Source organism: Lampetra fluviatilis, chromosome 3, assembly GCF_964198595.1.
Source record: "Lampetra fluviatilis chromosome 3, kcLamFluv1.1, whole genome shotgun sequence".
Taxonomy (NCBI): domain Eukaryota; kingdom Metazoa; phylum Chordata; class Hyperoartia; order Petromyzontiformes; family Petromyzontidae; genus Lampetra; species Lampetra fluviatilis.
Genome location: NC_136277.1, coordinates 25,016,651 through 25,076,613, shown reverse-complemented (window position 1 = coordinate 25,076,613; position 59,963 = coordinate 25,016,651). Strand labels below are relative to the sequence as shown.

At 42.1% G+C, this 59,963-nt stretch overlaps 1 protein-coding gene across 1 annotated transcript; it reads left to right on the top strand.

Moving 5' to 3' along the window:
• Nucleotides 1-1,634: 1,634 nt before the first annotated feature.
• Nucleotides 1,635-54,616, top strand: LOC144955745 (serine incorporator 5-like). The gene is made up of 12 exons (XM_078885888.1): nt 1,635-3,051; nt 10,042-10,209; nt 11,889-12,067; nt 12,905-12,987; nt 14,287-14,380; nt 27,957-28,168; nt 37,497-37,592; nt 41,418-41,547; nt 45,010-45,079; nt 46,503-46,542; nt 48,951-49,098; nt 51,768-54,616. Exons 1-12 carry the CDS (start codon nt 3,025-3,027, stop codon nt 51,916-51,918), a joined length of 1,398 nt encoding a protein of 465 aa, XP_078742014.1. The 5' UTR covers nt 1,635-3,024; the 3' UTR covers nt 51,919-54,616.
• The last annotated feature ends 5,347 nt before the right edge of the window (nt 54,617-59,963 follow it).

Below are 59,963 nucleotides of genomic sequence, written 5' to 3'. Positions count from 1 at the left end.
AAATCTGTGGTTGACACAACATTTATTTAAACTAAGCCACGCGAGAAGCCATTCAGAATATGTGTGTGATTCTATGCAAGGGAAAACTAGAAGTAAGTATGGGTATGTTATTAAAAACACATTTTGGGGAGAAAAAATTACGATCACTTCAGATTGAGACTTACAAAAAACCGTCTTGATATATCTACCTATTCCATTATCACGTGAGATGTCTTGTTAGTCATATCTCTTTTTAAACTTGCCTGCTGGAATGTAAAGTGGACTTGTCTATCTTTCTTCTTATTGGTTCTTTCGTTGTTTTATTTTTATTTATTTTATCATTTCCCTTCTACGTGACTTTACCGAAAGAACCAAGAAGATGAATCCCTGCAGTCACGAAAGCTTTAAATCGAAATTTGTTTATCTTTGTAAATGTAGAAAGGTAAAATGGGGGGAAACTGAATGCATCAGGTGACCATCGGGTAATTGCGACATAATGCGCGCAATGTGACAGGGGGACACAGTTGTGGAGTGTGGGGGAGGCTTGTATTATCAGCAGTTTGCTCCTTCACCTATCTCACCGATGTGAAATCAGAATTGCTGGGGAAATGAGGGATGGGGGGGTCTGTGGTTTATTCACCTGATAGGCTCACAGTGACGACATCACATTTACCCCCTCTATTTAAGGCCAAAACAGGAGGTATTCTCATAATTCTGATGAAGATGGTCGTAATTACCAGCGAAACGTCATACTCGCATTGTAATGTTGTCGGTTTACTCTCCAACACACCGGTGTGTGCTGAACGAGTAACTTATTGGCATGTTTTGTTTATGTGACAAACCTTACTAATTGGCTGTGTCGGGTGGTGGCGAGTTTAACGACACATTTATATTTACGCGATCTCACCCAAAAAACCTTTATTATGTATAGTATTGGTTGTGAAAGCCTACTATGTGTTACACTGATTTGACCATTCTATTCCACGCTGGTCAGTGCAAAGATACCCACATGAATGGCAACACACTATAAAGCAGATTATGTATGCATGTATGTTGAACTTCTTTCACACCGTACGTAGCCAACATCAAAGTGCAGCGTCACATTAAATACGCACTACAATAACAATAGTTTAAAGCGATTTGAAGCATGTTTTATTTGGGGGGGGGTAGAGCTTTGTGACGTCATATTTCAGGGGGGGGTCTGACTTTTGTGACGTCGTGTGACGAAGGGGGGGGATCAAAAATAGTCCAAAATCGCGTGACGTCATTTATGGACGGCCCCCTATGTGCTGTGCAATAAATTGTAGGATTATAATGATCTCAAGCGTGCATCTGTACATACTTCACTGCGCAATTTTAAAATTTGTTCCATTTTTTTGGTTTTATGACCACGATTATGATGATAGCAGCAACATTTCACAAATTATCAATCATCAACAGCGGGCAGCTACCTCCAGAGCTCTCGACGCAATCAACAACAGAGGGCCAATCTCCACGTGGCTCTCGACCGCCACAGCGTGGGACGTAAATGTCACAAATTGCCAATCACGAACAACACACAAAACAATTTGCGATTAACCAACCTCGAGGTAGCCCTCTACTGCCGCGGCGTGGGCAAAGGAAATAACAACACGGTTACTTTGTACAGTGCAACATAAGCGCCGCATGGGATTTATTTATAGGTGAGCCAGACTTATTACAGTTCTGCTGAGAACCTTTGCGCTGAAGTATTGGGACTGCTCACGACGCTGCCCGCTTCTAGCAAAGAGTCTGCCCGGGGAGGAGGGGAATTGGGTTAATGGATGGACGTTTGTTAGCAAGCATTTGGGCATCGCAACCAAGCTGGGTCCGTTGACCACATCGTTACGTGTTGTTGTAAACACGTGTTGTTGTTGTTGTAAACGCGTTCCGCTGGGTGGGCAAGAGGCCGCGGTGCAGAGCGCCGTGTCAACATTTAGGTGGCAGAAAGTTACGAAAAAAGAGAGTCGGAGGAGCTGTGTTTGGGACCCCTTTCTCTCTCATTGGTTTCCGTGTTACAAGGGACACGGGAGGCGGTTTTGGGCGGACTACAGATACCACCACCACGTCGTCGTTGTTACTTCACCAGAGCTGGGAGGAGGTGTAGGGTGCAGGGAAGGTTGTAAGGTGCAGGTGGTGGGGGTTTGGGTTGGGGTGGGTGCCATTGCAACAACGAATTCCTAAACGAAAACGTGGCTTGCGTTTATTTTAGCAACAGTTTGTTTCGACGGCGAAAACCCCGCCCGAGCAAGCCTCTGGCCGGCCGTCATCCTCTCGTTCTGATCCGGCCTCATCAAGCCCTGGGGGGCACCACCGGCGTCATTCGCATTGAGCACTCTCCTCCATCTTCTGTGCCGTTCTAGTTCTTGTTTAGGGGGAGGCTGGTGGTGGATTACTTTGGGAGTTAGGGGGAGGCTGGTGGTGGATTACTTTGGGAGTAAGGGGGAGTCTGCTGGTAGATTACTTTGGGAGTTAGAGGGAGTATTGTAGTGGATTACTTTGGGAGTTAGGGGAGGCTGGTGGTGGATTACTTTGGGAGTTAGGGGGAGTGGGCTGGTGGATTACTTTGGGAGTTAGGGGCAGGCTGGTGGTGGATTACTTTGGGAGTAAGGGGAGTTTGATGGTGGATTACTTTGGGAGTTAGGGGCAGGCTGGTGGATTACTTTGGGAGTTAGGGGGAGTGGGCTGGTGGATTACTTTTGGAGTTAGGGGGAGTGGGCTGGTGGATTCCTTTGGGAGTTAGGGGGGGGGTGGGCTGCTGGATTACTTTGGGAGTCTGTTGGTGGATTACTTTGGGAGTTAGGGGGAGTGGGCTGGTGGATTACTTTGGGAGTTAGGGGGAGTGGGCTGGTGGATTACTTTGAGAGTCTGGTGGTAGATTACTTTGGGAGTGGGCTGGTGGATTATTTTCGGAGTGTGCTGGTGGATTACTTTGGGAGTTAGGGTGAGTCTGGTGGTGGATTACTTTGGGCTCGACCCTTCCAAGGCGGTGGTGGAGTCCGTGGGACCCCGCCGACGAGAAGAGCCATGTGTCTGCCGTGCCTCCTCGCCCAGGTGAGTGCTCCGGGACAAACACGGGAAACCTTCAAAGAGGTTTTATTTGGGGGGGGGGTTAGATAAATATATTAATGTGTCGTTAAAACCCGCCACCACCCGACACAGCCAACTGGTAAGGGTTGTCACGTAAACAGAACGTGGCCAATTCGTCACTAGTACAGCACACCGGTGTAGTGTAGTGTATAGTGTAGTAGTGTAGTGTGTACTGTTTTGTGTATAGTAGTATATAGTGTAGTGTATATAGTGTAGTGTATAATAGTGTAGTGTATAGTAGTGTAGTGTGTAGTAGTGTAGTGTATTGTCTATAGTAGTGTATAGTGTAGTGTATAGTGGAGTACTGTATACTAGTACAGCACACCGGTGTAGTGTAGTGTGTAGTGTATAGTGGAGTGGATTGTGTATAGTGTAGTGTGTAGTAGTGTAGTGTATAGTGTAGTGTATTGTGTATAGTAGTGTATAGTGTAGTGTATAGTGTAGTATACTAGTACAGCACACCGGTGTATTAGAGAGCCAAGCCACAATATTTACAATTTTGAGTACGACGTTTCGCCAGTAATTACAACCAGCTTCATCAGGCGACAGCCAGATTTGTGGAGAAGTCCACCTGTTTCTGTCCATACGTGGAGGCGTAGATGTGGTGACCACGCTTCGTGGTTTTAACGACACGTACATTTACACGATCTAACTCAAAAACCTCTCATCATGGATGATATTAGTCGCGAAAGCCTCCTGTGTTAATTAAACTGACGGTAACCCCTTGCGAGGGCTTGTGTCTGTTCGCTTGTTCTCCCTAATGAGTACGTGCGTGGCTGATGCACAAGTGATGTTAGGTTTGTGTTTGAACATCTTAACATCTATTTTATTGCCAGAAAGGCACGTACCGAGTTCGTTTTTTGAAGTGTAAATATGTACAAGTCGTAACTAATGATGGCAATACACGGCCCTCCTCGGCATATCCACTGCTGGATGATGACGAGGAGGAAGATGCCCCCCCTCCCCATGCTTCACCACGCCGGCAGCATAGATGCGGGAGCATAGGAGTAGAGTACAACACTGCACTCTCCTCGCTGCAGTGCTGTCTTAATGCACACCTCACACCTTCACCTGATTATCACCCACATTACGAGTACACCGTGTGCACATTTCACATGTGTGCATGCGCTAACTTATACCAACATTGCATGAGATCACGAATAATTGTTGTTACCCCGTCTCCCATTGCACAAGGGGCCTGTGTGTGGTGGTCTGGGGGTGTGATTTAAAGGGCTGTAGGTGTTTGTGCACGGATAGAAATCGTACTCTACGTGTATCGATAAAGTACTGTACTCTGCAAATGTCTGTACAAGTGGCAGTGACTGTCATTGTTGTAATGCGATCTGAGGATTGTAAAAGACTGTAAGCAGAGAGTCATTGTCAATGTCCTCCTTAGGCAGGTGGTGGTGGTGTGTACAGGGTGGTAAGTTGTCTTGTGACCCCCCACCCACCCCAATTTAATTGGCTCCTAACATTGTTTTTCCTTCGGCATATTAATGAATCTTTTAAATAAACCTTACTTGAAAATTTTTTGACAATTAAGTGGGGAAGGTGGGGCCACAAGACATCTGGACCACCCTGTACAGTTCGGTATTGTACGACAGCATCACCAAACAATTGGATACAGTATCTGCCTTTGGGCATTGGCCACAGTCGCCTGTACAGCCAATACACAATTAACACACTACTACTACTACTGCCACCTTTAGTTAATCATTCATACCATACGTCATCCTCCCAAGCAAGTATGAACATTATTTGGTTGACGCTACTGCTGCGTTGGCACTGGGTGATGCACAATTAACAACAACAAAACCAACTCAACACATTTGTCCACAGCAACAGCGGCCTTTAATAAGTTGTATGTGCCATGAAGAAGGGCTGTTGCCCCGAAACGTCGCCCATTATACATTCGTACCCTTTGAAGGCCACAATGTTCTTGACGAATGCGAGTTATTTCTTCTCTTCCAAGTGTAATCGGTCATCAAATGCCACGATGTGTGTGTGTGTTTGTGTGACGATGTGTGTGCGTTTGTGTGACGACAGCATGCCATGCAAGCGTGTGGGTGCGGTGGAAGAGTTGAGTCATCTTGCATCGAGTGGGCCCCATGACTTCATTCATAGCCGTCAACCCCTGAGCAGTGCCCTCCTGACCTTATTACAGGCCGATTCAGACCTTATTGATCACCCCGTGCCCTTATAAACGTTCATCCTGCAAAGTCCCATCACAAGGGAGAAACACAAACAGACAACGAAATAAAATGTGCCCGTATTGAAACGGCTGTACGCCGTATGGACCCGAAAACTCTATTTCCCTGTACAACAACACGGGCTAAACCGTGTGGGTTGACACGATAAGAGTTTTTTTTTGGGTTAGATCGCGTAAATATATAAATGTGTCGTTAAAACCCGCCACCACCCGACACAGACAACTAGTAAGGGTTGTCACGTAAACAGAACGTGCCCAATTCGTCACTAGTACAGCACACCGGTGTATAGTGTAGTGTGTAGTGTAGTGTGTAGTAGTATAGTGGATTGTGTATAGTAGTGTATAGTAGTGTATAGTGTAGTGTATAGTAGTGGAGTGTATAGTAGTGTCGTGTATAGTGGAGTGTATAGTGTAGTGTATAGTGTAGTATACTAGTACAGCACACCGGTGTAGTATAGTGTAGTGTGTAGTAGTGTAGTGTATTGTGTATAGTAGTGTATAGTGTAGTGTATAGTGGAGTATACTAGTACAGCACACCGGTGTAGTGTATAGTGTAGTGTATAGTAGTGTATAGTGTAGTGTATAGTAGTGTAGTGTATTGTGTATAGTAGTGTATAGTGTAGTGTATAGTGTAGTATACTAGTACAGCACACCGGTGTGTTGGAGAGCCAAGCCACAACATTTACAATCCGAGTACGACGTTTCGCCAGTAATTACAACCAGCTTCATCAGGCGACATCCAGATTTGTGGAGAAGTCCACTGGTTTCGTTCCTTATATTTATAGTTAGACTTCTCCACAAATTTGGCTGTCGCCTGATGAAGCTAGTTGTAATTACTGGCGAAACGTCGTACTCAGATTGTAAATGTTGTGGCTTGGCTCTCCAACACACCAGCGTGTTGTACTAGTATACTACACTACACTATACACTACTACACTACTATACACAACACTATACACTACACTACACGGGCGTGCTGTACTAGTATACTCCACTATGCACTACTATACACCGGTGTGCTGTACTAGTGACGAATTGGCCACGTTCTGTTTACGTGACAACCCTTAGTAGTTGGCTGTGTCGGGTGGTGGCGGATTTAACGACACATTTACGCGGTCCAACTAAAAAAACCCCTCTATCATGGATATTGGTCGCGAAAGCCTACGTGTTAAACTGTGTTGACACGGTATGTGACTTTGTTTTGCCATGCACCCACACCCCTCTTGAGCCCAGTCTGCAAAATTGCCTCCCAACGTGCTCGCCGAGATATTGCGCAACCTGCCACTAAGTGATGTGCTCGACCAAGCAGATGTGCCCCCCCCCTCCAGCCTCTTCCAGCGTAGTTGGATTACGATCAACAATCCTATTTACCTTACACGGAAAAAGTGACATCCTTAAGAAGAGCACGGTGGTTCCGTGCGGGGTGGTGTTGGGGGGGTGACTTGGTGCAGCTTGGCAGAAGCGGTAATAAGCCGAGGATAAGTCGGGAACAGATCGAGGCTTTGGTGGCATCACAGGAGCAACAGAGGATACACATTGGGGTTGTATGCCCCCAACCCCTTCCTACCAATTCAACAAAAGCCATTGCTGTCAACCCATACGGTTTATCCGTATTCTTGTCCAGGGAAATTGAGTTTTCAGGTCCATACGGCGTACAACCGTTTCAACACGGGCAACAACACAACAATTGTTTGTTTGTGTTTCTCCCCTCTGATGGGATTTTGTAGGATGAACTTTGAGATTTACAAGGGCACGGGGTGACCAATGAGGTTTGAATTGGTCTGTAATAAGGTAGGCACTGATAAGGGGTTGACAGGTATGAACACCCATCCACTTTGTTTTCTATTTTTGAAATAAACAAGTCCTGCTTTTTTGCTCTGGGAAGGAAAAAAATAATCCGTAGATACTCTTTGTTTTTTTCGGTAAAGTCAAGTACATAAAAAATAAAATAAATTAATGAAAATAAATAAAATCATGACGTTTCGGAAGCACCTACGTGACTTTACTGAAAAAAAACAAAGAGTATGGATCCTTGCAGTCAAGAAAACTTCAAATCTAGAAATAATCCATAGAGTTTGTATAATGATTTTAAGTATGAAGTTGTCACACCCATCCAACTACGGTATGTATGTTGAACTTATTTCGCACCGTACATAGCCAACCGTGATAATCGGAGGTGTTAAAGCAGTTTGTGATCATTTTTTTTAAAATAGATCAGGTGTAGGGGGAACTGCAACGGATTTATTTACACTGTTCGTAATTATTAATTGAATCGCACAGAGTGCATATAATCCACTTGTACCTGACCCTGGATAGGCCAGAGAACAGAAGCCAATTAACAATCAAATGTCACCACAATTATATCTATTTTGAATCGGGTAATACGGCACAGTATTGTAGTAGAGCATGCAGTAGCTATATACCTAGCGTGCCTTAAACATATAATTGCCTAGAACCTTGAGTACATTAAAGCTTAGTACTGTAGTCATGTATAACAGGTTTGATAAATAGTTAAATAAATATTTTTTGAGACAACTAGAATGAGCATCAATATATGCACACCTATTTAAGGTGGACTGTGATGAAGATTACATAGCAAAACAATTTTTGTTTGTCTGGATAGATGGGGCTGAATGGGCGTGGCACAGGCTAGAGAAGAGATAGACTGAAGTGGTACATAAGGATGATTGGACTTCCTGATGACTGGTACCAGCAGTGTCAAGATTGGCCTCTGGAAGGAGGTTCGTGAAGGATGCTGCTGGGGAGTTAGAGGCAGTCACCCTCCAGCAACAACGAAGGGCAAAGGAGCGATGGTCACAGCAACGAGCAGAGCGCCAGGTTAAACGGACGTGGCCGACTGAGATGACTCAGTCGGTCAACCCCTAACACCTGGATCTATTCTTTGACCTACCAGCAGGCCTTCGACACTTCATGTGGCCTCAAAGAGCACCTAGCATGGCACAAGCACCATGGTGACTTCACTGCCACTTAGTGGTAAACGGTTGTTCTCGTTGTTTGAATGTCTCCATATGTGTGTCTCCATGTGTTTCTGTTTGTGTGTGCCCATCTCCGTGTGCGTGTCTCTGCATGTCTGTGTGTGTCTCCATGTCTGTGAGTTGAGGGCTGGGAGTGGGGGCTGACGGCTGTCTGCCATACTTCTTTATGCATGACCAATGGAGAGGGGACGGCGAGAGGTGGTGGTGGAGGCTTTTGACATTTCTTCCCATAATTTTGAAAATACCGCACGGCACACCTGTGGACTGACTCCTACTGTAATAATGCAGAAATGTGTCACCACTGCTTAAGGTTGATCAACTAAGATTAGTGCCACCCAATGCTGGTTTGAGCAAATAGACATGTTGTTCTTGTAATGCAATGTATTATGACAGTCATTACAAAAATTATAAATTCATACATGGTGACCTTCCAATTATCTTGATGCGAGGGAGAAGCTATGACAGATCCTACTTTCCAAGCCCATCTGAAAATAATTCCTGATTGATTCTTCCTATTCAAATGTATGTGGGAATAGCTGGAGTTTCTCCAGATCAATTGGGAGCATGGATAATAGCAGTTGTGGGTTATAGGGCCCCAGGTAAAAGGAATTGATTTATACCTAGCCTTTTGCCCGTCCAAGGACGGGTGTATTTCAGTAAATTTGAAACTTGCAAGCGAAAAGCAGACCGCGACGTGATGTTCATTGCATCAATTCGCGTGCAATTTGTAAGACTTATTTCATTTAAAAGTTATAATCCCTTGTTCAGCAGGACGTCTTTTTTACGTCTCAACAGCGTCACGGAGACCGCATGACGTGAGGGTTCTGCCTTTGTAGTGAGGGTTGTGAGTTGATGCTGAGGAGGGGCGAGGAGGCGCCTCACCCCCCCATGTGGAGTGACGTCACCTGCTCATGATTATAAATGAGGGGCGGGTCCACGTGGAGTGACGTCACGCGCTGGACACAGACAATCTTGGCTCATTATAGTAGTAAACTAGCTGTACTACCCGGCTTCGCCCGGGACTTGGATCCACCACGCCCGGCCACCTTTGTCTCCCCAGTGGCGATGTTCACACACCACAGCAGTTACTCGTTTTGAGGCTGAGTCGACCTAGGGGAGGCCCAGGACCGGTTAAAATAATCGTCACCGGTGGTGGCCGTGAGCGGGAATCGAACTCGGGTCGCCGGGTTCGTAGCGCAGCACGCGAACCACTACACTAAAATGCGTTACTCTTCCACGTGCGCGGGTCACGTGACAGATTTGACGTCACAGCTCAATTGCCCTGCAAAAAATTATGCATTATTGAGCCCCCCCCCCTCCCCAAAAAAAAACAAAAGTGTATTTTCATAATTTTTGCACGGTGAACAGTCTGGAAAGTACCCACATGGCAAATTTCAAGTTTGTTGCATGTCGGGAAGTACGCTAAACATTTTGAAGAGACACACATATTCACAACTTCGCCTTTTATATATGGAGATTGAGGTCATGTATGTATGTTGAACTTCTTTTGCACCATACATAGCCCACCGTGCTAATCGGAGGTGTGATGTACTTCATTTCTGTAAAAATGTTTTTAGTAAATAGGTCTAATAATTTTGTTCTTATCACACGTATATGAATGATCATGATCGTGGATGATGATAACCAACTTCTTTTTCAACGTTATTTGTGTACCTGCTTGGTGTCATGTACTTATGCTAACTCGTGTTGTTGTGCATCTTCCTGCCCTTCATTCGTATTGGCGTGCAGGTGGCATGTTGCTTCGGATCGACCGCCTGCTCGCTATGCTGCGCGTGCTGCCCCACCATCAAGGAGTCGACGGGCTCGCGCATCATGTACACATTCTACCACATCTTGGGCACCATCGTCTGCTGTCTCATGCTGGCCCCAACCATCTCCGAGTCGCTGAAAAACAATGTGCGTTCGGCGCTTTGACTTTTCGGTCACTGGCGTGTAAAGTTACGTTATATCCTGCGGTAAAAGTTAAAATATCTCAAGGTCCCACCCTGCAATTTGTTGCTGATGCCAGCACTGCTGGCGGAAGGGCCTCCACTAGAGGGAGCTCGAGATAGCCCCTCTATACGACCTATTCTTCCACACCAACCAGAGGTCTTCGAAGAAGTGGGAGTGCCCACACTTTACCCCACCACACGCGACCTGCAGTTATGAATCCAAATATATTGCTGGATGGACTAAGGCGGGTGGAGAAATTTAAGAAACGCGGCCATTGTTTCAACTGCCACGCCAGGGGATTAAGTGGAAGTTTAGTGTGATAACCATTACATTACAGCAACATCCAATGCTCTATAGCACTGTGTTTTAATTTGATTATGGACTTAAGAGTTGGGCATTTTAACAGTTTTTTTGATGGATTAAAAATGTGGCACAAAGTAAATGTACAATGTACTTCAGTGGTGACACTCATTTCCCCTTTGTAGAACTTTCACGGGTTTATTTCTATTTTAAAAAAATATTAATACAGTGCTTGCATACAATAATATAACAAATTTTTAGAAAATTTTAAACTCTACATATGTCCTTATTTCATCAATAATTTATTTTGCAAGCATTTTCCATGTGAAGACAAATGGTGTTGTGGTCATAGGCACCTATTTGAAAGTCTTGTTTATATATTATAAAACCCCTAAAGTAAGATATCTGTTGGAGGGACTGAACTGGAAAACAGCAAAATATGTATACCTAGGACCGCTATTGAAGTAGATCAGACTCAAATTGATTTGGTTAAGAGGCTCATGATGGAGAAGTTTCATTTTAGTGCACAAAGAAACATGGATAGCCATGTGCTTGAAATATCACGGAGAAATAGGAACGTGAAACTTGTTCTCTGACATCCACCGATGAGACATCATTCAATTCAGCTCATGTGCAGGTGCTTAGGTGGTTTATTGTATCGCAGGATCGTGAGAGATGGCAACAGCTTGGGGGGGGGGGGGTCCTTCAGCAGTGGATTTTGTCATATCTAATGATAACTATGAATGCCTGTTGATGACTAAAACATGGTTCCTTTTTAAATCCTTTATATTAAGTTCACTTGCTTGCTTGCTTGCGCGCTTACGACCGTGCAAATCTTTCGGTCGTTTTTTAACCCACTTCCCGTGATCCAATCGAGCTGACATTTTGCACACAGACTCGTTATGCGTGACAATTTATTTTCGTGAAAAATTTTTTCCAAAATTTTCTACATTTTAGGGAAAAATTTTTTAGATTTAATTACCAATTGCTTAATGTTGGCAGGCAATCATCTCACCCATTGAGGTGGCAGCCATCTCAAGCCAGAGAACGAGAGGACTCTAGCTGCCCGAAAACCGATGCCACGCATATAAAGGATTTATAGTGAAAAACTTTGTTTTTACGGGTTAATTTTTTTACTTTGCACGTGGCTGTATTAAAGCTGCTCAAGCAGAAGAGCCTGCCTCATTTATAGAACCAAGTGGCACGCACAACTCTCTTTGAACTGCCAGGATTATTTCACTGTGTAAGCCAGGCTCTTGTGATATATACTGTATTCATGAGTGTCAATAAATGCACCACACATTTCGTCCTTCATTCTGTTTATCTCCCTTTATTTCCAAAAGGTGCCCTTTTACTCGGACTTCTGCAACGCCATCCAGGCCGGCGTGGACTGTGAGAAGCTGGTTGGCTACTCGGCGGTGTACAAAGTCTGCTTTGGGATGTCGGCCTTCTTCTTCCTTTTCGCCATCATTCTCATCAACGTGAAGACGAGCAAAGACTGCCGCTCCTACATACACAACGGGTTTGTGCTTGTGTGACCGTTAATGATTGTTAACAAATTAATGGTAATTTTCTGTTCATACAAATTCATAATACTGTATAAGGTGTTTTTTTTTTAATCATGAACCAGTTTGCCCATATGTGTTTTAGGTATTTTGTCACTGTTGCATGTAATTATTTTTCTTGTACTGTATATGTGCTTTGCTATTAGCCTTTTCTTCTGTAGTGCTTGTATTTTTTGCACTTTCCCAGTCTCCCGTGCAAATAAAATACATATGTAATTGAACTCTTCTACGGTTAATGATCTGCGGTATAGGTAGCGTTTTAGCCATTACTTAAAAAGTTACATGCAGCTAGGAAATGCATCCAATATGTTCAACCATGTTTATTGCTGAACACTGGTACATGCAGCGCTCCACATGGAGTACACGATAGCACTGCATCTAATTCATAATCAAAATTGAATGCAAACCACATGGAGTGAAACTTGGCCAATCCAGGATGCCGACAGCGGTGTGTGGTCACCAGAGTAATACTACTGCACGTGGAACTGGGGCATGCACATGTGCTGCCAGGTTTTTTTTCTTGCCCCGTTATGAACCCTGAAATAAGTTGCTTACGAGAGTGAATGTAGCTGATCTTGATGACCAGCCTTGCATATGGTGTACACCTGAGTCTGGTGCAGTAGTGACCAGTGATCATCATTAGAATTTCACTGGTAATTGCCATTCTAAAATCCCTTAATAAGCTGCAGAATACCAGATATTTTTAAGCACCCAGTGCATATGTGAGTAAAAATTATTGTGTATTGCCTGTACAGTAATTAATTAACATGGATAAACGCATGTCTTTTTCCTAGGTTTTGGTTTTTGAAGTTCCTCATGCTGGCAGGATTTTGTGCAGGGGCATTCTTTATTCCAGATCAGAACACCTTTCTAAAAGGTAAGGAGAAAATCGCACCCCAAAATGAGGTTGAATCAGCAGCAAGCACCACACTTAGTTACCTGTATTAGTTTCCTCAGCAACGATTGTTGCATGAAGTAGTTGAATTGAAGAACATAATTAATAAGCAGACAAAACGTCTTCACATTTTCGTTTATTTCACAACTTCACGAATTATTCATTTGCAATGGTGTAATTGTACTATTGGACCTATAGATGGCAGTGTTGTAACAAAGAAAACTGATTTCATCGCAGAATGAATTTACACGTGGTTTGCGACTGTACATCGTGCAGGAATAACTTTAATTTGACATGTAACTATTCACTCCACCATAGCAATTGAAACAAACAAAAAATCCGAATGTTATCCCATTTGCGCTATAAGCGTCACCTTATACAGCCAAACAAATGTAAACTTGCCGAGCAGTGCATTGCCTCATGTTAAAGAACGGTCCGTGAAACGAGATATCATGGAACTACTTCTGAAATCTCTTAAAGTTATGTCTTGTTTCAATTTGTTTCTGTCTTGTTTGTAAAATAAATGTCATGTCATCATTAGCCTCAATGTATAGTATATGATTCGTAATTTGCATATAATCGGCATAAAGCGTACATGTTGAATAGTTAAAATGTATCATTCAATCCAGGTATTGTAAGAGTGAATGGATACATTGTTACTTGTTTACTATTGATGGATATAGACTGAAAATACCTATTTTTTTTATTTTAAAAAATTCTAGTGCTGTAACTAAAGTAGAGTTATTCCAATTGATGTTCCTTAAATTATTTGCGTGTTCTGCCAATAACTTGGTACTGTACAGTTTAAGGTACATTTACCATATACACATTGATAGAAAGTTTCACAATCATTGTCTTTTGCTCGTAATGTGTCCAATCTTGCATTTACTTTACATGTGGAATTATAGTGTTGTTTTTTTACAGTACTGTACACATTATTTTTGGGCGTATCGATGGTGGCATCGGGCGGCACACTGACCTATGAACCTGCCGAGCTTAGTTCAATACCCAGCCATAGCAAGCATCGCCTACGAATGATATCTGAATCTGGTCTTGGGCACGACCTGCCCCCCGTCTCCCCCCCCCACCCTATACCACATCTTAACCAACTGGCACTGAGCAGTGTGGTGAAGTATGGTTAAACAACCACCAACATTGTGGGGAGGCTTTCCTCCAGCATCAGATTGACAAAAGGTTGTAATGGATGAGTCGTCGTTGTCTTATACTACCAACGCAGTGTACATCAAATTAAAAGCCGGTTGATTTGTTGTGTGTTGACAGTGTGGCAGTATATTGGGATGGTTGGAGGTTTCCTGTTCATCCTCATTCAGCTCATTCTCCTCATCGAGTTTGCTCACTCCTGGAACAAAAACTGGTGAGTAATTTTCGACGGCAATAATGTTACTATAAAAAACACGCACAAAAATGGTATGGTGAATATATTTTCAAGACCTGTCTTTATAATTTCCATGTACATCCATTCATCGGAATAAACAATGTAAAGATACACTGTTACTCACTGAGAAAGTAACAGCAAGATGGAACGAGTTCATCAAAACCGATATCCAACAACAAAATCGGACAGAAGCTTTAATAAATATAACCCGTGTTTGTCGGAGACAACATTCCAAACCGGTATCCAAGCTGGGGCTTGAAAAATCTGGTATTCTGCAGCTTAGCAAGGCATTTGAGAATGCCAATGTTAGGTGTGGCCAATGTAATAATACCAAGCTACTTGTAAAATGTGACCAGGAAAATAACATTTAATCCGCCAGCCAATGTGCCTTGCAGATTAATGTAAGGCCAGGTTCCTGTATTTAAACCTTAGACTGGATTAAACTAAACTGGTTCTTCAGTAATACAGCACAAACGCCTCTTTGAAGTGTAAACTATGCATTTTGCAGTAGCTCATCTGTGGGACAGACCCTGACAACAGCGCTGGGCTATCCGATAGTATTGGGTTAACCACGCCACACGATACCTTGACACTTGGTGAAGTACAAAATTGGTTCAAGGTTGCCTCGCTTGGTGTGAAATGGTGTGTGACCTGTGTAAGATAGAGTGTGGATGATACTCTGATATGAAATGAGAACTGGGTTCGTGATTGAGCCTCTGCGGGTCATTTCCAGTGGCTCTCGTCACCTCTTTTTTTCATTACTTACTCAATTTAGACATTACCGCTGACACGAGACATTTATAAATAAACGGAACACTTGTCGCTGTCACACTGCTGATTTGTTTCTTGTCCAACTAAAAAAGCGACTGAACTCTTAATTAGCGGCGTACGCCCCAAGTTGAAGGTAAAGGTACAAGGCCCACCTGGTTTAAATTACAGTTCCTGCCACACAAGTCCGTCACAAAACTAGAAATTCAGGTTCCGGTTCGGTGCACAGGCCCAGTGCTCGCACCCCTGCACGGTGCCTTTCCTCTGCACACGCCTGGCCTTCCTGATGACCGCACGTTCCGAGAATTATTCCCTATGGTTTTTTTTGTTAATGGGCTCTCCACAGTGAGATACTTGCTCGCGCTTACTGGTCCAGAGGTTACGTGGCTCTGTTTGGAGTCTGGGGTTCATAAGTGTGACCCTGCCCGCTGTGATAATGCATTCCAGGCATTGGATCACACAACGTAGAGAGTGCCTTGCGATTTCTCTCATGAGCCGTCCGCGCTCCTTACAAGAGCAGGCCTTTGTTAGTGAAGGTGCTGTCCACATTGACCAAGTGGAATAAAAACAACGAATAAACTGGCCTCTTTATAAAGAACACCAGAACACACTACGACGTTATTAAAGTTAATAAAATAAAACTGCACGACCCTCTGGACTGCATTTATGTGATGATAAAGCTTATTGGCTAAAATAACAGACACGTAATTGGTAATGAGATCAATTGTGATATCTCAGCTGTGCATGCACCAAAGCCACCTGGTTAAAGCAATTGAAACCGGTTGGTAAATAAACAAATTAGCTATAAAGATGCTTTAAATATTTTTACGGTGCTTTATGTCTTGAGTGCTTACATTTCTCCGTAATTCATAGGAATAATTCCAGTGTTCTTTCTGGGATTATAGATGCCGCAGCATGGAGGTGTTACCTTTTCATTATAGTTTATTTAAGTATTGAGGGTTCTTTGTAATTTATGGCTCTTGAAGGTGCTTCCAACATGCACCTGCAGTAAACTGTGCCCCTGCTGTTTAACGGTAGTCAATGTCTTTACATTTAGAGAAATTGTTTTAATAATGGTTATTATAAACCATAGAATGTGGTGATATAAATAATATTCATGTCTAAATAGATAATTTTAAGATAAAGTCCACCTGCTTTAGGCCATGTGTGCAGCCAAACTTGCCACTACCCTTAGTCCTATGGAGCTGCTGTTAAATTCACTTCCATAGACCCCTGGCATCAATATCTGTTTCCTCCTGAAATCATGCTCCCCTTTTCTTGCCTGCTGTTCCATTACAATGCCATCTTTCCTCCCGAGTCTATTTCTTTTTCCTTAGAGTGATTGTGATATTCGGCTGTGTAATCTGATCGATTATATTTCCTGCCTTATTTCTTGAAATGTTTGTAAGGTGTGGACCATTGTAGGCTAAATACCGAATGATTGTACAGTATTTGCACGGTGTGTTTTGATTTTCAAAGCATACTGGTTCTTATATAGTATATGTATTTTTTTGTCATCCGGGAATGTGCCAAACACAAAAAGGGTTTGAGTCTAGATGACAGAAAAATGTACAGTAAGATGTACATTACCATCATTATTGACAGCATGGAGGTGTTTTAAGGAATGATACAAGCTATGGATTTTCCAAACATACTACTAGCTTGGCTCCACCTTCGTGTACAAATCTCCTTTTGACTTGCTAAAGAAGGGGGCCTAAATCTGCCTTAATCGGCAGAAGGCACTCTGTGAAGTGTTCTAAACCATAATCCTGCAAAACAAAGTTCCTGCTTAAAATGCAGGGGGCAAAGGTCACTTCTAATAGCCCTCCAAAATCTGTCTTCTATTAGCATGCAAACGTGAGCTTAAAACATATTTTGTCTCGCGTGATTGCAATAATGCCATTAGTCTCTGTTGGGGTGCTTGTTTACAGACATTTGACTGCTTCATATCCAACAAAAGGAAGATCTTTGTGTGCTGTCATAATGCGTGGGGAAAATTACAGTTGTGGCTTCACTCCCATTGTTTTTCAGTGGCCTCTGAAAAATACTTGAAAAATATTTAACTCTTCCTGGTAAATATGCAGATATAGGATGAATTCTGTTCTGCATTTTGTCCAACATATAATGCTTAGACTTTTCAAAATGCATGCCAAGCTGGGAAGCGGTATCTTCAAAGCCAACCTCCATTATTCCAAAAATTAACACAAGGCATATGGTCGGGTACTTTTAATCACATTAACAGTAAAAACATACACGTATTCAGTAATAAACAAAATAGGCATTGAGGTTCCCAGAGAATGGCAGTCTAGAAATTGATTAATTCATCTATCTGTGCAGTGCTTTGAGTGTGACAGCCTTATGTGTGTGTGTGGGTTTTCTCCGGTCAACTCCAGTTTCCACCCACATGCCAAAAACACCCATTAATGGAATTGGCTGAACATCTCAATGGTAAAGTGAAAATGTTCTCTGAAATTCAAAGAAAAGTATTATTTCCTTCGCTGAAAATATAGTTACTGTGCTTTAAACAAAACAAGATGGTAAACAAAAAAAAGAAAAAATATCCAGTCAAAAGTGTTTTATGATGCCAAAAATATGTGCCTGCGCAACCCACAATGTTGTTTGTGATACCATCTCAGGGTTGTGCATTTATCAGTACAGATCACAATCAGCCCATAAGGCATTGCACTGAAGTAGTGGCTCAGCAAATAGGGAAATTTTCAAAAAGCACTCCTACAAATCCACAGAATATTAGCTTTAGCACTGCCAAAACGTGCTGCTTTGTTGTGTTGATTGTGGGTTTTTATTTTTAACATTGCTAAAAAAGAAATCTCAATTATATACGTGACCAACTGTGGAACGTAGGCTTGCCGCGTGAGAAAGGCCACCCTGTACTTTAAAAAATATTTGTGGTTTATGAACTAAGGCCAAGAAATTAGTCTGTCATTTCAGATTTTTTTTCTCCACACCGTCACTGCATCACAGGCGCCATGCCACACACAGGCGCCTCTCGCCGCCGTAGGTGGGCTCGAGGACAAGCAGCCCTGTCGTGAGCAACTCCGCTGCCTGACAATGAGGGCACCCGGTTACATTCATGCTGTCTAATCCCCATCGCAGTCAGTTGTAGGTGTGATTGTTCGAGTTGTTACGATACTATTTTAATTGGAAACACAACCCATGTTGGCCGCTTCGAAACGGATCACCAGCAATCCTGAACGTGACCTTATGTCTGCTCGCATTCACCCACCGCAGAGCTGACTTTCCCTTTACAGATTCCTCAGGAGAATCGGTAGAGGAGGCTGCATTCACACGGGAACTGACAGCGGAGTTTTCTGCACTCCTGTCAGTGCCGTGCAGAGGAATGTCTGGTGTTTTACCTGTGATGTTCTAATGCACGATTTTATTTATTTAAATTGAGCATTAGGATCATGGTACATTGTACCGTTTTGGTATTATGTTACCAAACGTGTAACAATGCTAGCTTGTCAAATGTCGTGGGTTCAAATACATCGCCAAATTGCTATGTGTGATGCAGTCTCTCCATTCTCAAACATGTGTCAGCTGGTACCGATTGTGGAAATTAAGTTTTTCTATGGCAGAGACTAGTCTCTCCACAGAACAATTTCTGTTGACTTCATGCCAAGTGTGTACTACTTAGAGGGCTTTCCACCAAATGTTGCTTACAATTAGGTACTGCTTCATTGAGGAAAACATGGTACTGCTTTATCAGGCCTAATATATTTAATCACGTTTACGAAATTGTACCACTCTACATCAACGTAGAAGGGAAGAAATAAAATAATACAAATATAACATTTATTATAACGTAGAAGGGAAGAAATAAAAGAATACAAATTAAACATAATAAATGTTGACTTTACTGAAAGAACCAAGAAGATGAATCCCTGCAATCACGAAAGCTTTAAATCGAAATGAATGAATGGTGTTTTTAGTTCAGGAGTAGGATTTGACTGTCGTGTGACCAAAGTTTTGCTTTTCTTTGCTGCCCTCCCCACCATTTTACAAAATGTCCAGACCGTGATGAAGTTGTGGCCGAAACGTCGTGATAATTTTATTTTTTATGTTTTATTTGTATTATTTTATTATTTCCCTTCTACGTGACTTCACCGAAAGAACCAAGAAGATTAATCCCTGCAGTCACGAAAGCTTTAAATCGACAAATGTTACCCACCTTCACAATGGCAAATGTCATTTGGCATTATGTCGGCAGTAAGCTTTCATCCCTGTCTTTGTTGCTAATCCTGCAATTACAATATCCCAAAATAACAGAAGGATGATGAGCAAGGTAATGCTGCAATTGACTTGTCAAATTAAAGGCTATACAGAGGTATATATTTATTTGAATAAAATGTCTTGCTACCATGACCAAGAAGTGATGGAATGCTTCCATTTGTAGTTGATCGCGTTTTACTGGTGTGGCTGATCACATTTTACCAGTGGTGATAATTTGGGCAGTGGCTGCTTGTGCCATGTACAGTATCTGAGGCCATGCATTTTATTCTTCAACAGCAGGATCCATTGTTTGGTACCCAGGACTAAGTCCACCTGATCCATTCATTCAGTACCTCCCGTCATTAGCTGGAGGATGGGAAGTTCTGCTAATCACTTTAGAGAATATGCTTTCCCAAGTCACTTATACGCTGCGTACACGTCCCACCAGTCTTGTTCTCGCACATGATGTAACCATGCCTTTTTGTCCAACCTCAGCTCTGTTTAACTTCAGCCACACCTTTAAATATAATCGATGTCAGTATGGTCCATGGAGTTTTATTTATTTTTATCTTGAAAAACCACATCCCTCTACCCTTTGCTATGGATATTTAATTGACCATAATAGGTATCGAAGAGCCAAGCTCATCCGGATCTCTCTTCTTGGTGTTTATTTGAGAGCCTTACTTTGTGCAATGAAGTTGCTAAAACTCTTTAGGTAGTTTAACATGCTTTGGATTAAATAACGTTTCTTTTACGTGCAAAAAATATACTGACATTTTTGATGTGAAGAGACCAATGTGGGAAAGAGGCATTATGTCTGCTCATGTATATTATTACATATATTCTCCACATGGACGCGCAATGATTATCGCATGTTATTGATTCTTCAGCTCACGAAATATGCATCAAATAGTATTTTTAAGATGTTATGTGTTTTATCATTAATGTAGCATGGATTGAGTTCATGTGACCCGTTAATCCACTGGAGGCTGTTACATTAATTAAAATTCTCAAATGAATCGCGACCTTAAATCACAACGTTTCAACGAATTTTCCGGGGGGACGGTTGGCTACGTACAGTGCGAAAGAAGTTCAACATACATACTTACCTGGTTTTAGTACATTGTATTTTAATATATATGTAAAAATAAATTTGTAACTAAATCTCTTATCGTGGCCAGTGAGGGTCCTCTACTTTATTTAATCTTTGTAAATGTATAGAAGTTGTGAACTAGCTTTATACCAAAACAACATGTCTGCATGCATGTGGGAATCATAGACACATCTGCAACAAAAATGGAAATACAACATTTCCTAAACAAACAATACAATTCAGCGCAGTGAATGGGACATCTGCTCCAGGTGGCAGTGTTTCATGTCAAATGCGACTAGCTGAGATTCAAGAAATTCTGGCACATACATTATTGTCATTCCAGTAAGAACATGCTTATGTATGCATGAATACAAAATAATTATGAACCTAAATGTCACTGCTTGAATGTGCAATTTTGAACGTGAATTACGTTTTGTATTTGTTGTCAGTTCTAAGCCAGTAACAAATTCCATAATCCGATAGGACGGAATACTAAATTCCATAGTCTAGCCACTTTTGACTTTCCAAAATTGTTGTCGACCAGCCACTACTCATTGTACTGATCCCATTAGGATTATGTTTGGAGTGACTGTTGACTAGGACCCTTTCAATACTTTAGGAGGATGAGCTTGCTGCTATAATGGTTTCACTCTACCAGCCATGATAATAATAATACTCTCGCAGTAATTTCAGTGATACTGGGAGATGATAACACCCCGGGCTCCATTTCACCATGCACAAATGTCATAAACAAGCTACTCTGTCTTCTTGGTTCTTTCGGTAAAGTCACGTAGGAGGGAAGTAATAAGAAGTAATAAGTAATAAAATAATAATAATAAAAAAATAATAATAATAATTTTCACGACGTTTCGGCCACAACGCAAGCAGCCGTCCTCAGGTGAAAACCAGGTCCGTCGAGGCGACAGCGTCTGAAATTCAGACTCTGTCGCCTCGACGGACCTGTTGCCTCGATGGACCTGGTTTTCACCTGAGGACGGCTGCTTGCGTTGTGGCCGAAACGTCGTGAGAATAATTTTATTTATTTATTATTTTATCACTTCCCTTCTACGTGACTTTACCGAAAGAACCAAGAAGATGAATCCCTGCAGTCACGAAAGCTTTAAATCGAAATTCAAGCTACTCTGCATGGTGCCAGGGTCTTCCTGGACCTAATTCACATATATACCCTTTACAGACACAGATCTCCTGGGAGTCAAGCATCTCCTTTTACAACTAGCATATTACTGTCTTGACATCATCTCTGTCGGTGATGCCAATCCAGGAGTAAACAAATATCCACATTTCTATGGCATAGGCAATTCTTTATTTTATTTTACTTTTTAATGTTTTTACCTACGTGACTTTACCGAAAAAACCTAAGGATATTAATCATTGCAGTCACGAAAGCTTCAAATCTAGAAATATAGGCAATTCTCTCATGTGTGTACATGTGCCTATGTAACAGACAGAGCTGTGTACTAAACAAGTCAGATGCGCTTTTGACGTTGTACCATGATATCCGACGTTTTGCCCCACGTGCTCGGAGCAATTCAGTTCCTGAAGGAGCTCTCGGCACGTTGAGCGGAATAGGGGACAATTGTGCCGAACAACACGCAGTGCAGGTCGAAAACACAACGGCGAAAACCCATCGAGTAAAACAAAAAGCCTGTTTCTGCAGGTCTTATTTTTAACAATAATAGTGGGGTGCCTTTTACAGGAAAATGCACACAGTATGGTTGCACTTTGTGGTTTGGTGGGGAGACTGAGTGGCTTGGTGAGGATGGCTTTGGGTGGTGGGTTTTGTGGCTTGCCTGTCTGGCTTGCAATGTGGCGAGGCTGTTCGGTTGAGTGCAGCAATGGGTTAGTGAGATGTTTTTTTATAATTTCTTAGAGGACCATTGCCAGACTCACTAGGCAGTCTGCTATCGATGGCCCAATGCCTTGACACCATCCGGGTTACACTAGACTGTATTTGAAACATAACGTATAATTGTTCATCGCCATTGGCAGCATGTATTTTATGATTTTTTTTTCAATATATAATCGGCCATTCTAGATGAGCACCGCATTTGTTTGCTTCAAAATGTTCTTATATTATATATTTTTTCTATACATCTTTTAAAATGTTGAACGTCACATTTACACGTTCTACCCCATCCTTCTACTTCACTTTGTGTGATTACATATCAGTAATGTTTAATTAATACCGACGTTTTTTTAAAGTAATAATGCTCTGACACATTTGAAACCAATCCAAAAGGAGATGTTTGCCACAAGTAAATTACAGCAATAAAAAACACACAAGTTTGATGTATGCAGTCACCTTGCTTTTAGCAACATTTGATATAATGCTATGTGGACATTTTATTTACATATCTTGTTATTTTATGTTTCGGTTAGCAACATTGAGTCTACTAATTGTGTATTACTTGTACTAACTAATCTGTGCTTGTGTACCAACATGTTGAAATCACTTGTAATGAAGTGACATACTTTGATGCAATTTTGTTTGATCTCTGCCCTATGAGGGCCTCTTTGAGGTCCTTCCAGGATTAATAAAAATGCTGTTGTGCCCGCTCATGTGCATAGCCAACCAATAATTTCCCATCGGTGGAAATTAGCCAAAATGTACAGTGATTGAGGTTTACTGTTCACAGAGAACAAATGCAATTGAGAGATGTTTTACTTTTAAAAGTAAGTGGGCTTGACCAGGCCGTATCGCAACAAGGAATCATAACCAATGAACTAGACTGGAGATTGAATGACAGCCAAATGATGGAGACATTTAATCGGCTCAGGCACAGTACTGTGAGAGATGGTGACGACGTGGAAAGGCCTTCATTCAGCAGTGCATACATTTTTAGTTGATGATGGGCAACATTTGGCTACATGATGTTTTGAATGAATACATATACACATTTAGATTTTTAGTGAATGAAATGTTCATATTCGTCGTGTCACAAGGTGCAGAGGACACCCTTCTGAAACTTCCTCAGTCTGCTGAGCATTGCATTATGTCAAAATGGCTCCAGACGGTGTCACCACAGCAATTATTTTGGAATAAAACACATCCTTATTAACCAACATGGGCTAATCATAATCAGACAATATCAATCCACTGCTGGATTAAGGCCTCGCCATGCTGTTGCCATTTATCATGGTCCTAAATTGTACCTTTTAATAATGTACTATAATGTATTTTTTGTGAGCAATTATTTGTAATTTGAGCTCATCAACTCCCAATACCAGAGTACCTTTTGTTGAACCAGATTTCAGCCCAGCAGTGCTGCTCAGTACTTGGAAAGGCATTGGCCTTCTGAGGGATCCAAGCCAAATTACTTTATGTCTACTATATTATACAACATAAATATGAATAGATACTACACATGCGGTTATGTAATGGATTCCACAAGCCAGTGTATTGTTCCTGCATTCTTTGTAGTTTGTGTTGAAAGGATAAGCAAAGCTCAGAACAAGTTGCCTGTAACCAGTATGGTAGCAGAGGCAGTGGTGACATGTGCTTAAATGCAGTGTTTGTAGATTGCATTCCGACTCTGGCACGAATAGCAGTGCAGTGTTTACTGCTGTCCATCCAAACACGGGCGACACAACATTGGTAGCCAAAGTGTTTAGGCATTTTTTTAAAGCCCTGTTTTGATTTTCTTTGGATAGAAGCCCAAATTAACTTGAGACTGGTAGCTTGAGTCATAAAATGTATAGAACACACCAGATGGCTTGATGGGCTTTGTTTTGTGTTATCAGTAAAGGTTAAACCTCTAAGAGAGGAATAGATAACATCCCAGTAGTACTATAGGCTTTTTATGTTGGCACAGAGCTTTAAAAAGTCACTCACAAATGATCCATTGTGGCCTTTGTTGTATATATAAAATACAAGTAAGAAAGAATAATGATCGACTGGCATGTCAAGTTTTCTCAACTCTTGACTGGTATTTCTGGACTTGTTCCTGTTTAATAATATAGTGGGTACATCACAACTTTAACAAGTAAACTCGTAAAAACAAAGTTTTTCACTATAAATCCTTTATATGCGTGGCAGCAAACTTAATATAAAGGATTTAAAAATATATTCGCCTGTGGAGGACGCGGGGATCGATCCCGCGACCTTTGGCATGGGAAGCGAGGGCGCTACCAACTGCGCTACTCCGCCACGGCCTGTGGAGGGGTTACGCTCTGGGCTCTTACACTGTTACGTTCAGCCAAAGCCATGAATGAGTTCTATTTGAATATATGTAAAATCTTTTTTTTTGCCTAAAAAGTGTACAATTTTGGGAATTTTTTTTCATGAACATTAATTGTCTCGCACAACGAGTCTGTGTGGAAAATGTCAGCTCGATTGGATCACGGGAAGTGGGTTAAAAAACGACCGAAAGATTTGCACGGTCGTAAGCAAGCAAGCACGCAAGCAAGCAAGCGAACTTAATATAAAGGATTTAAAAAGTCATCGCATCATGCTTTGTCAAATTTTTGGAGAAGAATTCATAAACAAGCAGCCCATTTTATTTGTTTTCTGACTTTTGTACGGCAGTGGGAACTTGTGATGTCTGTGAAAATGACCTCGCAATCGTTTTTCTGTAGTGGAAACACTTAACGTTTTACAATATGTCGTCCTTTTTTGTTGTTGAATAAAACGTAAAGTGACCATTCCATCATTAAAACTGCCAGTCGGCCATTCTGGGTGTTATGATTGCATAAGAGAAGCAGAGAGTTAGCGTTAAGTGTTTCTACTTTGGCATCGTTAACAGCATTTAATAACAGGGTACGTTCTGTTGAGGTGCTTTTTGAGGTTCAACTAAAGGTAGGAGAACATTTCCAGTGCGATTGGCATGCTGGGTTGGCACAGTTGTTACCTGTTTTTGGAACGAGCTTTTAAATAAAAGTGGAATCTTGGAATCTTTTGCATGAACCTGCATTTGCACCGAGTTTCTGTCAGCTAAGAACTTGTGGTCAAGCCGTGTTATACTTGACGCCGTCTTTAAAATGTAAACGGGGAGCATGACGAAAAGCAGACCCAGGAAAAATCCAGTGCAAGCGTGGAGTTATTGTTGAAGTCCAAACCTTACCTCTATGCACAGCCTACTGCTGTGTGTTTTTAAGACTGATATCACCTAAGGTATTACATTCGTTTATTTCATAATTATTGTTATCTTTTAAGCTGTCTTAAATAGCCAGTGTTTGCATTACTGGACCAGATTTATTAATGAATAATGACATAACAAATTACAACGTTTGCACATTCTAAGACACGTACAGTACATCTTAAATGAACACATTTTTACATAATTTACCTAGGAAATTCAAATTAATGATGTGCATTTCACATAGAGGACAGTATTAGTTGGGTTTAAGGTGACATAAAAACACGAAGCAGGTGGGCCTCGAAGGCTACTGTCTCCCAGTACGTCTTAAATTGACGGTAATGTTTACTCGAATAGAATGTGCCTAGGAAATTCGGACTTGAGTCTCAAGATATATGTTATGAGCGATCTGCTTCACATATTTGTCCAACTCCTTGCCTGTTTTTTCTGATACGATAAGCCAAGTTTATTTGCTTAATCAAGTAAGGACTCAAGAGACCAGGATAGTCGCATTTCCAAGCGTGAACTGGGTATAACACTGTAATTGTCTGGAAATACCCTTGCCTATGAGTGCATAAAAGTGGCTCTCCACACAAACAAAATCTATAAGAAGTTGCTGTACTAGATCCTGTATTATGATACAGTATTTAAAAAAATATTTTTAAATTACATGTAATGGAGCAATGGAGTAATAGTTGGCACACTCCACTAGAAACCTAGCCTCCTGAGTTGATTCCCAGCCATGGCTAACGTAAGTGGCCAGTGATATCTGAACTCGTCCTGGACTCCCCCTCCATCTTACTTCACAACACCATACTTTCACCACACTGAACAGCATGGTCAAGTATGGTCAAATCATTCCCATGGCTGACGTGACCTGGGGAGGCCTTTATCCAGCAGTGGACGCACAAAGGGATGTAAAACAAAAGCTATTTACACGTTTATACTGGTAGGAACCACCTGGTGGGGAGGGGCTGGGTGGGGAGGGAGGGGCTGGGTGGGGAGGGGAGGGTGGGTAGGGGCTGGATGGGGAGGGTGGGGCTGGGTGGGGAGGGGAGGGTGGGGAGGGGCTGGGTGGGGAGGGTGGGAGGGGTTGGGCTGGGTGGGGAGGGGCTGGTCACCCCGTGGTGCCCTTATAAAACTCAACGTTTCACCTACTCACGCCAGCTTGTGCCCGCCCTCACAGTCGGGCATAGTTGCGGAATACACCACGCCGCCGTTGACCCTGGCCATTGACCGAGCAACCCAACGTTCCTACCAGCTCCCTCCGCAGGAATATGTTTTTTGTACAAAAGAAAAACTCAATTACTTTGTTCAGAAAACATTAAACACTGTCAATGGCCAGCCTTCCAATGTTAGGGCTTTGAATTTGGCAATTCTGCGGTTCAGACATAAGACATTGTCTTTCTCTATCGACCACCCTGAGAGTAGGATATCCTTCCCTCATGATTGATCCCATGAAGCAGCAAACTATTAATGCAGGAAAAACCACCACTTTGTCTTCTGTCCTGTGGCAGTTGGAAATTTAATATCAATATTAAGTTGAGTGGTCAGTAGCTTTGAGGTGAACGTAGGCGTAGACATTTTTTTCTGTTCGTTTGGATTCATCCAGTTGTTGCGAAACATGTTTTTACTTTGCCTTTTGAGAATCCCAGATGTCCTCTTGTAATTCATTCTAGGCTTTGGCATGGAGTGCTGTGCTATTGAAGCTTCTGTGAAATATGTTTTAATGTGTATTATTACCATATTATGTAGGTAATATAACTGATTTTCTTCCAGGTTTGTTTGTGTCTTCCCACTGCTTGTTACAATAAAACTGTCACTGATCCAAAATAAAATTAGTGTAATTTGTAATTTTACTTGTCAGTTAAAATTATCCCTATACTTTGAGAACATGCATGCGCTAGTTTCTCATGAACAGAAAAAACTTGAATTGTATTCTTAATAGTTTTTACTTGTTGCAAAGATCTCCCCAGTAAATGTGCTACGTTGGCCTAAGGTTGCATGTTTTTTTTCTGGCTGTACTTATTAGACTAACTCCACCTACTAACCTTTCTACCTCGACCCACGTACCTACCTAATCCCCTACCTGCCTACCATCCATACAAACCTAACTCCCTATCCATTTACCGACCTAACTACTCACCTTCCTGCCTGCCTATCCCTACCACCTACCCGTTTACCCACCTCTCTACCTACCTACCCACTTGCCGAGCTGTCGATCTCTACCCACCTACCTACCTGCCTACCCCTAGACATTTTCCTACATATTTACCTACCTGCCTACCCACTCACCTGCCTGCCTACCAACTCGCCTCCTGACTTGCCGACCGACCTGATCGGTGTTTCCGTTGCGCTCTTTCGCCAGGCTCACCGGTGCCGAGCAGAACAAGGCCTGGTACGCGGCGCTCATCACCGTCACGCTGATTTTCTACGCGGCGGCCATCGCGGCCTTCGCCCTCATGATCGTGTTCTACACGAACCCGTTGGGCTGCGCCCTCAACAAGGGCCTCCTGTCTCTCAACCTCGTCCTCTGCGTGGTCGTCTCGCTGCTCGCCATCTCACCCTGCGTGCAGAAGCGTGAGTTCCTCGCAGTATCATGCTTGGTGTGGAGGGGGGGGTCTGCAGTGAAGTGATGGTAGAGATGTTTAATTTTTCTACAAAACTAATGTGTTGTTGTGGAGCATTCTGGGTAATGGCATTTATAAACCGAACTCTGTTTTGTGTCTTGTCTCCACATATAAATATAGTATGTTTTAGTCCATTGGCCAATTGGCTTTCTAATCCAATATTATCCAGCAGAATTTGTTTAAGCAAGCAAAATTTGAACACTTTAAAGGGAGTGTTCTTTCCAAATAACATCTGGAAACCCAGAACAATCTGTTCAATAAGCCTGACTGCTGATGAAACTCAGAAGGTAGAAACCGGTCTAGAGTTTGCTTGCGTAAACAATTGCTGCTGGATAATATTGGTCTTGAAAGCTAACAGAGCATTGGACTAAAATATTTTACTTGTATGTGGAAATACAATGGCGTTCCACTTATATCTTTAATTGCTACCTCTAATACAGAGCATTTATACTTGGAAGATAAAACAGTTGAGCCGAAGTTGTTCTGTTGAGGCCTGCTTAACCATTCGTGGCTGCTTAAGAACGAAGTAACGCATGTATACTTGAGCACCACTAGTGCTGTCACAGAATTGGCGATGGTCTCTTCCAAGCTCACTTCAGGAGCAAGGTTGCTTACCTGACAGGCTTGCCATTGACTGCCACGTGACTGCAGAGACCAGGCACAAATATTTGTGTGTTGCTTCAGCATGACAGGCGAAAAATGGCAAGTATGAAGAAGGCACTCAGAGGCCGACGTGACAAAGGGCATTCTGTCAAGTGTAAACACTTCATTAGTAAAGCAATTGCTCTGTTGTAAAAAAAAAATCCCTCCATCCATTTCCTCGTAAATTCACGCACCCCACAATCCAGTGTAACCACTCACGTGCACAGTGCTCTTAGGCAGATGCATCACTTTTTGCAGTGAGTCACTCTGCACGAAGGATGGGCTCGAAGTGCCTCTCTGCTTGTTTCATCTAGGAGATAACGTATAGCACATATGTGCAGGGATGTGCCAAGTTGATTTATGTTTGCTGGTGGTCTGGGGATTTTTCTGACTCATGCCTTATCTATCTATTATGTACAAAAAAACCTCACTGCATTTCTGAGTGTGAAAGAGACCAGTGGGTTTTGGTAATCTTATAACTTATTCCATACCTGTTGTGGGTGAATGCTCTGTGCATTTTACATAAACGCATTGGGTTGTGTCATAATCATAATCACAGTCCTTTGTCAATCTGCTGCTGAATGAATGCCACCTCCACCCCATGGTAGTTGTTTGACCATTCCTCACTACCCTGGTCAGTATGGGTTGGTGGGGAGGACAGGACTAGTTCGGATATCACTCAGCACTGATATTAGCCACGGCTGGCAATCGAAGGTTCATAGCACGGTGAACTAAACACTGCAACATTTCTCCCCCCCCCCCTCCCACGAATGTACAATGTAAGCTTGTATGTCTGCGTTCATATAATATACCATGTGTCTCCACGTGCTCATTGTATTTGAAACCTGTGTGCGAATGGTGTGCGACCAACCACGGGAGCCCACGCGGCACCATCTCTTAGCGGAGGTGCAATGCTGTAATCCCGCTTTGATCACTTGCTGCTTGAAATTGTCCAGCATTGCTGTGGAACCCTTCCCTTTAATCCCTCTGCCTGACCTCTATAGGTATAGCCCAGCAGCAACATGTTCTTCCCGTGGTCGCGTGGATTTTTCTCCGGGTCCTCCGGTTTTTCCCTCCACATTGAGAAACTGTAGAATTTCGGCGGCCGATATCCACCTCATTCTAGCTCTTGCGGAGGGCTTCTTGACGCTTTGCGCCTCGCTTGTCAACCCCCACTGATGTCGTCTTCTTCCCCCCCCCCCCAATATGTGCAGATACTACTGACTCTATTGTATGTAGAGTGTAGGCATGCATACCTACAAAATAATACATATTTTGGTGGGGGGTGATTTATTTTTTTGGGGTAAGTCGACAATTTTTGTTAACCTGTTGGATCAACTTTTTACCCCCACATCTGGGGGGGGGGAGGTGGGAGGTCAATTTTCTTTAACTTTTTTTTATTCAGGCCTTCTGAAAGGCTCTTAAAATTGTATAATAGATGCATTTACAGTACAGTAGCACCCCTCTTAACGACGGTAATTGGTTCCACGAAACCGGTTGTCAAGCAATTTGGAAATACATGTTAAAGGCTTAAGTCGTTTCTATAGCATCAAAATTTTCCATTTTTCACCCAAAAAACATACCTTATAATATTTAACAATGGATATTAATACATAAAGATACTAACAACATTATAAACACATACTGTTAAAAGAAGCATGGTTAATGAATGCATTTATTCATATTTACTGTACCTACAACAGTCCGTCGTTAACAGGGGAATGGTTATATTCTTGGTTCTTTCAGTAAAGTCACGTAGAAGGGAAATAATAAAATAATATTAATATAAAACAATAAAATTCTCACGACGTTTTGACTGCAACACAAGCAATCATCATCAGGTGTGACATCCACAGCAATAATTTATTTTTTTCAAATTTTCTTGCTGTGGATTTCACACCTGATGATGATTGCTTATGTTGCAGTCGAAACGTCGCGAGAATTTTTATTGTTTTATATTTATATTATTTTCCTTCTATGTGACTTTACCGAGAGAACCAAGAATATGAATCCCTGCAGTCACGAAAGCTTTAAATCAAAATTTAGGGTAATGGTTGTTAAGCGAACAAATTGGGCTCTATGGAGGCCGTCGTTAAGTGATTAGTCATTAACAGGGGTGGTCATTAAGAGGGGTTCTACTGTATTTGGCTGTTATAAATTTACACATGATAAGCCACTTCTGCAAGCTCTCATTTATAGCCAGGTCGTTTCTGAAAAAGAGCTGTATAGCTCAGTGGGCCTTACCTGGTAAAAAAAAAACATCACCACAATCTACATTATCTCCTTATCAAGGCCCAGAAGAATGTGTCATTACGGCTTTGGCAACTTTCACAGACTGACGTTTTTAAAGCTGAGATTTTGACTCAGTGAGTTCACATTTGTAAATCTGTTCATTTATAACCAGAACAAATGCATCCTTATCCAGCTGTTAGCTTGTTGGATTACTGTTAAAATTTTTATGGATTCAGGTCAAACACAATTGTCAAACAATTGAATTTACTACACTAATGTTAAACTGGCAGTGAATCAAATGTACTTTAAAGAGTATCTATTTACAAAATGTATATGATATGCCACACTCAGAAATGCAACATACAGAATGAGTCAGTATATCCTTGCTGGATTGGCTGAAATTATATATAGCACAAGATGTGTGTGCCTGGAATGTTTTACGCACTCTCGCAAATCTTGAAATGTTTAATGCACACATGGCATATCCACCCACATGACCGATGTGCCGAAGCTGTAAATGCTTCTCCCAACACATTACCACTTGAAGGAGGTGTCCCGAATAAATCTATGGCGTATCAGTGTTTTCAATTTTATGGTGGAAAGTTTACGTAGTGCCTTACAATTTTAGCCATGCAGGCCTCACTGGACACCATCATAAATAATCCATAAGCGTTGGCGCAGTGTGACCAGCGTTGGCCCCGTCTTTTCCTGTTGTTTATGTTGAGTGCTTCTGCACGTTACACGAGCCTGCGTTTGCAAGAAGCGGCACAACTCCACTGCCCAACTCAGGAGTGTTTTCTGTTTGTTTGATATTTTGTTGAAATGTCCATGTCAATCACTGCTCACTCCATGGGGGTGCCAAAATAAATGTGCATTTGTTTATTTGTGTTTTAATATACGCTTGCATTTATATTTTTATACACCATATGCGGGGTAGACCGGTGATGGCACGGTGGTTAGCACGCTGCACCATGAACCCGGCGACCCGAATTCAATTCCTTGCCATGGCTAACATCAGTGATGAGTAATATCTGAACCGGTCCTGGGCTCCTCAATCTCTTCACCAACATTGTACTAACCAGTGTGGTGAAGTGTGATAATACAAACCCTAATGACTGATATGGTGAGGAGGACTTCATTTAGCAGTGTATTGAAAAATGGGTTTAAAAAAAAAAAATGACTTTACCGAAAGAACCAAGAAGATGAATCACTGCAGTCACGAAAGCTTTAAATCGAAATTCAAGCTAAAGAGTCACACCGCTCAAAGAGTACTGCCGACAGTGCTCATCTCCTTCAGTGACCAGAGGTACACATTTCCCACTCTATGGCAGGAGCTCATACAACTGTTGTTGACTTTTTACAAAGTTGTATGAATGATTAAAGTGTTTATAAAAGCACAAGTGATATTTATAGTGCATACCTTCAGGTTAGCTTTTGGAATGTCAATTTTATTATTCTGAGCGCAGACCTGTAGACAGAGGGTGGCATTGTTCTCCCCACTGATGGCGAGGCCGTCATTAGCAGATCACCCAACAGTGACGTTCCTCCTTTCAACCCCGCCCGGCGGCTCTCACAGGAGAAGTCCCTTTCTGTGCCTCGGCCCGTCCGACTGAGCAACTCTCCTTGATGCGTAACATAAAGATGGATTTATGGCGTTTGTTAGACAAGCCCACTCCGAACCACAATCACCTCTTGTTCTGCCGGGGCTTCGGACAAATTGCTGTCTTTCAGCACCGCCGCTGCTGCCGCCGCCGCTGCCACTTTTCGGCCTAATGCACGTGATACCCAACACCTGCACTTTCATCTGCGCGGTGGCCGTGCGCCGTCCCCGCTGCATGGGGCCGCGCTCGCTCGCTCGTGGAGCGGAGCCGGAAGGACCCCGGTATGGTCTGCCGTACACGGCCATTATCGGCCGTGTAAAATTTAAATGGAACACGTCGCTGAAGCGTGTGTAATTACCGTAAATAGATGGGAGTATTAAATTCGAGAAAATTCATGTGGCGTTATTATGTTGACATTCTTGAATATAGAATTTCAGCCTGCAATATTTTGTTTGCTTTATCAGCAGTGTCATTCATACCCCTGTGCGTTGTTACGAGTTACATTCCAGATACAGTTGCACAGCCCCCCATAGAGGCAGGAGTTTGGGAGCGTTGAACAAATAGCATTCTTCTCGGGAAAATTCATGAAAGTGTCTTCCGTTTCAGGTTTTTATTTTTTTTAATGTTTACCCAGGAGAGCCTCACTGAGTCTCCATGACTCTTCATTCAGGAGGTTTCCTCTAAGTTTTTGCAGTCGGTGTGATGGTTACTTTGTGTAATTCCATTTGAGCAATATGTTGGTATTTTTTTTCATTTGGACATGACACCAGCACATTATGACGTACTCTTGCAAACGATCTTCATCGTCTGCTTTGAAGCAGACGGCGTATATTTTTACTATGAATGTAACTGTAGTATTAATCAGGGCAGCCAGTGGTATTGAACCGTGAACCTCCAACAAGCGGCAAACTCACTGGCGCTGCTGGGCCATGTCACCACCACTTTTAGGTGCACGAGTTGTACCACTCTGCAGAGGGCCATGCTTAATTTTAAATTATTGTGCAACTTAAAGTTGTATTACTTGTAAAAATAACATCTCCGGTTTCATAGTGTATGTTTCACACTGAAAGTCTACGGAGAGTATTGCATGCAAAAATACATCTGAGAAAGAAAGTGAGCGTGCGTACTCCTCGCGTTTACTGCTGTTGAGCTGTGGCAAACGATAATGATACGTGCAAATGTAGAAGGGAAACTGGACTCATCTTTCGTCTTCTTGGTTCTTTCGGTAAAGTCACGTAGAAGGGAAATAATAAAATAATAAAACAATAAAAATTTACCATAAAAATAAAACATAATAAAATAATTCTCACTTTGTGAGAATAATTTTATTATGTTTTATTTTTTTTATTTTATTATTTTCCTTCTACGTGACTTTACCGAAAGAACCAAGAAGATGAATCCCTGCAGTCACGAAAGCTTTAAATCGAAATCATCTTTGGTCGTTCAGGTGTATTGTCAAATTAATGTATTGTATATGTGAGACCTGCAATCCCCAGACTGATATCGTCTGGGGATTTGGCTGTGACACTGGCAAACAATGACTTACTCTAACCAGTGACATCACATGATTTTTTTTCCATTCAATTTCAGCAGTTATTACCAAATTAGCACACAAAAAAATCTTCCAGCAGCTGTGTGAAATGATTAATTGACTCCTTGCAAGTAGTTTTGTTGAATAAATTGGATCGTCTTATTGAGTTTGTAATGTTTGCGCTTGCACGTCGTATTTAGACACTTTATAACTTCAATGTACGCCGACTATCTTCACTGACATCTTCACTACTACTGGCTGGCTGCTTCGTCTTTTGGGTCCATGCGGCACAATGGATAGTGACAGCCCCTCTGTGATGAATACACTTTGACCCTGTGTGGTCTGACCCTTTGCGACCAGGAGGTGACCTGTAGTTTGGTTTAATCAGGTGCATATATTTATTTAATTTATCTGGAATCTCTTCCCATCCCCTTCCACCAACCAACAACAGGCTATATGCAAACTTACACACCCATATACTTTCTCATTCATTTACCCGCTAGACAAGACACACATTCCGGGGGTCTCTCTATAAACATTTAAGTAAATTGTCATCCGTCTGACTTCTCACTAAATGTAACTTGGGTCCCTTATTTTAAGATTCCCTTTAAAACCCAGCAGCGGATACATGTATGACTATGTTGTGTCTTTAAATACAATGTCATCTTTATGTAATGCTTAGTATAGATACAATGTGGGACAATTTTGTATGTCTTGCTTTGTTTGAATTGTGTTCGAAAGTGTTCACAAATGTTTACCGTATTCTATATGCATTCAAAAAAAACATAAAATGGTCATTCACCCATAAAGCTTCCGCATTGATTAAAACCACAGCAAGGTAGTTGAGTAGCACCAGCATCACATGTCAGTAAGCAGACACTTTCATAATTGGAGTTTCAGTTCACAGACATTGACAAATAGTGTCCAAATTGCTTTGTTTCAGTTTAGTTTGTTTATCAAAAGACCATCCAATGTGACTAATGAGCAGAAGACTGTCTTCTCTACTGATTTTGATGAAAAGGTTAAAGTCATTCACCCCCTGTCATTAAACTCAACCCCTAATTACAAATATATGGGACACTAGCAGAGTTTGTATATACTGTGCACATAGAAATTGGGTACAAAAGGTAATTAAGCTAGAGTGTGGGGTATGACATAAAACTCCCATAAATCTCCACAGCAGTAGTGTTTAAAAAAAAAACCTGTGTTAGTCTACAATGGGACATGTAAGAAAAGCCTGCACAAAATCCACGTTTGTGAATGAGCCGCGAAAATGGTGATTTAGCTTAAAACTCTTTTTTCTTTAATCTCCTCGAGTTTAATCCTTTCCGATGCGTAATTATTCATTTCCCCGTTTTTCTTTAGAGCCTTCTAAGTACTGAACCTCTCGGGGAAACCGAATTGTTGTTGGAACCGCTGTATTTCATTTAAGTCTTTCCTGTAACAAATTAACATTGGTCCTTCGAGAGAGTCTTCTCAAAGAGCCTTGTAGATATTTGTCATGCCACTAATTTATTTTTGTATATTTTTACATCGCGTGCAATTATGGGTTACTTTGTTTAAAAATACCAACTGCCTGTTCAAACTTTGCCTGTGCGACACTTGGCGGGCGATTGTATTTGAAGCAAAATTAAGGACGAGCTCAGCGACTGTGTATCTCACTCCCCTCCCCCCCCCAAAATGTCGGGAGGGAGGGGAGTGAAATACAGAGACCATTAACCCCAGCATCCTTTGTTGAAGTCTCGCAGTTTAGATGTTAATGTGCAGGGATGGTGAGATGGGTGAAAATAACAATGCACTTTATAATCGCAGCGCCACATGGTACGGGACTGCAGAAATTGTCTCTCTCCGTGGCCTCAATGGATAAGAATGAAAGAGAGAAAATTGTTCCCGAGCCGCTCGAGTGCTTTAATTACAGGAGGGTTGACTCACACCAGGAACACTTTGCCCTGTGCACCCTATTGTACTAAATCCTGTTAGTCACAGTGAATTAGGTTTCTTAAAAGTGACCACGATGACCACCGTCGTCATTGGCAGTATTGTTTAAGCCCAATGATTTACACATCCAGGCATTTTCTTTTGTTTCCGATAGGCCTGTGTTTGGATAATTTCTACAGGTATGTTAACAAACATTCCTTTATGTACCCAATGTAAGTGTTAATTTTACTGTTAATTAAATTAAAAGTGCAGCAGTGTAGCGGTGCATGGATGGTGTGTTTGTGTGTGCACTGCAACATGAACCCCACGGCCGGCGTTGGATTCCCGGCCACGGTTAACGTTGGTGGCGAGTGATATCTGAACCGGTCTTGTAATCCTCTCCTTCAGCAGCTCGTACTGACCAGTGTGGTGAAATATGGTCAAACAAGTCCAGTGAACACTTTGGCTCCGTGAGGCCTTTATCCAATTATACACTTACATTTAACGTATAGTCATAAACAAATAAACACAATAAATATTTCTAACATGATCGCCATTCTCTATTTTTATTCCAATATCATGTATTATAGTGTTGTTATTCACAGGGTTGTTCTCAATTCATCATCAGAATCTTCATTTATGATGAAGAAATCCGATGAGCCATGGAGTTTTTTTTTTTTACAAATGTCCAGAAGGGGTAGGTCAGAAAGTTACAACAACAGTCAGAAAGTCACAACAATAAATTATTATTAATTTGGTAAGTCAATTTAGAATGACCGATATATATATATATTTTTATTATGTTTTAAAATAAATGTCTTCAGACATTTCAAAATAAACTTTATTCTAATGTTTTTTTGCACATGTTTTGCCATGCATCACAACTTTTTATTGCTAAGATATTCTGCAATATTGGCTCTCAAGTGTAAATATTCTTTTTTTTTCTTTCTACGTGACTTTACCGAAAGAACCAAAGAGTAATTCCTGCAGTCACGAAAGCTCCAAATCAAGTGTAAATATGTTTTCTCTTGTTTTGTTTGGTGATGTGACTTTCATTTGCTTGATGAGCATTGGCCACATTTTTTCATCTGTAAGAGTTCACTCAGAGTTTATTATGGGTTTGCTGCCTGAGCCCTAGGGCATTTCTACAATATCCTAACATTCATACGCACGCCACATGCCATTGTGTCTTCGCTGAAGTTCACTGTGATCTTAAAAATATCGCACGACGTATTTCGTTACCGTTTGCGTCAACACAGATGAAGTCATAAATGGAGTACAGCGGGCATGTTTCATAAAAGTCCACTGCATATTGGCACGTCTGTCGTAATCGAGTTACGATCTTGTTCTTTCAGGGCAACCACGGTCCGGACTGCTGCAGGCATCCATCATCAGCTGTTATGTCATGTACCTGACATTCTCCGCCGTGACAAGCCGCCCTGCTGAGACCGGTGAGTGCTTGCATGCACGCACGCGGTGCCCTGCGTCGGCCAAATGCCACTCGTGGGCCTTGCGGAGGTCCGTCCCTTTCACATTGCACGCCAAAGACACGTGAAATGACCACACAGATGGTCAGCAAAAGCATAGTAAAAAAACGCACAATTGAGTGTTTCTCCACTTGTGTGTGTCTCCAAGATGCAATGGTGGGGGGGGGGGCAGGGGTGCTCATCTTCATTGGTGGCTGAAAGCCAGCGGTGGAAAGTTTACATTACTATGGCAGGGGCCAGCCTTCCCAACGGATAGCCAGCCACTGTTGAACAGTAAGCACAGCTGTGATTCCTTTTTATTATATAGTTTAAACACAACACGTTTAATTTCCTTAGTAAAATAGTGAATATAAACCAAACATACGAAACTTAAGAGATTCTGCATATTCGTCAGATTTTATATCTGAGACCGCAGAATGCAAATCTTTATCAAAATGAGCTTTTTAACAAAACAAACTTGAATGAGAGAAGGTGGAAGGCAAAGCAGGGGTTGGGGTGTTACACATGCATGGTGTTTAGAGGTAAGTAAGCTATTGATCAGAGCCCATCAGTCACATCTCATTCATTGTATTTCTGCCCTCAATTTCCATTAATTTTAATGTAACCTGCACATGCAGGTAAAACGTAGGTCCACAAGTAGCAGGATGAAGTGACAATAAATTTCGATTTAAAGCTTTCGTGACTGCAGGTATTCATCTTCTTGGTTCTTTCGGTAAAGTCACGTAGGTGAAGAACACCTGAGGACGGCTGCTTGCATTGTGGCCTAAACGTCGTGAGAATTGTATTTTATTATGTTTTATTTGTATTATTTTCTCACAGTGAGAATTGTATTTTATTATGTTTTATTTTTATTATTTTCTCACAGTGAGAATTGTATTTTATTATGTTTTATTTTTATTATTTTATTATTTCCCTTCTACGTGACTTTACCGAAAGAACCAATAAGAAGTGTCAATAATTTAGTAGCAAGCAGGTATGAATGGTCAGTAGCCACCTTATCACTCTTTTATGACACTTCCGGATTGGCAGTGGAACGCCGGCTTCTCGTCTCGCCCCGATCCTGCCCTCCTGCCTTCTGCCTTTCCATTCCTCTTGTTAAGCCCTTTGTTTTAGTTTCCTCTTGTTCTCTTAGCCTCCTGTTTTTGCTCTTCTGTCTGTTTTTTCATCTTTCGTAACGTTTTTATAGCGCCCTCAGAACGATTGTTTAAGGGCGCTTTATGAATAAAAATGATCATATTATGATGATTTATTGTAACTACCATGGTGTATGTTGATTCGTCCACCCATGTTGAGTACTCGGTGTACCATGCTGACTGTTTTGTGTCATCCATACCGCCTCATCCATGCCATGCTGCAGGTCAAGCACTCCTCGTTTTGTCAATTCAAGAAACCTTTGTTTTACATATCAAGCCATCAGTAGTGCTCTTTGTTGCTGGTCATTTGGTGTTTGGGCCTTTGGGGCCTGTGCTTAGCAATCGTGATAGAAATTAGTTCCACTTCCAGTAGGCAAGGGGAAGCCTTCCATATGCATGGCAGCAGAGCAATGTACCGGCACAAATCCCTTTGAAATCTTTGTCACATACAGCTCCAGTTGACTTCTGTGTGCACATTAACTCCGCTACCTCCAGTTCTAATCGCTGTTAATCGGTTAGGACAATTCGTTGCCATGCTGGGTATGTCTTACATCGCCAGTGTAACTCATTTACAGCTGATCCTACGATGAATTAGACATAATTGGAAAGTTTCACCATGCCATCATTGTCTTCTAGATTTCCACTTATGTCAGACCGACTGCAAAATAGCGCTATTAAAGACAGAAGGCCCGGATTAAGGCGGTTGTTGTAATTTGCTGTAAATGGCCAGCACAGATAGCAGAAATCCTAAAGTCTGCATGATCAAAGCCCGATCATATTTCCCCACTAAATCCATTAGGGAGGGCTTGGGGCTTCTGGCAACACTTAAAAGAAGCCCCAGCAGGGAGTATTGACTCGGACAGGCAGTGCAGTTCCCTTTTCTTCACATCTCATTTCCTTTGCAACCAGGCATGGCCTGAATGTACCGTAAAACATTTATCCCAATTTGTTCCTCAAAACTAAATCGTGGTAGTATACAACTGTATTGAACTTTGTTTATAACTGCAAGTGTACACAGTATCATCATTCATAATTTCATCATATTTTTTTCCCAATTATTGACAATATTCTTTTGTTTCATTTCATTTTGAAAATAGTTAAATGTTTCCATCATAAATGAACATTTTAAAACACGAAATTAATTATAAAATGGACGCCAACCACTTAGTTAAACTCACCGACAGAATAGATAATACATTTTTACCCATCAGGGTCTTAAATATTTAGAAGCTTTTTTTGCTGAATACACCCAATGATAGCGAGTCTTGAGGACAGGGTTGGTGAAACAATGTGTTCGAAGGCAAGAGTGATGAGGCTACAGGTCTCAGGTGTTAAGGTCACATAATCGTACACATTCCACCAGCAGAGTGTTTGTGTTTCCTTGTGACTGAACCGGCAACTCTCATTAGCCCCCCCCCCCCCCAGCATCTTCACTGAGGTTTGTTTTACCTTGTTTGTTGTTTTCTCAAAACACTTCCTGTTCCCAGTGGCACTGGGCCCCCATTAGGGCCCTGACTAATGCACAGCAACACGTGTGGCCCAGCTCCTAGACCTGCCGCTGTTTGTAAACTCACAAACGTAAACAATAGAAATACAAGCACAAGCATCTGTCTGTCGAGGGAGGTGGGTGTTTGGCTGTGTGTGTGGCTACGTGTGTGTTGCTGTGTGGGGAGCGGTGGTGCAGCGGTTAGCGCGCTGCGCTATGAACCCGGCAACACGAGTTCGATTCCCACTCACGGCCAACACCAGTGACGATTATCTGAACCGGTTAATCTTCCCTGATAGTCTCCCCAAGCCTTCTCCATCTTCCACGGTCTTGCGTTGTAACCGTCCGTTTACTTCCTGCACATAAGATGTTTACATTGCTCAATCTCTGCTGTGGGTTCGCTTTTCGGCGTGTCCCCTCTGACCACCACTCTGTCATTTGGCTTGACCACCAGCCAACGTACCTTTGAGCAACATGTTCTGCCCAAGCCCACTCACTTTTGGTACAGTCAACATATAACCTCATTTGCCAGTAAAAAATATGATAATTGTTTTTTTACCCTTCTATCTGGCAACAAAACTGACACCTTTTTTACAAGGAGTCATGTTTGCATCGACCACAATACCTGCAGTCATAATGCAAACAAAAAACATAACTGTCTTTGAGTTGTGCGCCTTTTGGCGTCATCTGGTCCAACACCATGTGAGACTAGGCTCTAAGGAAAGCTGTCTCGGGTGTGGACCAATGAACTTCAAGGACAGTGCATACATTATCAGAGTTATGTTTTTTGTTTGCATTATGACTGCAGGTATTGTGGTCGATGCAAACATGACTCCTTGTAAAAAAGGTGTCAGTTTTGTTTGCCAGATAGAAGGGTAAAAAAACAATTATCACAGTCAACATGTCTCTAACTTGCGTATGTTCTCTAATCCATGTGCCCTTCTTTCTCTGTCTCTCAGTTTCATTTCAAGCATTTACCTCTCCATGCTTCTTGGCACATGTTTCAGATGTTCTTCTATCTTCCTTGTCTATTGTCCACGTTTCTGATCCATATTCCATTGGGAATTGAATATTTTTTGTTTGTTTATTTTGGACTTTTTGTAACTATATTGAAACTTGTTGAACGTCTTCAACAAAACATGTTATGATGCCTTTGCTGTGTAACTGTAGTCATCAATGCGAGCGGAATGAACCAGACGATCTGCTTCCCAAGCTCGAGCGAGGATGGGCAGCGGATCGGTGACACAGTGGTCGCCATCGTGGGCTCCATCATCATGTACGGCTGCGTGCTCTTTGCATGGTGAGCTCCCGACCGCACCTCTGTCACACCCGGCCTCATCACCGCGAGGGCTCCCCATCAGTGGCCCTCATTACTACAGTCTCGTGTACAATGTAGAGGCAGCTAGGGAGATCAGCTGCTATCCTTAAAACAAGTCTTCCACCGATTGGCTTCCTCCCCTCCATATATGTTTTTAAATCTACCGTTCACCATCACGGAGATTGTACAGTTTTCAGAAGAGACTCACAGTTTCAGGAGGTTCTCAGCTGATAAAGTTAACTGAACTGGATAGGTTTTGCAATAACTGTTAGGTATCACCTAAAATCACTGTTGAGGAAAGCAAAGGGAGAGGACAATAACAAAACTGCGCTCGCTATCACTCGTCGTTATCACAATGTCACCCGTTGCCGACGAGTGCCCCCTCTGAACGGAGCTCGAAGGTGGTCTCAGGGCCCTCCGCACTGCCGATGAGGTGGCTGTCATCTGTCTGAGCAAGACAAACAGACAATCACAAAATAATAATAATAAAGAAATCGCTCAAGAACAAGAGTGTGGTGATATGAGGTGAAGAGTGATGAGCAAGATGGAATGGGATCCAGGGAGTTTGACACATGGACCTGCCATAACCCTCACAAGTAAATGAGTCATGACCATTTTTTCTGGTGGTGGAGTTTTGCCTGATTGCTTTTTGTGGATCTGGAGGAACCAGGGTGCCCTGGGAAAACCTACAGATGCGAGGGGCAGATACTCAAACTCCACATTTCTCCATAGCAATCTGCTTGTAATGCAGCTTCCATCATAGGCCTCTTGCTGCCCAAATAAATATTATATATGCCCCGCACAGTCCCCGGCCAGTGATTACAATGCAACCGCTCATTTTTTTGGGACATTTGTTTTCGATGCCGCAGCGTGCATGTGTGCAAACACGCCTGCCTGTATGCTACGTCAAACACCACTCGCCCCCAGCAGGCCCAGTTTAAACGTTGAGCTCCGTGTGTGTCCTCCCACAGTCGCTAGAACAATATTTTGCTTTTCACTACTTGCTTCTGTGCATTCACGTGGTAATACTCATCCCTGTATTCGCCTGCGGCGAGTCATGTTGGCTTGGCACAAACCCCCCGAACACTCTTTGCTCGCCTGCGCAATGCCCTTTCGTCTGCCCAGACAGCGACGCCATGCTGTACAGATTGTAGCGGGTGCATCCTGATATAAATCAGTCAATCGATCTTTATTTCACGTACAGGATGCATAGAGCAACAGGAATGTAAAAGGGAAAAGCCGTCATGACCTGATAGAAATTGCAACTAATAATCGCATTCATTCAAAGTAACAAAAGTCACATAAGTATTATCATTAGGTGTGATTAGTGCCATTAAATCCTTAACAGGGAATTGGCAGCTCTTTTGATTCACACTACAGAAAATCATTTTTGCATTTGCAAATAAATATTTTTATTGCACTTTTACCAAAACCCGTCATCTATAACAGCGTACGAGTTGCATGATAGCTGGATAATAAAAAAACGAATCGTTGATGAGAAAATTAATTAATCAGATGAGTAATGTTTTGTTTGCAAGTAGGGGTATAATGTGTCTATGTATGTTGCACTTCTTTTGCACCGTACGTTGCCACCCGTGCTAAGCGGAGGTATGGGAATAGGGATATAAGAATAGACTCGTGTAAGTGTTGCATGTTGTGGGTTCACATCTTCCCTGCAGCTACTAGAGATGTCACCACTCACTGCAATGTTAAACAATCTACTCATGGCCCCTGAATCTCAAGAATCCATCCAAATCACCCGGGTGAATTATTATTATTACATCTTTATTCTTATTTTAGTGAGTATGTGTTTAATTGTTTTTTACGTGCATGGTGATGTTTTCTGTTTTTCTGACTTTTGTTCCTATTTATCCTCCTTTGCTCCCCTTCCTGCCTGACATGGAAGTAATGAAGCCTCCTACTTAGCGCAGGCCTTTGGTCCCTGTTGGGTGATCAACGTGTATAAATATGAGTTTAAAGTAAGCACTCCGCTCAACACATGCATACCATGCTGCGCAGTAGTCCGCCTTTCCCTTGCAGTGTCTGTAGTTTTACTAAGCTAGAATATTCGTAGTCGCAACTTTCCCGATAATTTAATTAAACATGTCTACTTGTTTATTTAACGAAGCAAAACAATCAATGAGATGCTTCTGTAACAAAACGTAGATTTGTTATTGTAATCTATTCTTAGACCTTACTAATAAAAAGTGCAATCATCTCCATCTAAGTTAATTCCTAGTTTTATCACGAGGTCAGGCAGACAGGCCCACCGTTTCAGCGGAGGCTTCTTGTTCCGCCACGTCTTGCCGATTTCCATATTCGTTGTCACCCGATTCAAATTGATGCCACTACGTCAAAGCCGTTTTCAAATTTCTCATGGATCAGTAGTAAATGTATTTTAAAGTTCTTTCGCGTACCATAAGCAGCCAACCATGCTAATCAAGAGGTGTGAGGGAAGGACAACAAACTAAACACAAAATCTGTTAAAAAAAATAGTTTTCAGTCTAGATTTAAGTGCATAGCTCCAGTGGCTTCCTAATATCGGAAGTAAGAGCGTTGCAGACGGCCGCAGACGCACATCCGAAAGCACGGTATGCTGTGACCGTCCTTGAGAACCTGTATATTGGCCACCAAAAGTGTGCTTGCTTTAAAGAGTTACAGAAAAATAATGGCAAAAAACACAGCGTGCAACCGAGTATCCAAATCCTCCCCCCCGGTAGTCTGGCTACACTCCCTGACAAACCTTTCCCCACTTTCTCTCTCTCTGGCTAACGAGCTCATTTACAAGGAAGTGCGGTGCTCTTCGTTGCTGGCCGATTAATACATCCTCTGTAATTGGAGCACAAATCTTGTGTTGCCTCCGAAACGTCGTGATTTGTATTTTATTTTTATTTTACTTTTATTAATTTTAATTATAATTTTTTACCTATGTGACTTTACCGAAAAAACCTAAGAACACAAATACACTCCTTGTGGATGCAGCTCTTCAGAGATTGCCTCTGATTAGAAAGTGTAATGCACTTTTTTTAAAATATGTATTGTACGGTACAACATCGCTCATCCGACTCGCTGGGGACTGAGGTATAGGTGAATATGTGAAAATGTCGGATACGTGAACATCAGTAAATTATGACATTTACACCATGCCCAAAGAGGTTACTGGACAAAAATAAAGTACAGATTTATTTAAAATTGGGAAATTAATGTACGCCGCATGAAGAAAAAAAATCCTCTATGTGAAAATATCGTATTTGTAAACATCTACTGTATTTAAAATAGCGGTTACGCGATGCACAAATACTGCATGGAGTGCTGGCAGTTAATTTGTCAGTGTGGATATGTGACGGTCGGATATGCGACTTTGTACTGTATATAGAAATGTCCTATCATTGCCTACCCTGCCCTGCCCCCTGCACCTGCCCTGCCCTAACCCTACCCTTGTAGTGTTGGATCCCCTGTGCGCTCGTCTGTGGCTGCTCTGGGTATTTCCAGCGACGAACGACCGTCTGCGACAGTGAGTGACACCTTCCCCCGCACCGACTGTTTGACGGACTGTCAGCGTTTCTCAGAGGCCTGCGGTGCTTGCCCCAAAGAATGGCAGTGAGAAGGAATAGACCTGCGAGAAAAACTAAAGAAAGTGGTGTCACACCATTGTATTGTCAACGATTGAAGTCCAACTTGCTGGATTTTAATGGTACACGGGAGTGGGCGTTGGTTACTCTGTTGATGTTTTTATGGATTTTGTGAGCGCTGATCGCTTTTGCTGGTAATTCTAGACCGGTGACAAAGCGAGCATCTTTTAACGTGCGGTGTATTTTCACCAGGATGTCCCTTCACGCCTCTGCTCGCTTAGTTGGTGCTTCCAGCCTTCATCACTTAAGACTGAGCATAGCCTCAGCTTGACTTTGGGACATCACCAGGATGGCAAGATTTTTTTAAAATAAAAGTTTGAGGATATTTGCGCTGAGAGACAGAAAAGGAACACAGAAATCAGGAAATATACACAAGGCATAGACATCATATTGACGGTTAAGAAGAGTAAGTGGACACAGACCGGACATGTCACTATAACAGGATGATGGCCAGTGGTTGAGACTCGCAACGGAATTGTCATCAAAAGAGGGAACACGGCCGGAGTGATGAGATCAGCTTGGGGTGCTGTGGTGGCGAGATGTTATCGTCCTGGCCTGGTTTGCGGGAGGTTGTGGGTTCGATCCCAGCCCCTGACACTCGGATATATGGAGTTTGCATGTTCACCCCGTGGACTTTTCTCCGGGTCCTCTGGTTTTTCCCTCCACGTGTAGAAATATGCCACTTCGTTGAGCTCTCATTTGTGGCCAGATCACTTCTGAAACAGATCTATAAAGCTCAGTGGACCTTACCTGGTAAAATAAAATTGTTTTTGGTAAGATAGATTTTTGTATCATGTGACCGTTAATAATGGTGCCGGCTTTGAGATGCCTTCATCCAGCAGTGGATAGCTCAATGATGATTGTGAGTTATTTTTAACAGACGTTCAAATTAAATTGTCAAACATGGAATTTTACTAGAGTACACCAAATTTAATGTAACATAGGATGACATATCTGATCGTTAAAATGTTAGTTTTATCGTTACATTTTAATTAGAGCATTAAATGTCTCGTGACATGCAGCAGGAGTAAAATGTAAACTTAAGTTACAGGAACATTACTTGATCACACTGTAAGTTTATGATCAAGTGTAAACAGTTTGCAAATGGCACATGAGACAAATTAACCACAAGTACTTGTTTTGGACCAAGACGAGAGAAAAACCAGACAGTCCTGGCAACCTGAAGACATTCTGAACAGGATTAACTTCTCCGTTGCGTTTGGTAAAACATGGTTTTGTTCAAGAGAACTGACATTTGAAAGTTGATTTTGCAAACTAATACACGTCCCCTTCGTCCTGTTTCAGGAGGCGTCTTGTTGTTTTTGCTGCGTCCAAGACGAGGATGGTAAGATCGCATTTCTCGTGCGCTCATTCAAGAAGGCGTACACCGTCAGACCACGGGCAGTTTCCAACAGTCAACGCTCAATTATCCAGGCCAGGGACGGGGGGTCGGTCCAGATAAAAAAAACACAGATAATGAAAAACATAATGATATTCAGAGATAGAAAAAAATGTACCCGTAAAAACAAAGTTTTTCACTATAAATCCTTTATATGCGTGGCATCGGTATTATTTTATTGTTAATTTCTGTGTTTCTTGAGTAAGAGTTTCATTTTTATCACATTGGTATTTTAACTAAAATATGAATTATTTTTTTCCTTGAAAGTGGAAAATTTTGGAAAAAAAATTTCACAAAAATAAATTGTCACGCACAACGAGTCTGTGTGCAAAATGTCAGCTCGATTGGATCACGGGAAGTGGGTTAAAAAACGACCGAAAGATTTGCACGGTCGTAAGCGTGCAAGCAAGCAAGCAAGTTAACTTAATATAAAGGATTAAAAAATAAGATTAATCCTTCATCTATGTAGGATGGGGGTTAAAATGAAGAATGTGTTGCCGGTTTTTATTGTGGTTTAAAGTAATTGTCCACTAAGTCACAGACGTGTTAGGAGCAGCTAATTATCATGGGCGTGGAATGCCATATCTTCTCTTATTTTTTTTCACAAGCATGGTTGATCCACACCCCAGATAATCTAAACATTGATAATGGACAGTTAACTGTAAATGTTTTACGCTTCCACATTTTGCAGCGTTTTTTTTTTACAACCCACCATTGCATTTCTTTTTTACAAAGGGACACCTTTTCCTCACCTTACATTTTTTTTTTAAATGACACGTTTGAGAAATTATTCCACGCTCGAAAAATGTTTAGCCCGTTTGAAACTCGACAACAGTTGTAGCAGGTGCAAAACAAAGTGACGGGAAACAACGGCGTTGGTGTGTGTGTTTTGTGGTGGGGAAGGGAAAACGATGGGGAGTGGGCGCAACTTGCATGAAATGCCTCGGTCTCTCTGAGATAACATTCCATGTGGACCTTTTTGCACGTCAGTTATACTGGCAGCTTGCCTGACCGGTTATGACAATGCAGACTAAATATGATCGACTGAGCAACAGCTCTGGGATCACCTTTTTCCATTAGATAGCGTTCATTGTATTTTCCAAGCAATTTCGAGAGCACTCTGTACATGTGTAATTTATTAAAACGGCGGTGGCTGCCTTGAATTGTTGAGTGTACACAAAGGGATACTGTCATCTGTAATTGTATTCGATTAACAGATTACTTGAGCCATGAGTTGTGTTTCACGTGTTAGCAAGCAACGATTGAGAGTGACACAGTGGTTGGCTACATGTTATAGATTTTATAGCATAGCATTTGACAAATGTATAAGTTATGTGCTCTTTGTTTATACATATCCAATAATCTCCCAAATTATGCTAAATTTAAAAGGTGGACAGCAAATACATACCTTGTTTTAAGACGTTTCTATACCAAATGCATGTTTATGAAAACCCTTTAGTTTATGTCTGAGGTGTCACGGATAATTTAATATGTGAATCTGTTTGAATTACCGATACTTATGTGCAGTTGGCTGACCCCATTTGCTAAGGGCCCTAAGCTGCAATCTTACACAACACATGCAGCGAAGCAGGCTACAGTATGTGACTTCTGCGGCATGTATTTAAAATCCTGGCACACTGCTATGACTAAAGATCATAAACAGTGCCCACAAGGCAATCATGCTTTGTAATGCACAGTTGTATGTTTAAACATATTTATATTGATGTTCTTTTTGTCATTTCTCATTTTGATGTCGGAAAGATGGCAAGATGGCATTTCACTCATGGCACAACGGTTGTTTTGCAGCCAAAATATTTAAATATCCATGAAAGATCTGTCTTAAAAATTTTTATATTGTTAGCAATGCAGCTGGATTTGTCTAACCCATTGAAAACCATCATGTTTGCAGCATGCTGTAACGGAGCTAATCGTCCCAGTAGATGACTGAAGTTCGCTTGCAGGGTATTTGTATTTTTTGTTAAGCATTCACAGGAGGTGGCCAGGTGACTCAGGGGTTCCATTGTTTAGCTGCCACCACCTGAGACCAGGCTTTTCATCTGGCCAATCTCCTTGTGATTTAATTAGATTCTGAAGTGTCGCAAATCAATGGTCTCAGCCTGGTCACCAATGTCTGCTACAACAATAATCACAATAAATAATTGTATGTGTTTAAAAAATTGCTAGCAGTATGTTACAATTAATTTCAAACAGCGATTCACTGCTCTGACCCAAGCGAATTCCTCATAACACGACCTGACACTGATAGTGCATTGTAAGATCAAAGAAAAACAACAACATTACTGTCCTCGTGGTTTTACGCTACATCTTACACCATCGTTGTTTCCATTCGCAAGGTGCGGTCTACGAAGAGCCGGAAGATGGGGGAGGACAGAAGGTGGTCTTTAACGAACGCGACGGCGTGGTGTACAGCTACTCCTTCTTCCACTTTGTTTACTTCCTCGCCTCGCTATACATCATGATGACACTCACCAATTGGTTCAGGTGAGTCACCGACCCGATGGGCATTCTCATCTTATTCCTGTTGGGGGGGTGGGCAGCATCATGTGTCATCGGTTGCTGCTCGTAGGTTGACAGGAAATCCAGGAATAACGATTGGACAGGGTTCGGAAGAGTCGGTCAAAAACCCCCTCTTGAGATGGGTCTACTCGAGATCGGCGTCTGACGAGGAAGGCCTTATGTCTGCAGTGGCATGATCAAGCAAATCAAGGGCTGCACGTTTACCTTTTACATGAATGTTGTTCATCCATCGTGTGCGTGTTTGATGTTGGTGTCTTCTGTACCTATTCATCTAGTTTGTCAAAATAGTATGAACATAATTTGCTTTTGCAAAACATTGATCACGTCAAATAAATTATATATCCCGTAGGCTTTCTATATTCATACATATATCCAGAAAGAGAAACGCATTGCAACAGCTAAATGCGACAAGACGGCGACTGTTGCGTTCTGCCACATTGGCGTACAATGCCACTCACGTTTTGAGAAAAGTATGAGAGGCACGCTGCACTCGGGTGTATTCAGGGCAGGCAGGCCTGTCAAAACACGTCAGTTGTTGCACTTCCTCGACACTGACACGCTTACACAGTGCGCTGGAGAAGGAGTAATCTACAGAAGCTTACTGTGTCTTTGGCAGTAGATTATCCACTGATTTCAGGGTTACAACATTCTCGGTTTTGTTTGTTGGTTGTAAGGATAAAAGAACCCTGTTGCTTTAATCCCGGAGGCTCTCTGAACAGAGCGCGCTGCTAGCGGATACTTGTTCCTCAGCCACGGACCCTGATGACATGGTCAGGTCCACACACTGGCTCCTCTCTTGTGTCATCACCAGCAGTTGTCACAGCGGATACCGATTTTTTAGGATGTACTGACCTGGGGCGGCGGTTTATAAATTGACTTGGAGTTGCCGCTGGGTCACTGGAAGGGGGGGCGGACCTGTTGCTGCTTATAACGTTGTTTTAAAAATAAACTACAAATTTAGGCCGCCTCTTGTCACAACCTTTACAAGTACCTCTAGAGGCCAGACGAGCTTCTCTTTCAAAACAATCAGAAGGGTTAATTCCATTACGGGAATTTTACGGCGTAATTCAATTGTTAAACAAAATTGCATTCATGCCTCGAGGAGAAAACAATCGATGCCGAGCGGCGTTTTAACACACGAGCGGATTTAAACAGATGTCCGTTTAACACGTAGGCTTTCGCGACCAATATTAGTCATAATAAACGTTGTTGGGTTTAGATCGCGTTATTTTATAAATGTGTCGTAACCCTCCACCACCCGACACGGCCAATCAGCAAAAAAGTGTCACGTTGACAAAATACAAATAGTTCACTACTTTAGCCTACCGGTGTGTCAGCAATTGAGAATATGTAATGGTTCTGTTTTTTTTTGTCTTTTAACGCTATAAAAAAAAGTATACACACCAGCTGGTAATTGTATAGCAAGGTGTGGCCTGTTTTTTGTAGCACTTTTGTGTCACTAAGCCCAGCATTTCTGGGTGTGTTACCACAAGCACTTTGGTGTTGTGACGTAATACGCAAGCTTGCTGTGGTGTGTCACAGTTGTTAACGTGTATTAAAGCAGTTTCAAAGATCTCAGCAGCGAGTGTCCATCCTAATACTGGGCGTGTAATGATGCTCCCATTAGTTAATTAAAGTCTATTATTTCGCTCAAGATACGTGAATCTCTTATTTGGAATTCATACAAATATGCGCAAATGTTTAATTCAGGTTAATGAGGGCAACAAACCTGTACAAATGAGACCGAAAAGCAAGAAACAATAAGACAACTTGATAAAAAAAATAACTTGTCTCACTTTACCATCAGGTTGACCACAAAACTTGATGATTCAGCAAATTTATGACAGGGGTAAATCATTACACGCTTGATTATTTGCAGGATCGTTTGGTCTAATGTTTAACCTTATCTTTTTGTATTATGCATAAGTAAGTTGACTTATCAGTTGGGTTTGTTTGATTGCCAAAATGTTATGACGATTCGTTGAGCAGACAATTCTTCCTGATCAGTGTATCCCGTTCTTATTTGTTTAAATCAAAGCAAACCCGATAGCAGTTTCACCTTAACTGTGTCTCCTCAGCAAGGTGGTAAACTCTACTGCCTGGTCATCTGGTATTAGTCGTAAAAAACATCGGTGAAGACTACGGAGGCCGGAATTATGTTGCAACATAATTTAACGTAATTTAATGTGTATGTATATAAAAATGTTCAGGATTACATTATCTGTCCAAAAAACATGTTTAGCTGTAAGTATACTGTTAAGTGTGTGTTTAAGTCTAGATTTGAAGCTTTCGTGTGTTTAAGTTGATATCATTTGTCTGCAGTACACAATGGGACACAGCTAATTATTTGCATAAACTTTCATTCATTCTAGGATAGCTAGTGAAACACATTTCTCATAATTAAATTATTTTGGGACATTTGTGTTTGGTGCTCGCAGTATTTAATTGCAGTGGTAGCAACTTGCCATTTAGTTTTGAAAATTGTAAGAAGCATAATTCGATATCCTTTGTCGACACACTGCACCAGAGCTAAACTCCAATAAGGCCACAGCTCTAATGTGAAGGATCCCACCACACCCACCCTGTGTGCCTCCCCCACCTCGGAATCATCACCTGAACGTTTATCCCGGCAGCTACGAGAACGCCCGGCTGGACACAGCATTCACGCAAGGCAGTTGGTCCACCTTCTGGGTGAAGATGGCTTCATGCTGGGTGTGCCTCTCCATCTACACGTGGACTCTGCTTGCCCCTCTCTGCTGCCCTGGTCGTGACTTTTCGGACTAAATGCACCCGCGCCGGAATGCCAACCCACCTTGCACCTGCCTTTGCTGTGCCCCCGTGTATTGCAGATTTCTGCTCTACCACGATTTAAGTGACCCACGTTACATGCACCGAATCTGTTGTCTCTGTAAAATGGCTGACTTTGCCATCAGGTAAATATTGCATGCTTCTATACGAGATGTTGTACATTGAATTTAATTTGACTGTTTGCTCCCTGGTAATTTGACCTCATTACCAGTTTATGGGTCATAATTTGAGGAAGCTTCATATTCTGTGTAAGGTTTTCTAGTTTCACATATTTAGATAATAAATGCAGGTGTTTGATATATAATTGAATTAGCAGAACTCCTTTCTGGGTCTGTGTGTAAAAATACAAATAATTCCTAGTCCATCAGTGTATTGGCTTTCCAGACCAAATAGTATCATGCGAAATTGTTTAAGCGGCCAAATGCTGGACTGGTGTCAACATTCTCGGTCTCGTCAGTGGAGTAGAGTCAGGCTTTGTTAAATAAATGTTGCCAATAGGCCGATGGACTAAAATATATTTGTATTATTACGTGGAGACAGAATGGATTACGCTTATAATTATGTTAACCCATAATGCATCACGGCAACGCATAATGATTATATACGTGCAATTCGAGTTTAACAATTATGATGCACCAGTGTTGAGTTTCAATTGGCCACGGTGACGCTCTGGTTAAGGCACTTCACTCAAAGTTGGAAACTTCTCAGTTAAAGTCCCGTGTTAAGAACCGACTTGGCCTATCATCACTCCATTGTTGAAATAATAAGTACCGTTTTGTGGGAGGTCAACAGTACTTCTCCTTGGGAAGATTGGCCTTTGCCATGGAAATTTTGAATTTCCACCACTGGTTTAGAGTTGCCACTGAAGGCCAATGTTTTATTAAAACTGTATCTCCACAGTAGGGAGAGAAAAATGTATATGGAACTTGCAGGTAATATCCTAATAAACAGATTCAATAGCTTCGAAGAGCAAACTGATTAAATTGATGTCAACCCTTTAATTATGAATTAATTAGCATAGCACGGAGAAAATTAGGTTAAAGTTTGAGGAGAAAATAGAGAACTAGATACACACTGATAATTGGTTTTTTACCCTTCTATCTGGCAACAAAACTGACACCTTTTTACAAGGAGTCATGTTTGCATAGACCGCAATACCTGCGTCATCTGGTCCAACCCATGTGAGACTAGGCTCTAAGGAAAGCTGTCTCGGGTGTGGACCAATCAACTTCAAGGACAGTGCACATTATCAGAGTTATGTCATTTGTTTGCATTATGACTGCAGGTATTGCGGTCTATGCAAACATGACTCCTTGTAAAAAGGTGTCAGTTTTGTTGCCAGATAGAAGGGTAAAAAAAAATTATCATATTTTTACTGGCAAATGAGGTTCCCATGGTGTAGATACACACTGTGTGTAAATTACCGGAAACTTCACACAGTAATGTGAATGTAGTTAAATTCTGAAAATGAACTTGACATTAAACCAAATTAACAACTGTGTAAACACTTAAAACGTGGTCAGTGCTTATCTTCAAAATTTTTGTTAATGATGTTAATGTATAAAGACTTTTCGGTGACATGTTGCAATTGGAGGCAATTTTTTGATACATTTTATCCAGCTTTCTATTTACACACGTCTATTAATGTTAGCAACTGGTTTATATTCCAGAACAATGATTTCAGCATATCGATACGTTTGCCACAGTTAATTTCGCCTAACTGCTTGTCCCATAATCGCTTGCATAGATTTTCATCGCACTCATAGAATGTGCTGATGAACTTTTAAGTTATTTTCTAGACTTACAAGCACTCCTGATAGAATTGTTTAACATTATAATTGCTATTAGTACAATATGTTAAATAAGAAGCGTGTTTGCTTTTATTCGTTTAACTTGTATGTATTTGTTGTCGTTAGTGCATTTCATGCGTTGCATTATAAAGAAACGTTATAAAACCAACAAGCATGTAATGATCCACGATTTTATTAAAAAAATATTTAACTTTGTGTCTCGTTTTTACCATCGCGTTTGCATTGTTTCTACATTTTTTTGTATGTCTTTGCGTGGCAATGTTGATCACAATATTTAGCCTAAGCATTATAATTGGCCAAAATCTAAATAACTTTTCACGTAAATTAAATTTGCATAAATGAACCTTATAAATAATCTTGATGTGAACTTTTCAACGACGGTGACGTAAGCGTAATATTCGTCATCAATTGATGCGTCGTTACAAGCCTGAAGACATCGCTCTCTGCATTTACGGTATTTTGAGTGCGACGATGCATTGGAGAAGTACAATATATTGCATGTTTGTACCTTTATTGAATGTAATGGTAGTGGGGGAAACCAAAAGTTGTGTTCATCATTCACAGTAACTGTATTTTATACTGTGAATAATAATAATACTGCGTCGTTTAGTATCGTCAATTCGCACACGAGGTTAATGTCAAATTTGTCGCAATCCTATTGGCTGCTTCGCTGTTAATTACGCCACAGCAGTTGACCTTTGTGATGTGTGGATCTCTATAACGACCCTCATCACCATCACGGTGCAGTGGTGTGCGGAGGCAACTGATGTATCCACGAATGCCTTTTGAATTAATGAAGTTATACGTTTCAGGTATGCATCTGTTGTGTTTGTTGACATCTTAAATAAAGCATTCTTTTCTGGTGTTATTCGTTACAGGCAACATTCATCACTGGTTATGATTGTGATGTGGTTCATGATGTGGTGGTATCGGAGTGGCTCTTAGATGGAGATATGACCTGCTTTGTGTTTACATTCTGACTCAACAGCAAGATATGTATGCACCTCTCAGATTTGTACATGTCTCAATGTTGTAGCAACCAGACCAGCTGACATCATGGTTTTAAAAAAAAGTATATGTCAGTCCCTTTATCAGTCCACTGCTGAATGAAGGCCTCTTCACACCGTGGCAGTCATGGGGGTCGTTTGGCCCATACTTCACCATGTTGGTTAATGCTGGTATAGGTGAAGTGGGGCGGTGGGGTCAGGACCACTTCATATTTCACTCGTCACTCATGTTAGGCAAGTCCAGGAATTGAACTGTGCCCTAACCACGGTGTCTGCTGGTTCATCCCCAGCGGATTTGGTATCTGGCTTAAATTCAGGTTCCTATTTTTGTACGACAAAATTTGCCATGTGTATATCTTAATAATTACATCCAAAGCCTGTGATACAAAAGTAAAATATGTACTCAATATAGTTATTTGCAGTGGGCTGCTTTTAACTGCCGAGTTAATGTCGTTTGTGGTTATGTTCGGTGTTATTTTAAATCGAATTTTAAGCGATTTTATTTCAACTTCCCATCCGCACTCATCAATCTCCTAAACCTCGAACCTCCTTGACTACGTTTGGTAGATGGATTGAACTTTGTAAAATAACTCAACAACCTTTGGCTAAATCTATCAATGTTAGCTGAGAGTTGAGTGTGGACAGTGGTTAATGTATCCATTCAAAACAACACGTCGCCGCTGTGAAACGGGCACCCACATAAAGTTTTAGTTTGGCAATTCGTATTTTTTTCGTAATTTGTCGCGCTCTAAAATTATTTGCTAGTTTAAGTGCTTTTTCAAATGAATAGCCCTGACTCTCTGCAGCTCGCCCGTTAGTTTATGGGCTTTTTTTATTTTACGCTGACCGCCAAAAGTGAATTACGTGGCTCTCTTGTTCCGGTGTGGTCTCGGTGCCTAATCGCTTAAAATCAATTGAAGCAATAGCTGCCCGCAGTATGCCGTGGATGTTATTTGTTATGGAACTATTATCTGTGGAGCGCGTGCTATGTGGTCACATCCATCAGGGAGACCGCAGGGAAGAGAGGACTCCCGACAGCTATTGCACAATGTTCAAAGATAAATACATAGCGGGCACCCAACACCCTGCCGCGAGGTCTTCTACAGTTGTGCCGTATGGCTCTGCGATGTGTGGTTCGGGTCGAAGCGGCCTGTCACTTGGCGTGGTGTTCGACGTTTCGCTCCACGTGCTGGGAGCTCCTGAAGAGGCGACTTGAAGCTCCACAGCACGTTGAGGGCATTGGCAGATTATTTTGCACCTCCGATTAGCAGGGTTGGCTACGTACGGCGCGAAAAAAATCAACAGACAGACATCGTGCCAAACGAAACGCGGTGCACCAAAATCGCAGCCGACAGCTATTTCTTCCATATAACTCCCCCCCACTCACCATTGTATTATGAAGGCGAGGATGCAGCTGAATGTGGTAAAGCAGTAGCAGCAGGTGCCACTTGCCAGTCTCTTTCCAGCATGACAGACGGGACACCACCACGCTCAGGGTACATGCCGGCTCAGCGATCTGATTGAATCGTCACGATTCGGTGTGATGATTTGAATCAACTATACTCTTACGCATGGCAATAATAAAGTGTGTTCAAGAGCTAAATGCCAATCAATGTCGTGGTCTGCGAACCACGAGAGGCATTCAGGAGGGGAGAGTCCGTAGAGTTTTGCTCTTCTTCCATTGAAGGAGCGCAGACGACGATGGTTACTGTGATTTTATTTGTTTAAGTAATTTTCTGAAAATATTTGTACAGTCTTGTATTGTTTCTGTGTTTTTTTTCGAGCTTGTAAAGTTTTGTGCATTCCCTTAGCCTGCATATAACATGAGCGTATGTTTGTATAATTTGTGCACATTTTTTATCGATTCTTACACGGACGTTCTGATGCGTGTACGTCGAGTGTAAGAATCGATTAATCGTTGCATGCTTTGTCAACACCAATTCGGTCGTGGTTGTGCAGGCCAGTGAGTCATCCCTGTCATATGAATGTGGAATTTTCACACCATTCGCTGAGGGCAGCCAACAGCCATCCTCCCACATAATTCTAATCTCAACATTGTTACAAACTCGCATGTCATTTTCTCAAATGAAATCATACGCATCATTAGATGCATCATAAGATGCATGAGAGATGGTAACGGCTTGGGGAGGCTTTCATCCAGTAGTGGATAGTGCATGACTGATGGTTGAACATGAGATCCCATGGTATTCGCTTGCCGGTTTTTATTTTGCCGTCAAATATAATTGCAGTTGCCAGATTTTGACTGCCCCATTATATTATTTGGGTCTTTCGGTAAAGTCACGTAGATATCTACGTGTCTTTATGAATTCCTGCAGTAACGAAAGCTTTAAGTCGAGAATGCCCCATTATAGCTGCTGAAAATCACATCTCCTTTGCTGGAGGGAAATCTTCGATCAATAACCATCATAAGGAAATCGGTTGGCATCAGATAGCACTGATGACTTCACAAATGAAAGTGCATCTGATAGCTGTATACCCTATGAGAATTGTGTCAAACCTCTTTGTTTCGAGTCGCCGTCCTGAATGAGATAACTAGCTAAGCTCACGTGAATGCCCTTCCGAACGGTTTGCTGCTTACGTCTTCTGCAAAACATCACTGCTCAAGATCGGAACGTGTCGGTGAGTCATCGGGAAAGAACGGGATGTGGTAACGCAATATGGACTAAGAGCTTGGGAGGAGAAGCAACAGGTAAATCCTTGCCGGCGAGCTAATGTCAACATTTACCGAGCATAAAGGGGAAACACCTCGTGACCTGGTAAGGAAATGCCTGCTGTGGGACAGACATTTTGCAACGTTTCAGCTTAAATAGCAGCGGGATCAACTCTTGGCAGGTGCTTCGTAATTGACGCCAAACTTCGTCTCTTCCTTGCTCTACTCTCCGATGCGTGCAACACAAATAATACTTGCGGGGATTTTCCCACCAGGGCAACTTGGATTATTCACCTGCCCTCGTATCGAATGGCCCGGATCTAATGGGTAATGTTTTTTCCTTTTCCCTCTCTCTCTCTCTTCTCCCTTCATGCTTTCAAGTTCAACGAAAACACCTTTGTGGAAGAGAGTAAATGTAATGCTTTGCGTGAACTTGTTTATTATTGCATTGCGTAGCGGTCATTATTTTATCCACTTTGTTCCCCCCTGCAGTTTCCTGTTGAGGAGTTCAAAGTGAGTGATCGGTGGACGTGAACCTCCCTACCCTCTAATTTGTGGCGACAGAGCTATTTGGCTGCTACTTTCAAACGGCTCTATGGACTGGGTTCAACTGAACAAGCAACAAAAAAGGCAAGATATTTAAATGCAGACTTTAGCAGCAACGTAACAGCTGCTCTCAGCGAAAAAAAGGCGTTGGACATTATATTAACGTGCTGCCTTTTTAGAGTCGTCTGCTCTAAGACGGCGTTTGGTGGTGAGGCATTTTAAATCTGTATTATGTAATCGCTACGAACGATACAATCGAGGGCTTTTAACATTGGCGGGGGTGGGCACGGGGAGGCAACGCCTCACCACCCCCCCCCCCCAACTGTACTCCTTTATTAATTTATCTTCAATAGTTGACAGTTAACATTTTAAATAAATTGATTCATTTTATACACAAGAGATGCCTAATCTGAGGGACAAAGCGAACCCCTGCCACCCCCCCCCCCCCAAATATAGAAGTCACTCTCCGCCTTTGACTTTAATAAAATTTAGCATTAAGAATGTCTCAATATCAACCTAAAAGCCAACGCTTTATTTCGCATTCATCTTCCCTCAATCAGTACGTGCTGTGGACCCCCTGCCCTGTTCAAGCCTGTGCATGCGAACATTTATTTATGTGCACATCTCGAAATGCGGTCGTATTTAGATGCGATACAAATCCAAATGTCACCCTTGCTAAAGTGCAAGCTTCATTCCAAAGCTTCTCAATGCAAGGTCATCTCGGGTTCAATCTCACACCACTGGCATGAAGCGTGTTACACCCATCACTACCCAGCGTACATCCCAGCATCTTCTTGGTTCTATCGGTAAAGTCACGTAGAATGGAAATAATAAAATAATAAAAATTAAACATTATATTATTTCCATTCTACGTGACTTTACCGAAAGAACCAAGAAGAGGAATCCCTGCAGTCACGAAAGCTTTACATCGAAATACATCGCATCACTTTACAAGCCACCGGGGCCATCACCATCACTATTCCTGCATCGACTGATCGAGAGCAAAGGTCGTGGACACCAAAAGGTAAATATGGGAATCCCTCCGAGCCTGCAGGCTGGAACGTGAATCCACGCTTGGCAGATGCAGCCCTATTACAAACAAACAAACAAAAAAAACAGCCGTGCCTCGCAGCCCAAGTTGCCTGCGAGGCCAGACCGTGGGCTCTCCAGGTGAGACTCTAAACGTTCAGGTAGCAGAGGTCGGCGTATTATGTCGGCACAGGCAGTCCTGCAGGCAGAATTTTTTTTTTCAAACATATTTATCTGGCGAGCACAGCAAACAACGCATGACACTAGAACCACGCACTGTCAAATAGGCCATCAATCACACGCACGTAGGCGCAGGCAGAGGAGGAGGAGAGGTCGAGGGGGAGCCACCCGAGGCGCTGTCCGCTCGTTCAGCCCGCGGGTGGCTCCGAGGCGAGCGCCTTTGGGAGTCACTGCCGCTCGAAAGGGAACCTCGCGGATGCCCTTCAGCGGCACGGCGATGGGGGAATGTGCGTCAAGGGGGCCGGCATTCCGCACGCCACGATGGATTCCTTCTCGTCGCGATGACAGATGAGGGCTGAGGTCTCCTTACAGCTGTATACATACTCCCCGAGTCCACGCTTTTCACGTTTCTTCCCCTCGTCCTCAATCATCCCAGACACCTGCGGGGGCATTGCTCGTCGCGCTCGCCGTTCGAAGACCGCCGGCTCGAACTCGATATCAGAGTCGTTGCAACGCTTTCACAATTTAAAAGGATTATCTCGCGTCGGTATAATGCGCCTAAAAAAAGCAAATGTATACTTCCCCCCCCCCCCCCAAGTTTAAACTCGCCATCAAAAGCAGAAGCTGCGAACGCTGGTCACTCGTGCGACACCTCATAATAGTGCGTGCGAAGTAGTAAATGTTTTGAAGAACAAGTTACGTCAATGGATGTTGAGTAAACATTTTTTGGTGAAGTTAATTTTTTTCCTCACTCTGGTAATCGTTTAGTAGACTCGT

What these genes read in the sequence shown, in the direction of transcription:
- LOC144955745 (XM_078885888.1), top strand. Translation starts at nt 3,025, where the DNA reads ATGTGTCTGCCGTGCCTCCTCGCCCAG. An exon ending in CTGCGTCCAAGACGAGGATG is followed by an intron (nt 46,543 to 48,950) that starts GTAAGATCGCAT and finishes TCCATTCGCAAG; the next exon opens with GTGCGGTCTACGAAGAGCCG. An exon ending in ACACTCACCAATTGGTTCAG is followed by an intron (nt 49,099 to 51,767) that starts GTGAGTCACCGA and finishes TTATCCCGGCAG; the next exon opens with CTACGAGAACGCCCGGCTGG.